The sequence below is a fragment of the Suncus etruscus genome, chromosome 16 (assembly GCF_024139225.1).
Source record: "Suncus etruscus isolate mSunEtr1 chromosome 16, mSunEtr1.pri.cur, whole genome shotgun sequence".
In the NCBI taxonomy this organism is placed as follows: domain Eukaryota; kingdom Metazoa; phylum Chordata; class Mammalia; order Eulipotyphla; family Soricidae; genus Suncus; species Suncus etruscus.
This window is the reverse complement of record NC_064863.1, coordinates 83,020,793-83,092,881: the sequence shown is the minus strand read 5'-3', so window position 1 is coordinate 83,092,881 and position 72,089 is coordinate 83,020,793. Positions and strand designations below refer to the sequence as shown.

At 39.2% G+C, this 72,089-nt stretch overlaps 1 protein-coding gene across 1 annotated transcript; it reads left to right on the top strand.

The window, feature by feature from the left end:
• The first annotated feature begins 41,235 nt into the window (after positions 1-41,235).
• Positions 41,236-71,794, top strand: HPGDS (hematopoietic prostaglandin D synthase). Its single transcript, XM_049789985.1, has 5 exons — positions 41,236-41,368; positions 46,608-46,700; positions 54,370-54,479; positions 69,553-69,651; positions 71,630-71,794. Exons 1-5 carry the CDS (start codon positions 41,236-41,238, stop codon positions 71,792-71,794), a joined length of 600 nt encoding a protein of 199 aa, XP_049645942.1.
• Positions 71,795-72,089: the final 295 nt, after the last annotated feature.

Sequence of the window (72,089 nt, the reverse complement as noted above, 5' to 3'; positions counted from 1 at the left end):
CCTGTCACAGCATTAACATAACAGGAATCTTAATATTTCTAGAGGCAGTCAGTCACAAAACCCATTAGGATGTTTTCATACCCTTAGTGTGAGTAGCTGATCAAAAATTCCTGCGGAAATATTACCAGCAAGCCCACTGAGAAGTCTTTTCCCTCATGTGTGGATGGCTGGAAGATTCCTTAGAGATCTCTCACCAAAAGGCCCACAGAGTCTTCTCTCTCAGTGTAAATAATTTAATGAGATGTTCTGTTAATGAAACTGACATTCCACTTCCTTTACTACAAACATTTAATATATATATATCCCTTCTGCTGCGTTTATATAGTAAAACCTTTCTCATCCTAACATAAAGATTTTTACAAGCAATATAGCCTTGATTACATTTCTCTTTACCTGGAATACTCAGAATCAAAAAAAAAAAAACAAAAACAATTTCTTCTCTCCTTGTCTTTGAACACCATAGCAGAAAGGATTGCTTTGCTTCAGGGATTTCCCCTAGACACGTTGAATACCTGCTAATCTACACTCCAAACAAGTTTTGCCAGGATAGCATTGGGCAACTGAATTTTACTAGGTATAATTTTTGTACCCCTTTCATGTAGTTTATCTCATTCTAAACCAGACTTTAGAAAGTTAGTCTTAGCCCCTAGAGCAGTGGTCCTCAAACTATGGCCCGCGGGCCACATATTGTATTTGTATCTGTTTTGTTTCTTCATTGCAAAATAAGATATATGCAGTGTGCATAAGAATTCGTTCCTAAGTTTTGTTTTTACTAGAGTCAGACCCTCCAATGGTCTGAGGGACAGTGAACTGGCCCCCTGTTTAAAAAGTTTGAGGACCCCTGCTAGAGCTAGAAAAGAAAAATTGTTACAGAAAATCTGGTTTCTTGCTAATCTCTTAATTTACATCAGCATGACACCTAGGGTCAGGCCAGAGAGGAACTACTTTGAAATAAAAAATATACCTTTCTTTTAGCCTCTGGGTTCCTAACTGAACTATGTTCTATTTTAAGGTTACAAACCACCTTCTAGAGCCATGTATATTGCTTTAAACATCAATGTACACTGATAAGTTTCTGTACTTTGCAAAGAAACAAAATGTGAGCATTCTCATCCATGTGACTGGCACTATACCCCTGAACTACTCCTAGCTTAAAGATTAAATTTGGAACATTCTTGTCAGAGCATGTTTCCCCATACTTTCATTGTGTGGTCTCATTTTATTCATATTTTGCATTTTACCGGTCCATGAAATCCACTCCCCTGAAGTAGAGTTAACAAAATCCTCTGATGCTGTCAGACTGAAGCTGGCTGGCAGCATCAACCCAGGTTTTGGTTTATGCCAGACACATGCTCTACTTCAGCTTTTTTTTTTTTTTTTTTTTTTTTTTGGTTTTTGGGTCACACCCGGCAGCGCTCAGGTGTTACTCCTGGCTCCACGTTCAGAAATCGCTCCTGGCAGGCTCAGGGAACATATGGAATGCCGGGATTGAACCAATGACCTTCTGCATGAAAGGCAAACGTCTTACCTTCATGCTATCTCTCCAGCCCCTACTTCAGCCTTTTTTAAAAAAAATAATATATTTAGTTAAGCACCATAATTACAAACATGATTGTAGTTAATTTTTAGTCATAAAAAAGAACAGCCTCCTTAACCAGTGCAGTTTCCATCACCAATGGTCCACATCTTCCTCATTCTACTTCTTTCAATCATTAGCATTATCGTGATGGTTGTCAGTGTAGTTATTTCTCTAACTGCATTCATTATTCTTTGTGGTGACTCTTTAACTTGAGCAGGACCTTCCAGCCCTCATCTATATTGTCTCTGGGGATTATTACAATAATGTCTTTTCTTTTTCTTTTTCTTTTTTTTTTTTTTTTGTGGTTTTTGGGTCACACCCGGCAGTGCTCAGGGGTTATTCCTGGCTCCATGCTCAGAAATTGCTCCTGGCAGGCACGGGAGACCATATGGGATGCCGGAATTCGAACCGATGACCTTCTGCATGTAAGGCAAAGGCCTTACCTCCATGCCATCTCTCCGGCCCGTTTTATTTTTCTTAAATCCCATAAATGAGTGAGACTATTCTGTGTCTATCTTTCTCCCTCTGACTTATTTCACTCAGCATAATAGATTCCATGTACATTCATGTATAGAAAATTTTTATGACTTCATCTCTCCTGATGGCTGCATAATATTCCATTGTGTATATGTGCCACAGTTTCTTTAGCCATTCATCTGTTGAATTGGTTGTTTCCAGATTTGGATCATATGGGAGTCTATTTTCAGTTTTTTAAGGAATCTCCATTTTGTTTTCCAGAAAGGCTAGACTAGATGGCATTTCTACCAGGAGAGAATAAGAGTTCCTTTCTCTCTAACAGCACTGATTGCTTTTGTTCTTTGTGATGAGTGCCAGTCTCTGTATTGTAAGATGGTAACTGTAAAATTGATTTGCATCTTCTTGTTGATTAGTGAAGTGGAGCATTTTATCATGTGCCTTTTGGTCATTTGTATTTCTTTTTTGAGAAAGTGTCTGTTTATTTCTTCTTCCCATTTTTGATGGGATTAGATTATTTTTTCCTGTTATATTCTGTCAGTACATCCTAGATAGAAGCCCCTTATCTAAAAGATATTGGGTGAATAGTTTTGCCCATTCTTTGAGTGGCCTTTGTATCCTTGGCACTATTTCCTTTGAGGTGCAGAAGCTAATCAACTTAATAATATCTCATCTTTTTATCTTTGCATCCACTTGTTTAGACACTGCAGTTTCCTCCTTGAAAACACCTTTAGTCTCAATTTCATGGAGCTTTTTACCTACATTTTGTTCTATATACCTTATGGTTAAGGGTCTGATATCAAGGTCTATAATTCATTTGGATTTGATCTATGAAAGTCCAAGTTTTCAGTTATTTTGTGTGTGTGTGGTTTTTTTTTTTTTTGCATGTGGCTGACTAGTTGTGCCAACAGCACTTGTTGAGGAGGATTTCCCAGCTCCATTTTGCATATCTTGCCCCTTTATCAAAGATCAGTTGATTGTATGTCTGGGGAACATTCTCTGAATACTCAAGTCTATTCCATTGATCTTAAGGTTTGTCTTTATTTTAATACCATGCTGTTTTAATGATTATTGCTTTGTGATACAATTTAAAGATGGGGAAAGTGATGCCTCCCCTATTCCTTTTCCCAAGGGTTTCTCTAGCTATTCGTGGGTATTTATTGTTCTAAATGAATTTCAGAAGTGTTGGATCCACTTCTTTGAAGAATATCATGGGTTTCCTAAGAGAAATTGCATTAAATCTGTACAATGCTTTGGGAAGGATTACCATTTTAATGATATTAATCCTCCCAATCCATGAGCAGGGTATGCGTCTCCATTTCCTGGTGTACTCTTTTATTTATTTTTAAATATTATATTTATTTAAGCAGCTGTATTACAAACATGATTGTAGCTGGGTTTCAATCATAACCCCCCTTCACAATGCAACATTCCTATCACTAACATCCCCAATCTTCCTTTTCTCCCAACTCACCAGTATTCAAGACATGCAGTATACTTTTCTCATTCATTGACATTATCACTATAGTTGTCAGTGTAATTACTTTTCTAAACTGTATTCACCAGTCTTTGTGGTGAGCTTCTATCTTCAGTCATTTCTTCCAGCCTTCATTTTTATTGTCTCTGGGGATTATTACAATAATGTCTTTTATTTTTCTTAAAACCCATAGATGAGGGAGACTGTTCTGCATCTATCTCTCTCCCTCTGACTTATTTCACTCAGCATAATGGATTCCATGTACATCCACGTAAAAGAAAATTTCATGACTTCATCTTTCCTGATGGCTTTATAATATTTTGTTGTGCATATAAACCACATTTTCTTTAGCCATTCATCTGTTATAGAGCATCTTGGTTGTTTCCAGAAACTGGCTATTGTAAATAGTGCTGCAATGAAAATAGGTGTGAGGAAGGTGTTTTTGGTTCCTAGGGTATATCCCTAGGAGTGGTTTAGCTAGATCATATGGAAGTCAATTTCCAGTTTTTTTAGGAAACGCCATATTGTTTTCCATAAAAGCTGGACTAGGTAGTATTCCTATCAGCAATGAATGAGAATTCCTTTCTCTCCACATCCCCGTTAGCACTGGTTAATCTTGTTCTTTGTGATGTGTTCCAGTCTCTGTAGCATAAGATGGTACTGCATAGTTTTTTTTCTTTATTTAAGCACCATGTTTACATACATGATTGTAGTCGGTTTCAGTCATAGAAAGAACACCTCCTTCACCAGAGCAATCTTACCACCACTAATGCCCCTAAATTCCTTCTTCCCCACCCCTTCCTTGCCTGTATTGGAGATAGGCATTTTACTTCTCTCACTCATTAACTTTGTCATGATAGTTAGTATAATCATCTCTCTAACTAAATTCACCATTCTATGTGGTGGTGAGCTTCACATTGAGAGCCAGTCCTTCCAACTTTAATTTCTGTTATCTCTGGGCATTATTACAAAAATGTCTTTTGTTTTTCTTAAAACCCATAGATAAATGAAGTGATTCTATGTATATCTCTCCCTCTGAATTATTTCACTCGGCATAAAAGATTTTAAGTCCAACCATTGCATGACTTCATCTCTCCTGATGGTTGCATAATATTCCATTGTGTATTATTGAAAAACAGAATAATTATTGAGTTCTGGATGGGGCTAGAAGGGATGATAGTGAGATGGATGGAGAGACCTTTCTCTGCCGGCCTGGGCCAAGCACCTGCAACTCCTTCCTTCCAGCAGGTGGGTCTCAGGATGGAAACGAGGAAATGATCCTTTGACAGTCAGTTTTAGGAGACATGAAGCTTTATTAATAATCAACCCTAGCCACCTGGGTTAATCTTTTAAGCAGCCTATTTCAGCTGCCCTGCCATCTCAAACCTGAATCCTATCTTCCATCCTACTTATTCCCACGGAGCCTCCTCGCTAACCCCCCTGAATCTCCCTCCTGGCCCTGAGGCAATCCTATTGTTACCTATCAGGGACCCCTCCCATAAATGGGTTGTTATGCAGAAAGATGTGAGTGGGGTGACATCTCCCCCCCTTGAATAATTAATGAGGAAGGGTAATAAGTTTTTGTTTTCCTGACTTCCACCTTTGGCCAAAGGTGAGAACCCTAATATTCCCATAGCAACAGTTTTAAAGTGTAAAATTAAAATATCTGCCTTTTCCATAAACAATTTTTTTTGCAAAATATACCTGTAACTTAAAATTTTCTTTTTTTTTTTTTTTTACCCTCCCAACTCTCCCTGCCCCTTAAAAGTTTCTTTTCTTTTTCTTTTTTTCTTTTTTGGTTTTTGGGTCACACCTGGCACCGCTCAGGGGTCTCTCCTGACTCTATGCTCAGAAATCGCCCCTGGCAGGCACAGGGGACCATATGGGATGCCTGGATTTGAACCACCGTCCTTCTTCATGAAAGGCAAACACCTCACCTCCATGCTATCTCTCTGGCCCCTTAAAATTTTCTTATTAATGCTTATTACCAAGTACTATCCTGGAACTTCCATATTCCTGGAACTTTCTTGTTCCTATTTTCTCTAAACAAAATTACAAGAACATTTATACAGAAAATACATTTTGAAAACAGGCGACTACAATAAAACATCATGCAATTGGAAACATTAATTATGGAAAACTAAAGCACATTTAAATCAGCAAGAAAATGACTTAGATCAAGAGATACACCTGAAACAAAGTTAGATGCAGGTGGCTTTAAATCAGATTTTTAATTGAGCTTTGCTGTTTTCATTCTCCTATTTTTTTTTAATTCCATCACCAACACCAATTGTCCAAACGTGAAAAGTCTGTGGGGTCTCCCAGGCTGCTCACCACGTGGCCCCGCATATGGGTCCAGGCAGAAGCCATGATTGCGATTCCACTTGCCTTCTCTGCAGCTGCAGCTTGTCAGGGCGCTCAGACATGTCTCATCCTCCTCTTCTCTGCCCTGCCTGGCCGCGGGACTGGAGCCCAAGCAGCCTGCATCAAGTGGGAGGGAGCAGTCTTCAATACTTCTCACTGAGAAAGTGAATGGTCGCCAGCGCCCCTGCCTCAGCCTCCTCACTGATGTTCTCCATCACTGTAGCCACCGACTCGGTGTTCAAAGCAAGGTGGTCTTAACCAGAAAGTCCATTAGTTCCAAGCCAGAATCCTGTTTGGGGCTCAAGGTCTTCCAGATCTCAGTCCTCTATCAATAAAGTCTTTTCTTTCTGGCCCTTTTCCCAGTGGCCTCTATACGTCTCTGCAAATTGGGAGACTTAGGTCTTTGAAAAAAGGACTTTTTGCAGCAAAGTCGCAGTCCTGGGCCTTGGATGGGGGTGATCCAAGCTTTCACCTTCCCTCCTTCACTGGCCTTTCTACTCCCAGAAGGGGCCTCCGCCACTTGACTCCACTTGGCTCCACTTGACCCAAGGTTTTGGGCTCACTCCAACTGAAAGCCAAAATCAAACACAAGAACAAGAATCTCACCAATACAGTTGTCTTCTCGGTCCAGGATTCAAATTCATGTCTGGGTGCCAATATGTAGAAGAATATTGATTATTGAGTCCTAGATGGAGGTGGATAATGGCGAAATGGAGGCATGGTGAGAGGCCTTTCTCTGCCCGTTTGGGCCACGTGCCTGCATCTCCTTCCTTCCAGCTAGCAGGTCTCAGGCAGCCCTAAAAGCAAAGACAATTTTCCCCTCTTTTTTTCTTTCAATGATTTTTTTTCTTTTTTTTTTTATTATGAATTATGAGAACAAAAGATGCAAAGAAAGAGGATAAGGTAAAGTTACAGTGGAAGGACAATCACCCATAACATAATTATCTGAAGAAGTCCCCTTGCTGATATCTTAACTTTGAACTTTCACCAAAGAAAGTTAAGATAAATAAAACAGAATCCATGTGCAATTACTTGTTCCCTCAAGTCCCCAGATTGTAGCACATTATACTATTTCTTAACAGCACACAAGGCAATCTAAAGCCATCAAACTTACGTAACTCCTTAAACATTAGAGGCATAGTATTTTTTACATTTCCATGTACATGCATATTAGCTTAAGTTAACCTCAAATTTTAAGTGGGTGTGTTTTAAGGATTAGAGTCAAAGGAGCACAGTAAAAACGGTGTTAGAGTGGCAATTGTTGTTTGCATAGGCCCACCAAAATATGAGAGGCATGGAAAGGAATAGCCTTGGCCTAAATACAAAGAGATCCTACCCCTGAAGTTTCCTGGCATAAGACCAGCTCTAGGCCTCAGGAAAGTTATCGTTCGCTCCAAGACATTGTCCGTAGAGCCAACACACTTATCACACAGTCTCTGTTGTTGGTCTCATGTTTCTGTATTAAAGATTCTGGAATCTGCATGTCCTACATTGAAGTCATGATGTGGAGTGCCTTCTCATTTCACCTCACCATGAAAGGGGAATGCAGGAAGCCCTGTCCTGTAAGCAGGTTGTTGTTGTTAAGTCTTCTCATTGTTAAGGGAAGTCTCTTTTGAGCAGGACGATGTCTGAGCAGTGGTAGGGTCTTCCGTGGTAGAGGATTGCTTCCAGGTGATGTTATAGACAAACCTCACCATAAAGGGGCAATACAGCAAGCCCTGTCCAGTAAGCAGGTCATTGTTCTTGTTGTCTTCTCAGTGTTAAGGGATGTCTCTTTTGAGTAGATCGATGTCAGAGCAGCTGTAGGATCGTCCCTGGTACAGGAATGCCTCCGGGTGATGTTATATACAACCTTGGATGTTTTGTAAATGTCTTCTGTAGATCAAGGGGTAAATGGAGAATGCCCATTCTTCTGAGGCCTGTGCCAGGTCTTTATGTCAATGTTCAGGGTGTAAGGTCTCATTGCACTACAAGATTTGTGTGTTCCCATTTCTATTAGATAAGAACTTATTGGTATGTATAGTATTTTCCCATGTTAGTGTGCCTACGCAAACAAGATATAAAGCCACGTGGTGCTATCAGATATATGGGGGCATAAGAACATTTCCAACAAGACCCATGACTTGGATCAAACATAAGTATTAAACTGAGGGATTCTTTCACACCAAATTCCATATTGAGCAGTTCACAAAGAGAAGATAAAAAACATGGGGGGGGGGATCATCACTGTATGAGAAAGTATTTAGCAAAAGTTATAGCCGTCAAAGAAAACACCCATAAAATGTTGAAAAGATATGTGTCCTTTTTATGCCTTTTGAAATAGTTGGGTGGGTGTTAACTCTAGGGCACCACTTTGGTCTGTGAATTAGGACTCAACAGTACTTAAGTTAGAAAGGGTAAAAAGGAGTAATGATGATAGGAGTTAAAGAAGTTAAAGAGAAGTATGAACTTATGAAGGGGTATGCAAAAGGGCAGAGTACAAAATGGACATTCTGCATACATAAAAACATAATTCAATGATAGTGAGTACTATTAATGTTTCTTGTGCGCGCGGAGGTGGTAGCCCCCGCGCGATTTTGAAAATGTAGACTGGACAGAGATTACCAGTGCCAGCCAAACCTCCTCCTGCTATACTCCCGGCTCCCAGGAAGGAGAGATCCTTCAAGAAGCTGGGAGAGGGGCCGGGTAGGTGGCGCTGGAGGTAAGGTGTCTGCCTTGCAAGCGCTAGCCAAGGAAGGACCGCGGTTCGATCCCCCGGCGTCCCATATGGTCCCCCCAAGCCAGGGGCGATTTCTGAGCGCATAGCCAGGAGTAACCCCTGAGCGTCAAATGGGTGTGGTCCAAAAACCAAAAAAAAAAAAAAAAAAAAAAAGAAGCTGGGAGAACAGAAGTTCAGAGCCCCACCCAGACCCTCCCTAAGAAGCCACATGGATAGTGGGGGAAGGCCTAGGGTACCTTCAAGCTCCACCAAGGGACCCAACTCACCGGCTTGCCCAGGCGTGTGGCCCGGGGAAGCCCTGGAGATCTGGAGCAAGGTGGCCGAGGGGTGCTGGGGTTACCCAAATCCCGCACCCCCCCTAGGCCTGACCAAGCAAGCCTCCGGCATGGCGTGGGCCTACCAAACCTCCTCCTGCTAGACTCCCGGCTCCCAGGAAGGAGAGATCCTTCAAGAAGCTGGGAGAACAGAAGTTCAGAGCCCCACCCAGACCCTCCCTAAGGAGCCGCATGGATAGTGGGGGAAGGCCTAGGGTACCTTCAAGCTCCACCAAGGGACCCAACTCACTGGCTTGCCCAGGCGTGTGGCCCGGGGAAGCCCTGGAGATCTGGAGCAAGGTGGCCGAGGGGTGCTGGGGTTACCCAAATCCCGCACCCCCCCTAGGCCTGGCCAAGCAGGCCTCCGGCATGGCGTGGGCCTACCAAACCTCCTCCTGCTAGACTCCCGGCTCCCAGGAAGGTCAATGATTTTTTTTCAAGAAATTTGCTTTCCTTTATTCAAAAAGATAAACAATATCATCAATTATGTCAATTATGTGATTTTCCTAACTATAAAAATTTTTTTCTTTTTCCTTTTAAGTATAGAATAATGATCTTAAATATAACGAAATTCAATTTAACTTACAATAATAGCAAAATTTTTTTCTTCTTTTACTTTCCTTATTTTTCTAGCCTTAAAAAATAGCTATACTATAATATGTGTTACCTTATATTTAAATAAATAAAAATACTTAAGTGCTTCCTACGCAGGTGATAGGAAGTCTAATTGAGGCTTTTTATGCAACTTTCACATGTTTTCATTATTAATAGAACTAAATTGATTCATTTCTATATAGGTATTAAAATATATACTTAGAAAAATTTCTTAATCATTTTGTGAAGTATTTCCATAAATCTGTATGTGTATATAAGTGTGAACTCTAGTTATATCCACTATGGATTTAAAATTACATTGTCTCATGTGCTTTATGTAGCAATTTATACTAGCTTACTATCTTTTTTCTCTGCTTGCTTTGAATACATATATGACATAAGTAACTACTTATTGGACTTTTAAATGTAAAAGAAAGTAAATTCAAATACTGCTATATATAAAAAATATATATAGCTATACCTACCACCACTACTTTTTGCTTGCATATAAAATGCATTTAAATATTATGACTATAAAAAATGTACCTTGCTTCATACGAATTTGAAATTAATGCTATGTTGCTTTGACTTAATTTTTGTGTTATCATTTCTAAGAAAATTCTGTCCTCCTAAAAGGAGAGGACCACTTGCAGATCCAGGACCTGATCTGCTGAGGTAAATCTCCCTATCTAATCTGATCTTTTCCAAAAATTAAAACTGCAGAATCAAACCAGTCAATTGCATTCACTTGGAGTAAGGTAGAATAAAAATTTCATCTTTTCTTATAGGTAAACTGCAGCCCTTTGCCACCCTAAAGACAGAGAATGGACTTTCTCTGCCCACACTCCCTTTATAATATTTCTTTTTTTTTTTTTTTTTGGTTTTTGGGCCACACCCTGTGACGCTCAGGGGTTACTCCTGGCTATGCGCTCAGAAGTTGCTCCTGGCTTCTTGGGGGACCATATGGGACGCCGGGGGATCGAACCGTGGTCCATCCTAGGCTAGCGCAGGCAAGGCAGGCACCTTACCTCCAGCGCCACCGCCCGGCCCCTTATAATATTTCTTAAATGATAGAACTGCTAGAATATAAATCTAGAAGGGAAGCCTATTAGCTTCCCATGAAAATAATTAAAGCTATCAGAATTTAATACAGGTCTAGAGACATTTTTCTGGGACCCAGTTAAGAGTAAGCAACAATATTGTTTAACAACAACAATGTCTGCACTAACATCTAGCTTAAGTTTCCAGTTTTTCAGAAAGAACGCAGGAACTATATGGCCCCCTGGACAGTCTTTGCCTGGACTGAATCTCCACCTGAACAGAGAGAGGATCTGCTTGCAGAATCAGCTGCTCAATCCCCCATCCTGTGACCACCAAAAAGGACCAGAATGCAGACATTCTGGAAACTCCTGTTGACAGCTAACTAACTACTGGAGAGTGCCTTGCAGATAAAAATTTAAAAAACTGAACTGATACACTCATAAAAATCAACACTGAACTTATAGACTTGCAGGGTCCGGAAAACCCGATTTCCAGCTGCCCGACGCAGAGTAATGAAAAGACTCATACCCAGCAATAATGCAAGTGAGTTCCGTTTATTATCTGACCTGTCAGGGTCCGAAACATACCCGTGGCAGAGTAGAGGTTTGCGGACCCCTAAACCTTAAACCAGTCTCTTTTTATACAGAATTTAGACAGGCTGATTCATTCTTATCATCAAAGCACAATCTTAAAAGAAACAGGAATGAGCACTGACGTAGGAGAACTGCGTCCAGGGTTGTGAGATAAAGGTGATTTCAAATTTTAAGATTTTAGGGCGGGTGGGCCACACAGGAGCGGGAAGCAGGGAGGCCGGGGGGCAGGGTGGCAGCATTTTCAAATCTCAAGGGCAGGTGGGTCACACAGGAGCTCGTAAAGCTGTGGGAAGCAGGGAGGTCGGCAGGCAGGTTCTATAACTTGGCAGATAAGAAATATGCAGGCAGGCAGTTAAAGAAAACAACTTATGATCAGTTAAAATGAAACGGGAGAGAAAAGCAACTTATGGCTGGAGTTTAATAAATTCATATCATATTTTAAAGCTTTCATTAAAAGTATGTTTTTCACTTCTTTCAGACTCTTATACAAAAAAATACCACCTTTTACTCTTCTGTGTATGTGTTTCTTGGTAAGCCTAATTTGTTTAACAGCTGCTATCATTTACTGTCATATCTAAATTCATTGGAATTTAGGGAAAAAATATTATGCATATTGTATATGAGGAGATTCAGCAGACCAGCAGTTCCCCTTCTAACAATATTCCTATCAAAATTTGTTTATATATTCTATTGTTTTCTATTGTTTAATTCTTCCACTCTGAACTTTAAATTTCCTATGTTTATGGCAGGGATGGAAAATATTAGCATTACTCCAATTTTTTTATGATTCTTATAATTTTTTCATATACAGTGCTTTACCTATTTTTTCTAACTCCTCGGTGTCAGGAAAGATTCTCTGTCTAAATTAGTCTATATTTAAGTCCTCGTAAGTTAGATAATAACTGATATCCTAGTCTTCATACTATTTTGACCACTTTAGCTAATGTAAGTTTTATATTAATTACAACTTCTGTACCCCACATTGCTGGGATCAGATTGTTAAATTTTTTTTGGTGCTGTTATTTCTCCAGTTCTATTTTCACAGCAAAGAAATTATTTACTATTACAATAAGACAAGCCTGAGAGATAGCATGGAGGTAAAGCGTTTGCCTTGCATGCAGAAGGTCAGTGGTTCAAACACGGCATCCCATATGGTCCCGTGAACCTGCCAGAAGGAACTTCTGAGCACAGAGCCAGGAGTAACACCTGAGCAATACCTGGTGTGACCTTAAAAAAATAAAAAAGACTGTAATACCAGGGCATACCTAAGCTTTTAGGGGGGCTCAGTCCACCAGGTGTATCCTCAGATTTTCCTGGTGGGTAGAACTAATTTAACCCCTATGGAGTTTCTCAAAAGGCCCGCTGTGGACACCTTTTTCCCCTGCGTGGATGGTTGAGGAATTTCCAAAGAGATGCCTGGCATTATATTTTCAGCCAGTATTTGACTATCTCTCCTTTGTATATATCAGGCAAAATAATAGCCTCTATCAAATAATTTGGCTCAGAAATTCCAGCACCAAAGTTTGAGTACCCCTTTTTCTGGATATAGCCAGCCCTAAAAGCAAAGACAATTTTTCTCTCCTTTTCAAATATGTCTTTTGCAGCTGTAGTTTCTGGTAATCAAGGGTGTAACCAGAATACAGATTTTGACTTTTGACCCTCCTTTAGAAATAAGGAAGCTCATTCCTGGGGATTTGGTACCTCCCTTCATTTAACCTCTAAAACAATAGAGTCCAAACTAGAAAGACCAAGTTTCTAGATATTTCCTACTTCCTCCTAAACCTGACCTTCTCTCTTGCAACTTAGAATTTTCAGTCACTTATAGATTAGGTATTGTTATTGTTATTGTTATACTAGGCTTTGTGATTACAATTATTCTTCACCTGTGGCTAATTTTACCCCTATAAATTTCCCTGCCTAAAAAATTAAACTTGTCACACTCCTGCCAAAACCGTGTTGACCCCACATTCTCTGTGTGGTTTCATTTATTTCATAGTTCATATTTCTTCATACGCCTGGTTTGAGCAACCCACTCTCCCTGAAGTGGATTCACCGAAATCACACTGGCGCTATAAGACAGAAGCCACTTGCAGCAGGCAAGGAAATGATCCACAAGCAGCCAGATATCAGGAGACATGAAGCTTTATTAATAATAGACCCTAGCCACCTGGGCTAACTTTTTAAGCAGCCTATTTTAGCTTCCCTGTCATCTCATACCTGTTTCCTATCTTCCATGCTGCTTATTTCCACCAAGCCTCCTCTTTGACTCCCCTGAGTCCCTCTCCTACCCCTGAGGCAATCCTTTTGTCACCTACAAAGGTAGGTAACCTCCCAGAAATGGGCTGGTCTTACCATCAGGTAAAGTTACACAGGAAGATGGGGGTGGGGTGACAGTGTATATGTACCACAGTTTCTTTAACTATTCATCTGTTGAAGGACATCTTGGTTGTTTCCAGAGTCTGGCTATTATAAATAGCACTTCAATGAATATTAATGTGAGGAAGGCATTTTTGTATTTTGTTCTTGTGTTCCTAAAAGTTGCATTGCTGGATAATATGGAAGTTCAATTCCCATTCTTTTGAGGAATCTCCATGTTGTTTTCCATAAAGGCTGGATGAAATGGCACTCCCACCAGCAGTGAATGAGCCTTCATTCTCTCCAAAAGCACTGATTGTTCTTGTTCTTTTTGAAGAATGCCAGTCTCTGTGCTGTGAGATGGTACCTCATTGTTAAATTTATTTGCATCTTCTTGATGATTGGTGATGTGGAATATTTTTATGACTTTTGGTCTTTTGTATTTGTTCTTTGAAAAACTGATCATTTCTTCTCCTCATTTTTTGATGGGGTTATATTTTTTTTCTTGTTAAGTCTGTCAGTACCTTGTATATTTTTCGATATTAGCCCCTTACCTTATGGGTATTGATTGAATAGTTTCTTCGATTCTTTGGATGACTTTTGCATCCTAGGCACTACTTCCTTGGAGGTGCAGAAGGTTCTCAACTTAGTATAGTACCATTGGTTTATCTTTGCTTCCACTTATTTGGAGAGTGCTGTTTCCTCCTTGAAGATGCCTTTATTCTTAATGTCATGAAGTATTTTCCCTACATGTATGAACCTTATATCCAGGTCTTTACTCCATTTCTATTTGACCTTTGTGATGGTGTTAGATGAAGGTTTAAGTTCAATTTTTTGCAAGTGGCTGACCAGTTATGACAACACAATTTATTAAAGAGACTTTCCTTGCTCCATTTTGCATTTCTTGCCCCTTAATCAAAAATAAATTAATTGCATATCTGGGATACATTCTCTGAATACTCAAGTCTATCTCACTGATCTGAGGGTCTATCTTTCTTCCAGTACCATAATATTTTAATGACTATAGCTTTGTAATACAATTTAAAGTTGGGGTAAGTGATGCCTCCCATATTTCTTTTCCCATGGGATGCTCTAGCTATTTGTGAGTATTTATTGCTCTAAATAAATTTCAGGAGTTTTTGATCCACTTCTTTGAAGAGTGTCATTGGTATATTTAGAGGGATTGCATTAAATCTGTACAATGCTTAGGAGAGTATTATGTCAGTCCTGCCAACCCATGAGCAGGATATGTGTTTCCATTTTCTTGTGTCCTTTTTTATTTCTTGAAGCAGGGTTTTGTATTTTTCTTTGTATAGGTCCTTCATCTCTTTAGTCAAGTTGACTCCAAGGTATTTGAGTTTGTGTGACGCTAATGTGAATGGGATTGGATTTTTTGTTTTATTTTGTTTTTTGTTTTTCAGGCCACACCCATTTGATGCCCAGGGGTTATTCCTGGCTAAGCACTCAGAAATCACCCCTGGCTTGGGAGGACCATATAGGATGCCAGGGGATCGAACCAGTGGTCCTTCCTTGGCTAGCGCTTGCAAGGCAGACACCTTACCTCTAGTGCCACCTCGCCAGCCGTTACTCCAGCTTTTTTAGGGGAGTTGTTTGCTTGGATGATTATCCTTTAACCTTTCATTTTGAGGCTATGTTTGTTCTGACTATTCAGACGTGTTTCTTGTAGGCAACAGAAGGTTGGATTCAACTTTTTGATCCATTTTGCCACACTGTCTCTGTACAATGCTTTGGGAAGTATTGCCATTTTAATTATGTTAAACCTGCAAATCCATGAGCAGGGTATGTGTTTCCATTTTTGTGTATCCTCTCTTATTTCTTCGAACAGGGCTTTATAGTTTTCTTTGTATACGTCCTTCATGTCTTTGGTCAAGTTGACTCCAAGATATTTGAGTTTGTGTGGCACTAATGTGAATGGGATTGCCTTCTTGACTTCCATCTCTTCCCTATTATTATTGGTGTATAAAAGTCCATTGATTTCTATGTGTTAATTTTGTAGCCTGCCACCTTGCTATATGAGTCTATTGTTTCTAGAAGCATTTTGGTAGAGTCTTTAGGGTTTTCTAAGTAGAGTATCATGTGATCTGCAAACAGTGAGAGCTTGACTTCTTCCTTTCCTATCTGGATTCCCTTGATATCTTTTTCTTGCCTGATTGCTATAGCAAGCACTTCCAGTACTATGTGGAAGAGGAGTGGTGAGAGCGGACATCCTTGTCTTGTATGAGGATTTAGAGGAAAGACTTTTAGTTTTTCTCCATTGAGGATAATATTTGCCATTAGTTTCTGGTAGATGGCTTCAAATAGATTGAGAAAGGTTCCTTCTATTCCCATCTTGATGAGAGTTTTGATCAAGAATGGGCGTTGGACCTTATCAAATGCTTTCTCTGCATCTATTGATATGATCATATGATTTTTATTTTTCTTGTTGTTGATGTTGTGTATTATGTTGATAGATTTACGGGTATTAAACCATCTTTGCATTCCTGGGATGAAACCTACTTCGTCATAGTGTATGATATTCTTGATGATGCATTGGATCCTATTTGCCAGGATTTTGTTGAAGATCTTTGCATCAGTATTCATCAGGGATATTGGTCTGTAATTTTCTTTTTTTGGCAGCACCTCTGTCTGGTTTTGGTATCAAGGTGATTTTGGCTTCATAGAAGCTGTTTGGGAGTGTTCCCGTTTTTTCAATTTCATGGAAGAGCCTGGCTAGGATTGGTAGTAGCTCCTCTTGAAAGGTTTGAAAGAATTCATTAGGAAATCCATCTGGGCCTAAGCTTTTCTTTTTTGGCAGATGTTTGATTACAGTTTCAATTTCCTCAGTAGTGATGGGGGTGTTTATATATGCTATATCTTCCTTACTTAATTGTGGAAGGTTATAAGTGTCACAAGAATTTTTCCATTTCTTCTAGGTTCTCATGTTTAGTAGCATAAAGTTTCTCAAAGTAGTCTCTGATTACCCTTTGGATCTCTGCAGTATCTGTCATGATCTTCCCCTTCTCATTTCTAATATGGGTTATCAGGTTTCTCTCTATCTCTTTCTTTGTGAGTTTTGCCAATGGTCTATCAATCTTGTTTATTTTTTCAAAGAACCAACCTCTGCTTTCATTGATCTTTCGGATTGTTTTTTGGTTTTCCACTTCATTGATTTCTGCTTTTAGTTTTGTTATTTCCTTCTGTCTCCCTATTTTTGGTTTTTTTTTTGTTGGTCATTTTTTAATTTTTTGAGCTGAGTATTTAAGTTATTTAGGTATGCCCCTTCTTCCTTCCTGATGTGTGCTTGCAAAGCTATAAATTTTCCTCTGAGGACTGCTTTTGCTGTGTCCCATAGATTCTGGCAGTTTGTTTTCATTATCATTTGTTTCCAGGAAAGTTTGATTTCCTCTTTGATTTCATCTTGGACCCACTGGTTGTTCAGTAGCAGGGTGTTTAATTTCCAATTGTTAAAGTTTTTCTTCTGTGTGGCTTTGTATTTCACATCTAATTTTGGAGCCTTTTGGTCAGCAAAGGTAGCCTGCAAGATTTCTATCCTCTTGATTTTATGGAGGTATGTTCTATGTGTCAGCATGTGGTCTATCCTAGAGAATGACCCATGTACATTGGAGAAGAATATGTATCCAGGTTTTTTGGGGTGGAGTGTCCTATATATATCTACTAGTCCTCTTTCTTTCATTAGTATTTTCAGAGTTAGTATGTTTTAGTTGAGTTTCAGTCTGGTTGAACTATCAAGTGTTGACATGGCTGTGTTGAGGTCTCCCACAATTATTGTGTTATTATTGATGTCTTCTTTCAGATTTGCCAGTAATTGTATTAGATAATTTGCTGGTCTCTCATTGGGTGAATATATGTTTAATAGTCTGATTTCTTCCTATTGCACATATACCTTGATTAGTACACAGTGTCCATCTTAGTCCCTTACAACTTTTCTGAGTATAAAGTTGGTGTCATCAGGTATTAATATGGCCACCCCAGCTTTTTTAAATGTGTTGTTTGATTGGATGATTTTCCTCCAGCCTTTTATTTTGATTCTATTTTTGTTCTGACAGTTCAGGTGTGTTTCTTGTAGGCAGCAGAAAGTTGGATTCATCTTTTTGACCCATTTTGCCACTCTGTATCTTTTAATTGGTGAATTTAGTCCATTCACATTGAGGAAGATGATTGTCATAGGATTTAATGTCATCTTTGTAGATAAGTTTGCTGTGTTTGTTGGTCTCTCTTGTCTTAAAGTAGACCTTTTTCTTTAAGCTTTTTCTTTAAGGCTGGTTTTTCATATGTGAAGTTTCTGAGCTATTGTTTATCCATGAAGTTATGTATCCTTCCTTCAAACCTGAACGTGAGTCAGGCAGGGTACAGTATTCTCAGTGAGGCATCCATTTCATTCAGTCTTGTCACAATATCCCACCACTGTCTTCGGGCCTTGAGAGTTTCTTGTGACATGTCTGTTGTAAGTCTTAGGGATCCTCCTTTGAATGTAATTTCCCTTTTTGATCTTGCTGCTTTCAGTATTCTATCTCTATCTGTGGGATTTGTCATTGTAACGAGGATGTGTCTTGGGGTGTTTTTTTTGGGGGGGGTCTCTTTCAGTTGGTACTCTTCGGCCATGCAGGATTTGATTGTATGTAGTATTTAACTCTGGGAGTATTTCTTTGATAATGTCTTTGACAGTTGATTCTTTCTGGAGATCTCCTACCCGGGTTTCTGGGATTCCAATGATTCTTATGTTGTTTCTGTTGAGTTTATCAAAGACTTCTATTTTCATCTGTTCACATTTCTTGAGTACTTTTTCCATGCCTAATCATTTGTCTTAAGGTTCTTTTCCAATTTCTTCTGCTGTGTTGAGTTTTTGCTGCACTCAATCTTCCAGCACACCGATTCTGTCCACAGCTGATTTTACCACTGCTGGCGAGGCCATCTACTGAGTTTTTCAGTTCAGCTACCGCATTTTTCATATCTGTTATTCAGTTTCGGGTTTTCTGATTTCTGTCTTTGTGTTTTGTTCAGATTGATCTATGCTTTCTTTGAGTTCTACAAACATCTTCCATATTGCTATTCTAAACTCCTTGTGTGAGAGGTTAATTTGATGGTTGAAGTGTTTTAGGTCATCCGAGCTATTGTCTTCATTCTCTGTGCATGTTGATTGCCTGTGAAGTTTCCCCATTTTCCCGCCCATAGTGTGATTTTTTCTGAGTGTTGTGGTGGGGTTCATTGGGTAGAAAAAGTGTGCAGCCATGAAGCCTTGGGTGAGCCTCTGTGAGTGCTATTTTTCTGGGTCCTTTTCAGCCCACTCCCAAGAGGTTTCGGAGACAGGACAGTGGAAAAACACACACAGGCAACACTCACAGTCGGGAATCACTGGGCGGGTATAGATTTTCCCAGCCTGACATCACAAACAGGCGACCTTCCTTTATGCAAAATACTGCTGATAGCCTGTTTTTATGGTTTGACACAGTTCTTTGGCACTCAGGCCCTTGGGTGAGCCTCCGGGAGTGCTATTTTTCTGGGCCCTTTTCGGCCCACTCCCATGAGGTTTCAGAGACAGGACAGTGGAAAAACACACACAGGCAACACTCACAGTCGAGATTCACTAGGCGGGCGTAAATTCCCCAGCCTAATTCTTGGACTCTTATAATCTTCCACGGTTGAATGAAGAGGATGTAGCATAAATAAACCCCCCATAACTATTGAGGAAATTAAGACAGGAATCAAATATCTGCCCAAAAACAAAAGTTCAGTCCCAGATGGATTCACTAATGAATTCTTTCAAACCTTTCAAGAGGAACTACTACCAATCCTGGCAAGACTTTTTCATGAAATCTAAAAAACAGGAACTCTTCCAAATAGCTTTTATGAAGCCAACATCACCTTGATACCTAAACCAGATAGAGATGCTATGAAAAAAGAAAATTACAGACCAATATCTCTGATGAACACAGATACAAAGATTCTCAAAAAAATCCTGGCAAATAGGATTCAATGCCTCATTAAGAAGATCATCCAATACAATCAAGTAGGTTTCATCCCACGAATGCAAGGATGGTTTAATATCTGTAAATCTATCAACATAATACACAATATCAACAGCAAGAGAAATAAAAATCACATGAGCATATCAATAGACACAGAGAAAGCATTTGATAAGGTCCAACACCCATTCTTGATCAAAACTTTCAACAAGATGGGAATGAAAGAAACCTTTCTCAATATAGTTAAGGCGATCTACCACAAGCTAGTGGCAAATATTATCCTCAATAAAGAAAAACTAAGAGCCTTCCCTCTAAATTCTGGCACAAGACAAGGCTGTCTGCTCTCACCACTCCTATTCAACATAGCACTGGAAGTACTTGCTATAGTGATTAGGCAATAAAAAGATATCAAGGGAATCCAGATAGGAAAGGAAGAAGTCAAGCTCTCACTGTTTGCAAATGACATGATACTCTACTTAGAAAACCCTAAAAATTCGACCAAAAAGCTTCTAGAAACAATAGACTCATATAGCAAGGTGGCAGGCTACACAATTAACACACAAAAATCAGTGGCCTTTCTATACACCAATAAGGAAGAAATGGACATTAAGAAAACAACCCCATTCACAATAGTGCCACACAAACTCAAATATCTTGAAATCAACTTGACTAAAAGTATGAAGGACTTATACAAAGAAAACTATAAAACTCTGCTCCAAGAAATAAGAGAGGATACATGAAAATAGAAACACATACCCTGCTCATGAATTGGCAGGATTAACATCATTAAAATGGCAATCAAAGCATTGTATAGATTTAATGTGATTTCTCTAATAATACCCATGACATTCTTCAAAGAAGTGGATCAGGCACTTTTGAAATTCATTTGAAACAATAAACACCCTAGAATAGCTAAAGCAATCATTAGGAAAAAGAATATGGGAGGAATTACTTTCTCCAACTTTAAACTGTACTACAAAGCAATAGTTATCAAAACACCATGGTATTAGAATAAAGACAGGCCCTCAGATCTGTAGAATAGGCTTGAATACTCAGAGAATGTTCCCCAGACATACAATCACCTAATTTTTGATAAAGGAGCAAGAAATCCTAAATGGAGCAAAGAGCCTCTTCAACAAGTGGTGTTGGCACAACTGGCTAGCCCCTTGCAAAAAATTGAACTTAGACCCCCCCCCCCAGTTGACATCATGTTCGAAGGTAAAATCCAATTGGATTAAAGACCTCGATATCAGACCCAAATCCATAAGATATATAGAACAACACGTAGGCAAAACACTCCATGACATTGAGACTAGCCATCTTCAAGGAGGAAACTGCACTATCTAAGCAAGTGAAAGCAGAGTTAAACAGATGGGAATATATTAAGCTGAGAAGCTTCTGCATCTCAAAGAAAATAGCATCCAGGATACAAGAGCCACCCACTGAGTGGGAGAAACTATTCACGCAATACCCATCAGATAAGGGGCTAATCTCCAAAATATACAAGGCACTGACAGAACTTTACAAGAAAAAGCATCTAATCTCATCAAAAAATGGGGAGAAATAAATGAACAGACACTTTGACAAAGAAAAAATTAAATGGCCAAAAGACACATAAAAAAATGCTACACATCACTAATCATCAGGCAGATGGAAATCAAAACAACTATGAGGTACCACCTCACACCGCAGAGATTAGCACACATCACAAAGAATGAGAACAAACAGTGTTGGCGGGGATGTGGCAAGAAAGGAACTCTTATCCACTGCTGGTGGGAATGCCGTCTAGTTGAACCTCTATGGAAAGCTATATGGAGATTCCTCCAAAAACTGGAAATTGAGCTCCCATACGATCCAGCTATACCACTCCTAGGAAAATACCCTAGGAACACAAAAATACAATACAAAAATCCCTTCCTCACACCTATATTCATTGTGGCACTATTTACCATAGCAAGACTCTGGAAACAACCAAGGTACCCTTCAACCGATGAATGGCTAAAGAAACAGTGGTATACATACACAACGGAATATTATGCAGCTGTCAGGAGAGATGAAGTCATGAAACTTTCCTATACATGGATGTACATGGAATCTATTATGCTGAGTGAAATAAGTCAGAGAGAGAGAGAGAGAGAGAGAGAGAGAGAGAGAGAGAGAAATGCAGAATGGTCTCACTCATCTATGGGTTTTAAGAAAAATGAAAGACATTCTTGCAATAATAATTTTCAGACACAAAAGAGAGAAGGGCTGGAAGTTATAACTCACCTCATAAAGTTCACCAGAAACAGGGATGAGTTCAGTTAGAGAAACAACTACATTTTGAACTATCCTAATAATGATAATACATGAGGGAAATAGAAAGCCTGTCTAGAGTACAGGCGGGGGTCGGGTTGGGAGGAGGGAGATTTGGGACATTGGTGATGGGAATGTTGCACTGGTGAAGGGGGGTGTTCTTTACATGACTGAAACCCAAACACAATCATGTATGTAATCAAGGTGTTTAAATAATATATATAATTATATATAAATAATTATATATGTATATAAGAAAACCAAGAGCTACTATTGTAATAATATCCAGAGACAATATAGACAAAGATCAGGAGGTTCCGCTTAAGGTAGAAAGCTTGCCACAAACAGCAGTGATTGCAGTTAGAGTAGAAAAATGTCTGCTAGAAAAATGATAGTTGGAACTGATCACTCCTGCTAGAATTTGGTGTTGAAAGGAGAAAAAAATGACAATACATTGCACCTCTCCACTAACAGTAGTGCAAACCACAGTGCAAAAATGGAGAGAGAGAAAGTGACATAGTGAGAGAGAGGAGACAGAAAGAGAGAAAGAGAAAGAGAGAGCAGCAAATTACCTGCCCTATTGATGGGCATGGAAGGGGTTTTGGGGGTGGGAGGAAAACAGAAGACACTGGTGATGGGAAGGGTCTCTGGTGAAAATACTGTGCATTGTATGATTAAAACTCAACAATGAACAATTTTTTAACCATGGTGCTTAAATAAAGCTATTAAAATAAAATAAAACAAAAGACATATAAAAATAGACAATAAAATAAAAAATTTGAATTTATATACTGTTCAAAGCAAGATTTTTCACAACACATAAAGTATAAATTTCATCTAAGTACCTATGTATAGGCTAAAGAACCTGCTTCAGTATAAATTCTCAATAAAATAGTACTATCCATTACAAATAAATAAAATTGAAATATTTAGGATAAAATCAAGATGATATGTTACATTTTTAATGGAATTAAAGACAATTACTGGATATTTTTACATGTATAGAATATAAATAACTAAATAACCTGGCAAGGAGCAACAAGAACAACTCCTATACTCAGTAAAAACTGACATTCAACAGTATCTCAGAGACAAGAGAGATGAGGGCTGGTAGGTGCAGCTCATGACATGAAGCTCATCACATAGAGTGATGAGTGCAGTTGGAGAGATGACTACACTGAAAACTATCATAACAATGTGAATGAATGAGGGAAGTAGAAAGCCTGTCTCGAGTACAGGTGTGGGGGGTAGGGAGGAGGGAGATCTGGGAAATTGGTGGTGGGAATGTTGCACTGGTGAAGGGGGATGTTCTTTACATGACTGTAATTATACAACTATAATCATATTTGTCGGGGCCGGGAAGGTGGCCCTAGAGGTAAGGTGTCTGCCTTACAAGCAGTAGCCAAGGAACGGACCGCGGTTCGATCCCCCGGCGTCCCATATGGTCCCCCCAAGCCAGGGGTGATTTCTGAGCACATAGCCAGGAGTAACCCCTGAGCGTCAAACGGGTGTGGCCAAAAAAACAACTATAATCATATTTGTAATCACGGTGTTTAAATAAAGATAATTATAAAAAACTGACATTTCTAAAAAGGAAAGATAAGAGAAAGTCAGATGAGTAGGTAAAGGGTTCTTTAATTTGGAGAAATATAATGGTGAATGCAGAGGATTTTTTATATGCATATAAGTGTTAAACTATAACCCTGAGGTTTTGTATTATAAAATAATGATACCAATATAAGGGAGAAACTAACTGCAAATCCATAATAGGCATGCATTTTACACAATCTTCTCTCTGTCCTAATATTGTCATTGAATTTTCTTTTCTCATTGCCTATGAGTGAGCCCGACCTCTCATACATGCAGGATAATCATCAGAACCAAGCTGCATTACTAATCATTAAATTAATCTTTACATGAAGGCTTAAGAACATAAAAACTTGGGGTTATTTTTTGGGAGACACACCAAACACTGCTCATGGCTACTCTTTGTTCTGCACTCCTGATTATCAGGCGACAAAATGGGAAACTGAGGATGAAACCCAGGTTGATTGCATGCATCCTACCCACTGTACTATCACTCTGGTCCATGAAAAAAAAAAAAAAAACTAAAACACAAAGGTATATACTGCTAATCTGCATTACAGCAATCAACTAGAAGTATTGGAAGTTTACAGCCTAAGTTTATTTTAGCCATCTGGTTCTTTTGAGAAAAATGTATGAATCAAATATGTTTGCAACATTAAAAACTTAAAGAATCCTAGTGATGGTATACTCCATAGCTGTAAGGAATGATACAATCATGCAGTTTGCAACAATGCAGTTGGGACTGGAAGATACTAAGTATTTACATTAAGTAATCAGAAGAAGAATAAATATAAAATTATATCACTTATATGTGCTATTTAGAATAATTACATGAAGGATTGCAGTGGTTTAAATGGAGGTTGTCAAGAACACTTTTACCCACAGAGTATAGTAAGGAGAAGGAAAGAAAATGAGCAGAGGAGGAGGAGGAGGAGGAAGAGGAGAAAGGCATGTAAAGTAACAGGGAACAGGTACCAAGGGGACTCAGGTGCATTTGTGGTGTTAAAGGCAGAACTAGGGGTCAGAGGGATAGCACAGCAGTAAGGTGTTTGCCTTAGGCGCAGAAGGACAGTGGTTCAAATCCCAGCATCCCATATTGTCCCTCAAGCCTGCCAGGAGCAATTTCTGAGCATAAAGCCAGGAGTAGTAATCCTGAGTGCTGCCGGGTGTGACCAAAAAAAAAAAAAAGGCAGAACTAAATGTCCAAGCCACAGAGTCAAGAACAATTTAATCATGAGACCCAAACTTCCAAACAATCAAACTTAAAAACACGCTTGTTGCATTGGTGAAGATAAAAAAAAAAGACAGAACTAAATACCCAAGCCAAAGTCAACAACAATAGCATTAAGAGATCCAAACTATAACAATCTAAACTTAAAATGGGTCTGTTACACTGGCAGGCCAGGAGGCTAAGGGTGGAGGTATGGGATGGACACTGAGAACTTTGGTGGAGGGAGTTCAACACTGGTGGTGAGAATGGCCCTATTTTACTGCACTGTATGCCTGAAATACAATTATGGAGTACTTATAATTCACAATGGTTTCAATACAAATAAAAAAAAACTGTTGTGATGGCAAATTGGGGCAGGATGGTGGTGGCATGGAATGAATTTGGGGAACATTTGTGGAGAAAGGTTGACATTGGTAGTGGGATTGGGATTGGTACTAAAACGTTGTATGTCTAAACCTAAACTATGAACAACTTTGTAAATCACAATGCCCAAAATAAATTTAAAAAATAATACTAGTAAAATTGGAGAAAGAAATTCCATCATTCACTCATTGAATGTACCCTATTGCCTACAGATTAATCCCCCTAATACTGAGACACTACATTCCTTAGTAGAACCCCTAACCTCCTGGAGTTTACCATGTTCTGACTGATAGTGGAAAAAGACAAACATAATACACAGTACTGGCAAACAATGTGCTGGAGGTGCACATAGAAACAGTCAAGGATAAGACTGTAAGAGAGCTCCAGAAAAGAGGCGTTCAGTCAAAGTTTAAACAAGCTGAATGCATTTGTGTAAAGAGAATTTATTGATACTCATTCCATAGAAACTTGTGATGTTGGATTTTTAAAAAAATTTTAAATATAATTTTTATTTTGATCATAGTGGCTTACATATTGTTGACAATAATATTTTAGGTACATATTAGCATAATATCAGGGGGATTCCCATCACCGAATTATCCTCCTTACACCTTTATTCCCATCCTACCTCCCATATCCTCCTCCCTCACCCCCGGGGCTGCTAGAATACTTGGTCCTCTCTGAGCCTAGCTTACTACTTAGTGGTCCTACACCTGTTTTGGTCTTGGTACCTCCCTTGTTTCCTCCTCTAACTGCGAGGTGGTACTAGATAGTTCCAGTTATGTGGTTTTGTTTGAAGAAGAGAAAAGTGATAAACTGGGGTAAAAATCAAATATGCCAAAAATGGGGGGAGTCCTTCTAGAGGCTCTCATCAGTTTGAGAGACAAAGGGTAAAAAGAAGGTGAAACACCTCAACAGTACAAAAAGAAGTGTCAAATAAATTATCCAGTGAGCACTCCAATAATAAAGATAAGCACCACATAAAAGCCAGGGTCTTGAGATAAAAAACCATGGTAGAGCACCTAAAGAAAAAGAAAAGAAGAAAATAAATAAATAAATATAAATGGAGACAACAACTTCAATAACCATACCAAAATGAAGAAATCGACAAAACCTAGATAGATATAAGAAAAACATTGTTTTGTGCCTGTTTTTCCCTCCTATACAGGTACAGTAAATATTGGGGTCATTCGAAAAGGAATTTCCTTGGCCTAAGGGTTTCTCCACCTTGGAGTATATTGTCATGGGATTAACTATAGACTCCGTTCAGGTGCTTTCCTGGTGTTTGGAAGACTTCTGCTTCGTCCTGGGTGATAAAATCAGATCTCTGTATCTAGAGATCTCGGTATCTGCACAGGTGTAGGGGTGGAACTTATGATGAAACCTTTTTTTTTTTTTTTTTTTTTTTTTTTTTTTTTTTTTTTTTTGTGGTTCTAGAAGTTCTGTTCCCTCAGTGTCATTTTAATCTGTCTTCTGTGTTTGGTGGACTTGGTCTTTGCGCTGATCTTAGGATGGAGCCTATGATAGCGTCTTTTGTTGTGCTTCCAGAAGACCCATTCCATTGCAATAGTCTCAGACGGACCTTCGGAACTGGAGATCATGGTTGTTGTGCAAACCCTGGACTAGGGCTTTTTTATTGGTCACAGGATACATACACTCCGGTCTTGGTTCTATCAGCCAGTTATCTGTAAATTGCGATCTTGGCTTTTGGGCTGACCAAAGCGTGACAAGTCTTCTGATTTTGTCTTATCGTCGGCTGGAGGGTTAGGATAACCTGCTCTTAGGTCAAGTTGTTCCCATTTTCCTCATTGTCAGGTTATCATATTAGAGCTGGCACTTGTTGGTGTCCAAGCAGAGCAGTATTGAGGATGTCCCGGATGGGATTTGTTTCCTGTCGTGAACAACTGTGTCGTTTCTATGTCTGGGACCCAAGGTTTAAGGCTGGACGGATGGTGTCTAAATACCTGGGGTCTAAGTTGGGTCCACATGACATATTTTCAAGGTGGGAGACGTCCCTGTATTGTAAATATGTGTGAGTTCTTATCCCTAGTAGATAAGAGCTCGTTTTTATATATAAGATTTTCCCCTTTTCTAGTGTGTCTTTGAAGGGGGAAATGGTGCTACATTATATTGCCGGTGCATTTGGGGGTGGAAAAAGAAGAAAACGGAAACAGGTCACACACCCAATAAAGATAAAAATAGAAATAAACATTTATGTGCTTACATATATATAAGGAACAAAGATTAAAAATGAAATAACAAAGTAATTAAAGGAACAAAATGATGCAAGAGATTATCTTACATTTGGGGAAAAGCAGGTAAAGAGGTAGTGCTACACAGGTCTTATACTTATGATGGAACTATAGGTTTCCCCATTGCTTTTGAGATTTTCTTGTGGTGTGTGGGTTCCCGGGCGCCTTTTCATCACACACCCTGACCTTCTTGAGATTGGCAAAAGCTTTGTGGCAGGGAGGTCTTGGGAAGAGTTCTTGCTTTGGGGATACTTTTAGAGCTAAGTCTGGTTTCAAGTAACAGTCCACGTTAGGAAGAGTTTGTAAGGAGGGCCACGCAGCATGAGTCAGCAGGGGAGTTGGTTGCCTTTTCTTACCGGGAACGAGATGTGAGTTTAACTTGGTGTCCCTTCGCTTGGGTGCTGGGTACTGGTTCGTTGGGGTAGGAGGTCAGTCTTGATGCCTAATAGATTAAGACCTGAGGGTGAAGAGTTTTAATAAAGTGGGAAATCTGTATGGGATTGGGGGCTGAAGCGATAGTCACATTTCCAAAGGGGGTAAGGGGAAAGTATATGTAAGTGGCAGGAAAGAAGAGAAGAGAAAATACATTAAAAAGAAAAAGAGAAGAAGAAAGAAGAAAAAAAGAAAGTAGCGAGAAGAAAGGAGAAAGGGGCAAGGGAATGCTAGTTTGCTTGAATGTGTTCCATGAGTAGGGCCTGTAGAATAAGTCTGTAGGTCACAGTTGCTGCTTCTGTGTTCTGGCTGGTCACGTGTTTCAAGTCCTAAAAGAAGGTATAACCTAGAGATAAAGTGTATGTTAAAGAGTTTTCTTGGGACATTCTCATAGTGCAAGCTGGGTATGATATCTCGTGTGACTGGGCTCCGAGATGCCATCTTAGTTTGTTCATGCTTTGTATCCAAGAACACCTGTGGACAAAAAGGCTGAGAGGTTATTTTAAATATAGTAAAATTAAGGCATTAAAACATATTGTTATGAGATGTTTCCGTTGGAGTCAGTGATTTCCCATGATATTCTTTATCTGTAATCCTGTATAAGATCCCTAAGGGATTATTATGGACCTTTGTAGTAGAAGGCTGATTACATATCTGTTCTCTCTATACTGCTGTTCCTGCTGTTGCTGGTTTATTTGTGGTATAATATGTAGTCAGGAGTTTGTGTTGTTCTTCTTTCATGTGTTTTGGGCACTTCTCCCCGGTGTATGTTGACTGTTACAGTGTTTGGAGTTTCTACCCTGTTAAACCCTGTTATTTGATAGTTGAGTATTAGTGGTATATTAGGTGTATGTTCTAGGTGCTTCAGAATAATGCTATCATTCTGTGTTTATCTTTCGTCTTCTGACTTACTTCGTTTAACATAATATGTTCTAGGTCCATCCACGTTGCTGCAAAGTCCATTTGTATCATTTCTGACTGCCATGTAGTATTCCATTGTGTATAGATACCACATCTTAATGATCCACTTGTCTGTTGGACATCGAGGTTGATTCCAAGACTTGGCTATTATACTGCGATAAATAGTGGTTTTCTATAACTATAACCCCCTTTTCACTGGAGTAGTTTAAATATCCCCTCAGGCATGGGTCCTCCAAACTAAAAGCTCTTAGAACTGGAAGCCGAGAGGACACCCATGACAGAAAGAGGGGGCTGAGAGCAGGTCTCCCCAGATAAAGACATGTCCCTTGCAGAAGAAAAGCCTTGCACCATTGATAGATACATATTGGTTGAAGCAAAAGACCATCCCAAATATTATTTGGCAGACTGCTTCTCTTTTACTCTTGTCTCAGGCTTCTCTGAATCTAGCAAACTAAAGGAAGAGAGTTAGGTGGAAGTTGCCACTTCTCTCATTGGTTTGTGACTCACTTCCTCATCAAATAAGGATAAGGTGCAGTGACACGCAGGCACAGAAGCTGCTGCAGATGCCAGTAGAGACAAGTTCAAGTAAGTGGTATGATCATAAACAAAATAGCTTTATTTTTATTGGTCTTTGTCTGTGTCTAGGACTTTCCTCTATCCCTTTTTCTCTAATCCTGTCTCATCTGGAACCTCTCAAGACACACAGTGACCATGTAGAAATCAAGTTGTAGTTTCTAAGAGAAATGCAGGAATAATTATTTTAAAGAGTTTAGAGAATTTAAAGTATCCAGTAAGTGGATTTTGTCTTAGAAAATCTATTAAAACTAGAAGAAAAACCTTGTTCTAAACAAAAAAATTAACATCTTCCAGAAAATTCCCAATATATAAAGCCACAGTGAATTTTATTTTATGGTTTTTCACTTTTTTTAAGTTGAGGGCTGTTACTAGCAATGTTTTTGGCTTTTTTTTATCACTTTATGGCATGATTTTTGAGCATCTTGTTTGAACAAGAATTGCATTCTCAAATAACTTTGTTTTAGAAATATTTACACATGATCTTAGCCAAAAGACCAAGAAGCTATTAGTTTTAAAAATTCTTAAAGGGATTTACTCCAGGCTAGGAATTTGAACTCACAGCTCCCAAAGGATTTTTCTTGCTGGGGTGTGTGTGTGTGTGTGTGTGTGTGTGTGTGTGTGTGTGTGTGTGTGTGTGTGTGTGTGTAACACACACTTGTTATATAAAAGTGTATTTAGCTGACCTTTGAATAAAAATGAAGATTTTTATCTTCACAAAATAATTTACATAGAAAAATAATTCTCTTTTGCCCTACAAGTTAACACATCCTACCAACTTTTCTAGAACTAAATTAGAGCAATTCAGAGACACTGTAAATCAAGGGAATTGGCATTTCTTTCTACTGGTAACTGTAAGTTAAAAAAATCTTTTTATTTTATGTCAGTGTGTATAAGAAATTCTCCTGTAAATGATTAGTATCTCCAGTGACTACTGCTGGAATCCTAGTTTTCTATTTCAGAAAAAATAGTCTATACAATAGTACATTATGCTCTATGTCACTACATTTGTAAAGGCTGATTATTGGTCATGTGAAGATGAGACAAATGGAAAACTGTTGGCAATTTTACAAGTAAACTTTATTTTCATTCTTTAGACCATAAGTAACAACAGTATGCATATATAGAAGTGTCTTTAGAATTCTCCATTATATTTGTATTTGTATAAAGGGTCTCCATTATCCTTGTAGCTCATACAGACCAAAGATTTTATTAATAAAATATGATAAAGAACATTCATGTTTTTTATTTAATTTTTATTTATTAAGTTCTTTAAAATAAATTTTTACTTAAGCACCATGATTACAAGCCTGTTTGTAGTTGGGTTTCAGTCATAAATTGAATACCCCCCTTTACCAACGCAACATTCCCACCACCAAAGCTCCACATCTCCCCCACCCTACCTGTATTCGAGACAGACATTTTACTTCTCTAATTCTTTAAACTGTCATGCTAGTTGTTAGTGTAGTTATTTCCCTAACAGCATTCACCACTCTTTATGGAGAGCTTCGAATTGTGAGCCTGTCCTGGCCCTTCCAGCCCTTAACTCTATTGTCCCTGGGCCTTATTATAATAATGTCTTTAATTTTGCTTAAAACCCATAGATGAGTGAGTCCATTTACAATGAGTTTCTCTCTCCCTCTGACTTATTTTACTCAACAAAATAGATTCATGTACTCCATGTATAGAAAATTTCATGACTTTGTCTCTCCTGATAGCTGCATAATATTGCAATGCATCTATGTACCACAGTTTCTTTAGCCATTCATCTGTTGAAGGGCATCTTGGTTGTTTCTGGCTATTGTAAATGAATATAGGTGTGAAGAAGGGATTTTTAAATTGTATTTTTGTGTTCCTAGGGTATTAACCCTAGGAGAGGCAGAGCTGAATCTTATGGATGCTCAATTTCCAATTTTTTGAGGAATCTTCATATTGTTTTCCATGAAGGCTGGACTAGACAGCATTCCCAATTCCCACTAGCAATTAATGAGAGTTCCTTTCTCTCTACATCCCCACCAGCACTGATTGTTCTTGTTCTTTGCAATGTGTGCCAGTTTCTGTAGTGTGAGATGGTACCTCATTGTAGTTTTGATTTGCATCTCCCTGATGAATAGTGATGTGGAGCATTTTTTCATGTGTCTTTTGGGCATTTGTATTTCTTCTTTGACAAAGTGTCTGCTAATTTATTCTGCCTATTTTTGATGGGGCTATATGTTTTTTTCTTATTAAGTTTTATCAGTACCTTGTATATTTTTGATATTAGCCCTTTGTCTAATGGGTATTGGGTGAATAGTTTCTCCCATCCCGTGGATGGCTTTTGTATCTTAGGCATTATTTCCTTTGAGAGATTTTAATTTTTAAATGATTAATACTTAATTCCTTATTGTGAGCTTTGCCTTTAAGAAATCTATCCCCTTTCCAGTTGAAATCTTCAAAGTATTTAATATAGTAAATTAATTTTAATCTTTTTTGACAGAGAGTTGAGTTAGCATTGTTGATCAGCTCTCTGGCAGGTACATTAGCATCTTTAAGTTTTATAGTTTGTTCTTTACAGCGATATGCAGGAATAGAGTATCAGTTCAAAGTAAAATGTTTATTTTGATCATTTTTATTTCATCAATGACTATGTTAAAATTGCCTGTGGGGAAAAATACATTATCCTGTACTTTTTACTGTTAAGCAACTGAAGTATATCAGAGTTAAGGACAATAAAATGAGCTACAAGCCTAGGAGACATTTTCCTAAACTTTAAACTGTATTACAAAGCAATAGTTATTAAAACAGCATGGTAATGGATTTAAGATAGACCCTCATTCAGTGGAATAGGCTTGAGTACTCAGAGAATGTTCCCTAGACATACAGCCACCTAGTTTTTGATAAAGGACCAAGAAATCCTAAATGAAGTAAGGAAAACCTCTTCAACAAGTGGTGTTGGCACAACTGGTTAGCCACTTGCAAAAAAAAAAAAAAAAAAAAAAAAAAGCGAACTCAGACCCCCAGCTAACACCATGTATGAAGGTAAAGTCCAAATAGTTTAAATACCTTGATATCAGACCTGAAACCATAAGGTAAATAGAACAACATAGGTAAACACTCCATGACAATGAGACTAAAGGCATATTCAAGGAGGAAACTGCACTCTCCAAACAAGTGGCAGCAGAGATAAACAGATGGAAATATATTAAGCTGAGAAGCTTCTACACCTCAAAAGAAATAGTGCCCAGGATACAAGAGCCACTCACTGAGTGGAAGAAACTATTCACCCAATACCCATCAGATAGGAAGCTAATATCTAAAATATACAAGGTACTGACAGAATTTTACAAGAAAAAAAAAAACCATCTAATCCCATCAAAAAATGGGAGAAGAAATGAACAGACACTTTGACAAAGAAGAAATACAAATGGCCAAAAGGCACATGAAAAGATGTTCCACGTCACTAATCATTAGGGACATGCAAATCAAAACAACTATGAGGTACCATCTCACTCCACAGAGATTGGCGCACATCACAAAGAAAGAGAACAAGCAGTGCTGTCAGGAATGTGGAGAGAAAGGAACTCTTATCCACTGCTGGTGGGAATGCCATATACTCCAACCTTTATGGAAAGCGATATGGAGATTTCTCCAAAAGCTGGAAATTGAGCTCCCATACGATCCAGCTATACCACTCCTAGAAATATAAAACTACAATTAAAAAATCCCTTCCTCATTCATTGCAGTGTTGTTTACAATAGCCAGACTCTGGAAACAGCCTAGATGCCCTTCAATAAATGAATGGCTAAAGAAACTGTGGTACATATACCACATGAAAGTCATGAAAGTTTCCTATATGTAGATGTACATGGAATCTATTATGTTAAGTGAATTAAGTCAGAGGTAAAGAGATAGACAGAACAGTCTTACTCATCTATGGATTTTAAGAAAAATTAAAAACATTACTGTAATAAGGCCCAGAGACAATAAAGTTAAGGGCTGAAAGGGCTGGAAGGACCAGCTCACAATTTGAAGTTCACCACAAAAAGTGGTGAACTTTGTTAGGGAAATATCTACACTAACGTCTAACATGACAATGTTAAAGAATGAGAGAATTAGAATGCCTATAGTGAATAAGGCAGGGGTGGGGGAGGAGGGGGGTTATTGGTGGTGGGAATGTTGCACTGGTGATGAGAGGTGTTCTATTGATAACTGAAACCCAACTACAAACATGCTTGTAATTATGGTGCTTAAACATCTATATCAAAAATATTTATTTATTTTTAATGAATCATCATGAGTTTCAGAGTTAAGAAATTTTGATGGTTATGTGCAGTTGTGGCAGAGACCACTATGACAAAAAAAAAGTATTCTGGAAAAGTATTCAGGTTAGATGAGATAATGTGATCTGCATGATACTGATTTATTTACAATAGTGCAAACAAGTGTCTAAAAAGAAAAATAGAGAGAGTGTGTCAGAGAGAAAGAGTTAGTTGTTAGTTAGTTAGTTAGTTAGTTAGTTAGTTAGTTAGTTAGTTAGTTAAAAGCCTGCCCCAGAGGCAATCACAGGTGAGGGGTAGGAGGGAAACTGGGACATTGTCTTTGGGAGATGTTCATGGCTAAAGGGTGGTATACTTGGTAAGACTGAAACTCAGTCATGAGTGACTTAGTAATCACAGTGTTTAAATGAAAGGAAAAGAAAAGCTATGGACTGTTCAATATGATTGAACTGTCATTACTATTAAACTCTCAGTACTATTGAACACTCATACAATGTTCCAACACTCACTTCACTAATGTACATTTCTCACCACCAATGTCCTTGGTTTCTTTCCCATTTCTCCCACCCCTAGCCTGCCCATATGGCAAACATTTTTATTCTCTCTCTTTTTTCCTTTTAGACACTGCAGTTTGCAATATTGTTAAAGGTGTCTTGGGTATCACTTTACCTCCTGTCAGCACCCAGCACACAGTTCTCGTCTGTTTTCAAAGATCATTGTCACAAAGGCCTTTTCTCTCTCCTAGCTGCACCCCACCTTCACCTTTGTGGCAAACTTTCCACTATGAACCAGTTCTTCTGGACCTCATTTGTATTGTTTTTAAGCATTATTCTAATACCATATTTTTCTATATCCCACAAATGAATATGATCATTCTGCCCATTCCTCTCCCTCTGAATTATTTCACATATTCCATGTCCAACCATGTATAAACAAATTTCATGACTTCATTTTTTCTAACAGCTGCATAGTATTCCATTGTGTAGATGTACCAGAATTTTTTTATTTTTGTTGTGACCAACGTGAGTTACAAGTCTTTCACAGTTATATTTAAGGTACATAGTGACAGTGAATTAGGGCCATTTTCACCACAGTGTTGTTCTTCCTCCACCCTTGTTCCTAGGTGCATCGCATACCTCTTTGTTCCCTGGACTGCTAGTGTAACAGGTCCCTTTTGTATATAACTTGTAGATTGAATATCTTGATTCTGTTGTCATTGACTTTGGGTTTGGTATTTAGGTCTGATTATTTTTTTATTTCCACTAAATATTCATATGTCCGTTTGTTACTAGTACTATCCAGCACCCCCTCAATTTAGAGGGAGAACAAAATGATTCAAGTTCTGTGGCTCTGTTGGGATAAAAAAAAAAGAAAAGAAAAGAAAAATAAAAGAAAGCTGGGAGGAGTCCATCTAGGAGCTATCAATGTCAATTTAAAAGAAGAAAAAGAAAAGTGAGGAAAAAAGCAACAAAGAAACAAAGAAAAAATAAAAACAAAAAACAAACCCAAACCAGCAACAACATAAAACACAACAGCAATAATAAACAACTAAACAACAACAAATAAAAAATAAGAAAGTAGAAATAGTATGGCAAAGTTTTGTGGGGTTTTTTTTGTTTGTTTGGTTTGGTTTTGCATAGGCATAGTAAGTATTGGGGAAATTCGAAAGGGAATTCTCTTGGCCTAAGAAATACAGGGTTTCTCCACCTTGAAGCATCATGTCATGAGAACAATTACAGGCTCCAGACATGTTTATCGTCGAACCTCAAGGTCTCTTTATGGTGTCAGGAAACGTTCTGCACAGTTGTGGTGTGCCAGAATTTCTTTATCCACTCATCTGCTCCCAAGAAATTGGTTTAATTCCAGATTCTGGCTATTATGAATTGAGCTGTAATAAACATAAGAGTACAGATGCCTTTTCTGCATTGTGTTTTTGGGCTGCTAAACTATATTTTCAAAAGAAGTTGTATTGCTGGGCTATATGGTATTTGCACTTACAGGAGAAGTGAGCTTCAAGGTTCAGCCCCTGAGTGAATTTACAGATCTGTAACTCACCTAGTAGGTTGCAATTTGCACATAACTAAAAAATGTGCTTCTCTGACTATTTCCCAACAAAATCTCTTTTCCATAACCATGAAGAAAAGATGTTTTGCAGAGACTTGAGTCTGCCAACTTTTCAGATTGCTAACCCTAGAATAAATCTCTCTTACATCAACACTTGTCTCTTGAATAGATATTGACCTTTAATTAGTAAGCACTAAAACTTGTGTTTAGTACCAAAACTCTGGTCAGGGCCTCTACTTTGTTGATACAGGGAACAGGGAGGAACAAGGGGAAGTAGGCAAGGTAAGATCCAGGACATGAAAAGCCCAAAAAGTGGAATGAATGGAATGTGAAAGTGTATGATGATAAGACTGGGCCTGATAGCAGGAAGGGCCAAGCCCATTTCTGTCTTGTTTTCCTACAGGCTCAATGGAAAAAATAAAAATGCAGCTCACCTCGTACTAAGAAAGATAAAAGAGAAATGAGCCTCCCTTCTCTCACAAGCTCCTCATTTGGGAGCTTTTCTGTTTTCTTTCTTTTATTTACTAATAAAATATTTTTTATTTCCAGTTGTTTTATCTTGTTTCTTGCTTCCAATTTCCAGTGGCTGGAGCTAGGACCCTATCAGCAGTGCCACGAGATTACACACTAGATCTTCATTTCCAGTAAAGGTGAATAAACTGAAGTTAGGAATAGGTATTTCCCCAAAGATATTCAAGTACTATGGGTCATAGGTGTACCCAATGTCCCTCCCTCTATCAACCTGTTCTGCTTTTGAACTTGTTCTTGTTTCTCATGAGAAAGATTGGGAGTATGTTCGTTCCATTGTCATATTTTCAGTCCATCAAAAAGTCTTTAATTTTTTCAAAGACATTATTATAATAGAAACATACTACTAAATATAATATAAAAATACCATCTGCAGAATACCTTCTGTGCTTATCTTTAGTGTTTATTATAAACTTTCTTATGGGTTTTCATTGGCCATACAAATATTTATTTGAAAAGCCTTTTGTTGGCTTTTATGCAAAGGCTTTATAAAATACAAAAATAATTTCTGTAATCAATGTATTTTTCTAACTGCATTTGGTTTGACTTCTTTTTCCTGTATAAAAATATGCTCATACCTATAACAAACTTGAAATACAAAAAGTCTTAACATTTGGATTTTATAACTATACAAATGAAGAAGAAAAACTTTGGTGAGTAGGAAATAAAATTATTCAAGTAACAATAGAAATATAATGTTCAACTATGCTAGGTTTTGTCCTATGATATGTGCAAAAACCAAGATCACTAATTACAGAAGACTGATTACAACAACAGTGATGAAACAGAACTTCTAGAAGAAGTTAAGTTAAAGAAAGTTAAAGAAAGAATCTATCCTAGGCTTCATCCTATGACCTGGGCAAATACCAAGATCTCTAATTACAGAGGCCTGATTTTACTATTCACAACTGAGCAGAAAGTTTTCTGGCACCATAAAAGACCTTGAAGTGTAAAAACAAGCATGTACGGAGCCTCTAGTTGCTGCCATGACAGTCTGTTTCAAGGGCGGAGAAACCTTGTATCTCTTAGGCCAAGATAATTCCCTTTCTAATTTCCCCCAATACTTACTGTGTTTATGCAAAAAAAAAAAATGGCACAAAATCTTGCCACACCAGCCCTTTTTCACCCCCCCACTTTTTTTGGTTCTGTGGTTATTATTTGGTTGTTTTTTGTTGTTGTTGTTGCTGTTGTGCTTTTTTGTAGTTGCTGGTTTGAATTTTTTCCCTTATGTTTTTCTTCTTTTTCCCCTGTCTTCTTTTGATTTGATATTTATAACCTCTAGACGGACTCCTCCCAGTTTTTTTCCTCTTTTTTTCCTTTCTTTTTTTCAAACAGACACAACTCAAATAATCTTGTTTTGCCACATAAATGGGTGTGGAGAATGAATGGTACCAGAACCAAACAGTCATATGATCATTGAGTAGAAATAAAAAATGATCAGATTTAAACACCAAAGTCAGCAACAACAGAATCAATACTCAATCTACAACAAGCTATACACAGAGGGAACCAGTTATACTAGCAGTCTGGGGGACAAAGGAGGAAAATACAGGATGCATGCTGGGACCAGGGGTGGAGGGAGGACAACACTGGTGCTGGAATGGCCCTGATTCATTGTCACTATGTACTTAAATATTGATGTGAAAGACTTGTAATTCACTTTGTTTACAATAAAATTAAAAAAATAGAAATATAATATTCAAATACAGCTTCATGAATGAATTACAGCTGTTAAAAGGATGTTCCCACAGCAAGCACTTGTCAGATGTTCATGAAGTCATGCCAATTCTTTCATTTGAAAATATTTTTAGAGGGGCCGGAGAGATAACATAGCGGTAGGGTGTTTACCTTGCATGCCAAAGATCCGAGAGGAACCTGGTTTGATTCCTGGCATCCCATATGGTCCCCCAGCCTGCTGGGGCGATTTCTGAGTGCAGAGCCAGGAGTAACCCTGAGCACCACTGAGTATGGTCCAACAACCAATCAATCAATAAATAAATAAAGTAATAAAGTTAAAAAAATATTTTTAGGGGCCAGAGAGATAGCACAGCCGTAGGGCGTTTGCTTTGCATGCAGCCGATTTAGGACAGTTGTTCAAATCCTGGCATCCCATATGGTCCCCCATGCCTACCAGGAGCGATTTCTATGCGCAGAGCCAGGAGTAATCCCTGAGCACCGCCGGATGTGACCCAAAAACAAAAAACAAAAAAAATTTTTTTTTAATAGTAAAAATATATTTACCAAGCACAGCAGGTAAGGCAATTAATTACCATGCCTGTGGCTGGCTAACAATCAACCCCTTTACTGGCTGTACAAACAACATAGTGAAGACAGAGATTTGTTTGTGGTATTGACAGAGAAAATCACAGACACTGAAAGCTTCTGAAAATGAAAATTGTGATCTGATTCGCAGCGAGTTGTTTGTACTCAGAAGCATTTTTATAAATCAAAGGTGGGATTTTCTGACCACCAGAAATCTACTTAGTCCTTGGGCAATACGGGATTCATCCCAACCAAATCTTGCCCAATCTTGCCCATTCTGGGCTCCAGGCCTAGCCTGTGTGTGGGACTCTGGAGAGAAGGGTGATGTGTCATGGGTGTGCGGGTTCTGCTTTCCTTCTGACCACTTGCAGAGATCTTGGTGGCTCCTGAAATCAGAGTTGGTGGAAGCAGTAGAAAGTCAAGGACAGCGTGGGAGAATCTGAAGTCAGCACATACCCTTTCTGTCCCCACAGCTGTCTCAGGTCTCTGGCAGTCTCGCAAACCCTATGGTTTTCAAAAAAACCTGCTGCTCTAGCAGGACCCCTCCAGACTTCTCTGGTGGGCCTTGGCAGCCCCTGCTCTGTCTTAGCTGCTCTCTGCTGCTCCTTTACAAGTACTCTCCAGTCTTTCTGCCTCAGTTCTCTCTGAGTGGAGGCAGCATGCCGTGCAATTGCACCCCACGAGCTGATCTCTTAGGGATTAGTCCTACCACTTTGTCTCTTTGAGAGATGCCTCTTAAGAGAAGGCAGCGGGCACAATGCCAAGCGCTCACCATTCACATGGCCAAGCTCTCAAGGACTTGCATTTTCCTGGGTCGCTGTCTTAAAGGCACCGCTGTTCTGACAAGCACATAATCCTGTCTTGGGTTCCCCCAGTCAGGTGTGTGACACCTTCAGCCAAAGCCCAACTGTTCTGAATATTAGAGAAAAGACTCACGGTCACCGTAACTGGTTTGGCTTCTCTAGAGTACCACCAAATCTTTTTTCATGTCATCAGGGGAAGGGTTGTAATTTGGGTTTGAAAATCTCCACTTATCGAAGTGCTAAGATCTTTTAAAATTCCTTAAAGGGGGAATAATAATAATAATAATTAATAAAAACCTCTAGAAGGCTGTTAAGATTCTTTCTTTTAAGATTAGACATCTATTTCATTTACACTGAATTTGACATTTCATTTATTACAAAAACCAACTAAAGCAAAATGGAAAGAAAAGAATTGGGATGAGTCCCTCCAAAGCCTCCCCCCTCCAAAACAAAGCCCCACAAACTACAGTATTAGCATATGACTTCTTTGTACAATACATTCCCAAGCAAAATCATCACTTCAAAGCTTCTGTAATTTACATCCTAGAACTCATAATGCCTAGAATCACTGTATGCCATACTTACTAAAGATGACCTCCAACATCCAATAAGAGAAGTTTCCAATGCAATTTTCTCAATGCCTATATGCATAAAGGAAAAAAGTGAAGTAATGTTAAATAATATTCTGCCCGAATCTTTATGTACAGCCAACTGTATGATAAGTATCAGCTAAAGAGATTCTAATTTCTTTGTTAATGGTATTCTTTTTAAATCAATAGAATGCATATTTGTCAAAAAATTAAATCGACCAGATTTGATTATCAATAATAAAAAAGAAACCACTGAATTGTTTAAAATTGAAAAGGTCGTAAAAAAAAAAGGGGGGGGGGCGGAGAAATAGCATGGAGGTAAGGCGTTTGCCTTTCATGCAGAAGGTCATCGGTTCGAATCCCGGCGTCCCATATGGTCCCCCGAGCCTGCCAGGAGCGATTTCTGAGCATGAAGCCAGGAGTAACCCCTGAGCGCTGCTGGGTGTGACCCAAAAACCAAAAAAAAAAAAAAAAAAAAAAAAAAAAAGGTCGTAATGATAACAATTTCATTTAATTCATTCTGTTCTGGAGAAAAGTCTTTGTTCAAATGTTAAGCAATTATTTTGTTTTCATCATGTTCTTTTGTATTTGAGACATTCAACAGAACAAATGTTTAAAAAATGACAGGAGTATACATAATCTTTTGTAAGAAAATACTTGGTTTGGGTTCCTTTTTACTATGTAATGTGTACACAGTAAAGGTATTTTTAAATTCAATTAAAATTGAATGGCTAAAAGGGATTCAAAGTTATGATGATGATTCTTGAATATTAAACTGGAATATTTTCCAGGGAGAGAACAATTAGAACCCTAAGGATCTTGCAAATCAAATTGCATTTTATTTGAAATATCATCTGCACCATCGCCCTCTCTCTATGTGACCACCACTTGGATCTCCTCCCCAAGGCTAATCTCAAATATCCCTTTTTCTATGCAATTTTTTTTTTTTTTTGGAGATCAGTTTAATGTGGACAGAGCAGGCAGTGGTGCCCCAGGGTTAGGCAGGCAGGGAACTAAATTGGTGGGTGGCAGGCCCTTTCTGTGCAATTTGGGGGGTGGTTTACACCCAGAAGTGCTCAGTGGTTACTCCTGGCTCTATGCTTAGAAATCACTCCTGGCAGACTTGAGCAACCATATAGTTGCCAGAGATCAAACCCAGATCAACTACATGCAAAGACGTCCTCTCTGCTGTGCAATCTCTCTAGCCCATCGAGTTATGCCTTTCAGAGTTCCATGCCACAAACTGAATGTAAAAATATTAATATTAATAGGAAATAGACTCTGTGTCCCAAAACCAGAAAAGGGGCGTTACTAGACAAGTTAGTTATCTATAAATATAAAACCTTGTATTTCTAAAATACAAAACAAAAGTAAAACTTGAATTTACATTACTTTCTATACTTCAAGTCATGCCAGCTTGTTTCTATTTAGGCCAAGCTGTACACTGAATTGAGAGGTTTTTCTTTTATTTAGTTTTCAGTCTGTTCTCAAGCGTTGCATTAAGTAAAGCAAGTATTGTCTGAAGTCTGTCCCAAGCAGGCTGTTAAAATTCTATTTTAATTTTTCTATTTCCAGAATCACAAGATGCCAAATTACAAGCTCACTTATTTTAATATGAGGGGGAGAGGAGAAATTATTCGCTACATATTTGCATATTTAAATGTGAAGTACGAAGACCACAGAATAGAACAAGTGGATTGGCCTAAAATTAAATCAGGTTTGTAGCTCAAATATAAGTCTATGAATATGTGGGAAAACATATTTCCAGAACCTCTGTCTTTCCACAGGGAAATTAAAAAATAAATTATAATCTAATATATTTTTATATTAAGAAGCAGTTGAGAAGCTTTCAAAAAGCAGGTTATTTTTTTAAGTAAAATTGTTTTATTTAGGAAACTATAGAAGGAGTAAGAGAAAGAGAGAGGAGAAAGAAAAGGTACCTGTTCAAGAAAGAAAAGGGGTTTCTCCAAAGGAAAGAAAAGCTGAAAATATACATCTCAAGTTGAGATGTAAATAATTTTTTCAAGACAGAAAATATAGGTGCTTGAGCAATTATAAGAACTATTGGAGTCAGAGAAAAAATATAGGGGTGAAACGCTCGCCTTGTATGAATGACTGAAGTTTAATACCTAGCATGTGGTCTCTTAAATATTGTCAAGAATGATTCCTGAGCAAAGAGTCAGGAGTAAGCCCTGTCTCAATACAAAAGAAGAAAGAAAGGTAGAAAGAAAGAAAGAAAGAAAGAAAGAAAGAAAGAAAGAAAGAAAGGAAGGAAGGAAGGAAGGAAGGAAGGAAGGAAGGAAGGAAGGAAGGAAGGAAGGAAGGAAGGAAGGAAGGAAGGAAGGAAGGAAGGAAGGAAGGAAGGAAGGAAGGAAGGAAGGAAGGAAGGAAGGAAGGAAAGAAAGAAAGAAAGAAAGAAAGAAAGAAAGAAAGAAAGAAAGAAAGAAAGAAAGAAAGAAAGAAAGAAAGAAAGAAAGAAAGAAAGAAAGAAAGAAAGAAAGAAAGAAAGAAAGAAAGAAAGAAAGAAAGAAAGAAAGAAAGAAAGAAAGAAAGAAAGAAAGAAGAAAAAGAAAAGAGAATACATTGTGACCTAAAAAAGTTTTCTATTAAAAGTGAAACCACCCATCACCTATTGGAACTGGAAAGATTGTAAAGGGGGTAGGGTGCTTGTTTTGTATGTGGCCAACCCACTTCAATCCCTGGGAATCCCAAATGTCTTCTGAGCACCACCAGGAGTAATTCCTAAGCATCACTAGGTATGGCCCAAACGCAAACAGAAAAGTGAAAATACTCAGGTTTCATCACTGGCAATCCACATGGTCCCCTGAAATCTGCCGGGAGTGATTCCTGAGCACAGAGCCAGAAACCTAAACACAGTGAGGTTTGGCCCCAAAGCAAACAAACAAAAATTAAAGTGAAAATACATATATCATAGAAAAATAACAGAAAGATAATACAGCATATCCCATTAGGAAAACTAAAAAGAGGAATAATAACAACTGACAACTGAAAATAGGTGAAATTATTTGTTTATTAATTTATTTTATTTGGGGCCACACCTGGCAATACCCAGTTGTTATCCTGGCTCTGCACTCAGAAATAACTCTTGGTCTGTTTAGGCGATCATGTAGTGGTGCTAGGAACCATACCCATGTCAGCTGCATTCAAGGTAAGTGTCCTACCCACTGAACTATCTATTACTCCAGTTCCCTAGATTGATTTATTAAAGAAATTTATACTATTCTGACAGTGTATTAGTTATATTTCTATAGAAAAACAAAAAAATGTTAAAAGTATTTGAACATATTTTTTTTTAGTTCTTCATATTCAATTCTACCTTGACTTTTCTTTGGTATTCATAGCAGAATTGCTGAATTTCTTGATATTTTCCCAGATTTCCCCAGTTAAAGGAAAGCTTAATGCTTGTGGTGGCTAACATACATTCTCAAAATCCTTAATAAAGAAAAACACACAAATATAGCCATCTGAAAGAGAATAAAATGAAGTTCTCTTGCATAAAATCCCGAATCTCCCCCAATATTTACTGTGCCTATGCAAAAAAAAAAAATAGAAGCACAAATTAATTTTTTTTGTTGTTGTTTGGGAAACCATGGTTATTGTTTGGTTGTTGTCTTTATTGCTGTGGTGCTTTTTGGGTTTTTTGTTTGTTTGTTTTGTATTGTTGTTATGTTTTTTCTTCATTTTTCCCTTTCTTCTCTTAAATTGATATTTAAAGCCTCTAGAAGGACTTCTCCCATTTTTTTGCTTGTTTGATTTTTGCACTTTTTTTTTCTCCCTTCAAATAGAACCACATAACTTGAACCATCTTGTTCTGCCTCATAAACTGAGGGGGGATATAATGGGGGATACCAAGACCAAACAGGTGTATGAACATTGAGTAGAAATAAAAAATGATCATACTTAAACACCAAGTCCAAAGCCAATGACAACAGAATCGAAACCCAACCTACAACAAGCTAGAGGGGACCACTTACTTATACTAGCATACAGGGGGGGGGGGGGCAAAGGAGGGAGATATGGAAAGCATGCTGGGAACAAGGGTGAAGGAAGGACAATATTGGTGGTGGGAATGCCCCTGATTCAATGTCACTATGTACCTAAAATATTACTGTGAAAGATTTGTGATTCACTTTGATCAAAATAAAAATTATTAAAAAAAAAAAAAAAAAGCCCGAGTTAGTACTGTAGTTCTGCTTCATGCCTTGAGGATACTCCTTTCCTCACTCTACCTTAGACGGCTACCAGGATGACAGATCAAAATAAGTCTCCTGGAGCCGAAGCAATAGCACAGCAGGTAGGGTTCTTACCTTGCACATGGCTGACCCGGGTCCGATCCTCCTGCATCCTATATTGTTCCCCGAGCACCACCGAGAGTAATTCTTGAGCACAGAGCCAGGAATAAATAATCCTTGAGCACTGCTGGGTATGGCCCAGCTCCCAGAACATAAGAAGGCAATAAAGTACATGTGTTACAACTAATTACTACTTTATTACTTGTAATAAAGTATTTGCATTACAATTACTAGGGAAAGAGAAAGACAGAGTGAGAGAGAAAAAGAGGGAGAGACAGACAGAAAGAAGTGTGTGCCACAGAGGCGGGTTGGAGGGAACAGCAGAAGGTTAACTTCTGAAATAAAAGAAAAGAAAAAATAAAAATAAAATAAAAAAATAAAATAAATAAATTCTGGGGAAGGATAGGGTATTGGAACACTGTATGATTGAAAGTTAACTAGCAATAACTCTTTAACTGTATCTCATATAATTTCATTTAAAAAGGACTTGTATTGCTTCTACTTACTGCCATTTGCCAAGAACTTAGTCACATGTCATTGGTCCTGCAATTGAATCTGGAAAATACTACGTTTTATGATTAACTATTTGGAGTCTTTTGACATTAGGGGAAAATGAGATCTTAGAGTCTCATCTGCCAAGTTTTGGGAATTCTCTCAAATATTTCATATCCTACCTAAATGATAGCCCCTCTGCTGTGTACACGGTGAATTGTAGTAAAAATTGGAGAGTAAAATCACCTAGTGTGAAAAATGCAAAATGTTCTTCCCATCAAATTGGTAGAGGACACAGTGTATATGTTTAATTTTATCACTACTTTTGTAGTGCTGAAATATTTTTAAAATGACAACTGCTCATAAGAACAAAGAAATAAAATATAAGAGGATAAACTTTCAGATGCTTGCGATCACTCACAGAATAATAAGGTTACTTAGAAGTATGGTAAGAAGTAATGGTAGGAGAAGACATGGAAAGCCAAATCACTTCAGAGATTCCCCACAAGGGTTCAAGGATTGGTGGCAGCAGGCAACTGAAAAACGGAGCTGATCGATAGGTGACTGTGATAGAGATTCACTTCCATGTCTTGAAAGAAGGCAGCCCAATTCATAGCAATTTTATTTGGGATTTTATTTTGTTCATTGAAGTATCTCAGACACCTAGAATATTCTTGGCACATGAATTAGGGGAATATTCAAAGATGCCTTTATTCCTGTGGGAGTTATAGTTCATCTAGAACATAGATAGGAAAGTACAATTGAAGAAATAAAAGTTCATTCTGTTACAGCAGTTCCTCAGATGCTATTGTTTCTTCTAACTCCACTGGGTATAAAACTCAGGAGAAAAACTTAACTCTGGGCAATTTTAAATGAATCCCAATATGTAAGGACTTATTTTCTTGATATTTTGTTTACTGTCACAGTTCCCAGAAACCTAGTAATATCTTCAGTGAGGACTGATTATAGTGTATATTCAAGAGATTACAAATGGTAATTAATTCTTGTTCATCTTCCCAAAACTTAAATATTTGTTGAAAAATTGTGGTTATTTGGTTGTTTAAAAAATTCAGATTTCATGGTTTAGAAGATTTTATATGAATAAAAGTGACTTACTAAGCAATATATACATGATAATTTTCTCTTCTAGCATATGCAGAAAGGCAATTAAAATAGTAAAATCATCCTGTGTGAGTGATGGGTTTGATGGAGATGGGGCAAAAAAATAATAAAATAGTAAAATGACTTACGTGTTAGGATTACTTTAATGATTTTCAATGTAGGCTTTTTTCTATAATCAGGGAATATTTTTCATTTAAAATCTATCTTGAGTCTTCCATATTATATTTGTGCAAACATACTTACTTTACAAGTAAATGAAAATTTAGCTAACCTCTTTTTGTTTTGTTTTGGGGCCACACCTGGCAGTGCTCATGGTTTACTCCTGGTAATGACTCAGAGATCAAATCTGAATCTGCTTTATGCAAGGCAAATGCCCTAATCTGTATTATTGCTTTGGTCCTTAGTTAAATTCTTTATCATTATTTAATGGTTAATTTTTATATCCTTTTAATATAGTTTTAAATAATATTATGATACTTAATGAGATCACAGAAATTAGTAAAACTTAAAAAATCTGTTTAATTTTGAGTAATAAGTAAATGCAAGTATGAGAAACTATGCTACTTTATATATATATATATCACTGTAAACATGGGTTTTAAATCTAATTTTCCCATTCTAGAGCATGTTTTTAGCAAATTGTTTAATTTATGCAATGTAACGATTTCAATAGAAAGTACCTCTAATAAAATTAATCAATAATAGAGAGATAGCATGGAGATAGGCATTTGCCTTGCATGCAGAAGGATGGTGGTTTGAATCCCGGCATCCCATATGATCCCCCAAGCCTGCCAGGAGTGATTTCTGAGCATAGAGCCAGGAGTAGCCCCTGAGTGCGGTGGGTGTGACCCCAACAAAACAAAACAGAAATTTATCAATAATAAATAATCAACAACTCTATATTTTCTAATTTTATTGGATTTTAAAACTATGCTTTGTTCCAGCAATTATTAGTTAAAAAATATAAGCCAATATCATGACTAGTTTCTATTAAGGAAGTTGATTCTTTGGTGTACTTATTTTTCGAAGATCTTCCATTTGGCAAAATCCCCATTTTGGAAGTTGATGGACTCGCTCTTCACCAGAGCCTCGCCATAGCAAGATATTTGACCAAAAACACAGGTAAGGTTTTTCAGATATTATGACTCAATACACACAACTGCTACCTTCACCATAGTCTAAATCTTTGCAACACTGACACCACTTTCTGAGCACTGTGGGGGCTGGCCTTGTGGCCCCGAGTTCTGAGCAAATAGATTTTCAGAGTTAGTGCATACTTTGGGGGTCTGTGCTTACAGATCTTACTGTTTCTTCTTCTCTATACAAGTTTACCCCAATTCCTTATCAGAATCTAACTGAACTATTAGACTAACTGAATGGTATGCATATCATAAATTAAACAAAAAGATTAACAGATGAAAGGCTGAAATTCCTAACTATTAAATCATGCATTTGCTATCCTTTTACTTTAGACACACCAAATAAAAATAAAATGAGCCAAAGAGACAAAGAGAGTAGGCAGGCCACTTGTCTTGCATGTACCCAGACTGGGTTAGATGCCTGACACTATGCATGGTCCCTTGAACCTTGCCAGTGTGATCCTGAGCACAGAGCCATGAGCAGTTGAATGTGGCCGAAACACATCCCTCCCCCCAAGAGGGGGCACAATTGAATTTTTAAATCTAATGGCATTTACTTGAAGACAAATGACAAAAGGAAAAGCAGGTGGGATCATGGTCCTGGGGAGAAGCACCAATCACTTAAGGCTGACAGCCCCCAATGCAATATTAGCGTTTTCTGGCAGGCCAACAACAGGAAATGAAGTCCTATGATTCTTCTTGTTTTTGTTTTTATTTTATTTTGGATTTGGGTCACACCCAGCAGCACTCAGGGTTACTCCTGGCTCAGAGATCACTCTTGGCAGGCTTGGAGGACCAGATGAGATGCCAGGTTTTGAACCACCGTCCTGCACGTAAGACAAATGTCTTACCTTCATGCTATCTCCCCAGCCGTGTGATTCTTGATTCATGCATGCGTAGACTTATTCTCAGACTCCTAGCCTTGTTTAACAATGGCTCTGGCCATGACTATGCATGTTCAAATGTGTCTGCTAAGAATACAAGTTTTTAAAAAATTTTTTTTTAATTTTTTAAAAAACATTTTTATAAAAGGTTTTTTAAATTAATATTTTTATTTAAACACCTTGATTACAAATACGATTTTAGTTGGAATTCAGTCATGTAAAGAACACCCCCCTTCACCAGTGCAACATTCCCATCACCAATGTCCCAAATCTCCCTCCTCCCCACCCCACCCCCACCTGCACTCAAGGTAGGCTTTCTACTTCCCTCATATATAGTTCTCAGTGTAGTTATTTCTCTAAATGTACTCATCACTCTTGTTGGTGAGCTTTATGTTGAAGCTGAACCTTCCAGCCCTCCTCTCTTTTGCCTCTAAGAATTGTAAATATGGGGCCAGGAAGGTGGCGCTAGAGGTAAGGTGTGTGCCTTGCAAGCGCTAGCATAGGACAGACCGCGGTTCGATCCCCCTATATCCCATATGGTCCCCCAAGCCAGGAGCTATTTCTGAGCACATAGCCAGGAGTAACCCCTGATCGTCAAACAGGTGTGGCCCAAAAACCAAAAAAAAAAAAAAAAAAAAGAATTGTAAATATTTCTTTTATTTTTTTTAAAACCAATAGATGAGGGAGGCTATTCTGCATCTATCTCTCACCCTCTGATTTATTTCACTGAGCATAATAGATTCCATGCACATCCATATATAGGAAAATTTTATGGCTTCATCTCTCCTGATGGCTGCATAATATTCCATTGTGTATATATGCCACAGTTTCTATAGCCATTCATCTGTTGAAGGGCATCTTGGTTGTTTCCAGAGTCTGGCTATTGTAAATAGTGCTGCAATGAATATAGGCGTGAAGAAGGGATTTTTGAATTGTATTTTTGTGTTCCTAGGGTATATCCCTAGGAGCGGTATAGCTGGATCGTATGCGAGTTCAATTTCTGGTTTTTTGAGGAATCTCCATATTGCTTTCCATAAAGGTTGAACTAGACGGCATTCCCACCAGCAGTGGATAAGAGTTTCTGTCTCGGGGCAGAGAGATAGCATGGAGGGTAAGGCATTTGCCTTTCATGCAGGTCATCGGTTCAAATCCTGGCGTCCCATATGGTCCCCCGAGCCTGCCAGGAGCGATATTCTGAGCGTAGAGCCAGGAGTAACCCCTGAGCAATGCAGGGTGTGACCCAAAAAACCAAAACAAACAAACAAAAAAAAGTTTCTTTCTCTTCACATCCCCGCCAACACTGCTTGTTCTCATTCTTTGTGATGTGTGCCAATATCTATGGCATGAGGTGGTACCTCATAGTTATTTTGATTTGCATCTCCCTGATGATTAGTGATGTGGAGCATTTTTTCATGTGCCTTTTGGCCATTTGTATTTCTTCTTTGGCAAAGTGTCTGATCATTTCTTCTCCCCATTTTTGATGGGATAGATGTTTTTTTTCTTGTAAAGTTCTGTCAGTGCCTTGTATATTTTAGATATTAGCTTCCTATCTGTTGGGTATTGGGTGAATAGTTTCTCCCACTCAGTGGGTGGCTCTTGTATCCTGGGCACTATTTCCTTTGAGGTCCAGAAGCTTCTCAGCTTACTATATTCCCATCTGTTTATCTCTGCTTCCACTTGTTTGGAGAGTGCTGTTTCCTTCTTAAAGATGCCTTTAGTCTCAATGTCATGGAGTGTTTTACCTACATGTTGTTCTATATACCTTATGGTTTCAGGTCTGAGATCAAGGTCTTTAATCTATTTGAATTTGACCTTTGTGTATGGTGTTAGCTGGGAGTTTGAGTTCGCCTTTTTGCAAGTGGCTAATCAGTTGTGCCTACACCACTTGTTGAAGAGGCTTTCCTTGCTCCATTTAGGATTTCTTGCTCCCTTATCAAAAACTAGATGATTGTATGTCTGGGGAGCATTCTCTGAGTACTCAAGCCTATTCCACTGATCTGAGGGTCTGTCTTTATTCCAATACCATGTTATTTTGATAACTATTGCTTAGTAGTACAGTTTAAAATTAGGGAAAGCAATGCCTCCCATATTCCTTTTTTTTGTTTTGTTTTTGGGTCACACCCTGCAGTGCTCAGGGGCTACTCCTGGATCTATGCTCAAAATAGCCCCTGGTAGGCACAAGAGACCATATGGGATGCAGTTATTCTAACCACCATCTTTCTGCATGAAAGGCAAATGCCTTACCTCCATGCTATCTCTCCGGCTCCCATATTCCTTTTTCCAAAGATTGCTTAAGCTATTTTAGAGTGTTTATTGTTCCAAATGAATTTTAGAAGTGTTTGATCCACTTCTTTGAAAAATGTCATGGGTATCTTTAGAGGGATCACATTAAATCTGTATAATGCTTTGGGGAGTCTTGCCATTTTAATGATATTAACCCTGCCAATCCATGAGCAGGGTATGTGTTTCCATTTCCACATGTCCTCTTTTATTTCTTGGAGCAGGTTTTATAGTTTTCTTTGTATAGCTCCTTCACATCTTTAGTCAAGTTGACTCCAAGATATTTGAGTTTGTGTGGCACTAATGTGAATGAGGTTGTTTTCTTAATGTCCATTTAATAAAATGTTAAAAAAATATTCAGTTGGGGGCTGGCACAATAGCGCAGCAGTAGGGCATTTGTCTTGCATGAGGCTGACCCAGGATGTACCACAGTTCGATCCCCGGCGTCCCATGTGGTCCCCCATGCTAGGAGCGAATTCTGAGCATTACTGGGTGTGGCCAAAAAAAAAAAAAACAACAACAGACAGCAGCAACAACAAAAATTCAGATGAATACAAGCTTCCCAAAAGGAAATCTTTGTGAGTTTAGAAGAGATAGCAATTGCTTCTCACTCTGGAAATTTCCTTCCAAGTAAACTACCATTTGCACTGAGCCTAAAAGACACCTCGAATTTCTCAAATACTGTCTATAGATGAGGATCATCCAGAGCTTCTTAGAGTGGGAGATTATATCTTGTTGGGATACTGGAAAGACACTAGCAAGTATCTTGGGTGTAACTGCAAGCACTTTTTAAATTTTTTTTTGCAAGCACTTTCTATTGATCAAAGAAGAGAAAGTCCCGGTTTTTCTCTGGGAAGTTATGGTGTGGAGGATTAGTAAATCACAGATTGCAGTCTACCCTCACAGGCTGTGGTTCAGTAGGCAGAGTAGAGCCTGAGGATTTGTGTTCTTGTGTTTATCCTTATAAAATCTCCTCAATGAATACCTCAATAAGGATGGCACATGTGAGACTTGTGCAGGGTTACTTCTAAACCAGCACACACATTCTCACTGGAGATCTCCTCACTCGCAAAGCTCTTCGTATAGTCCATCTCTTGTAGGAGGCCTGAGAACTAGCAGCTGACTGGGAAAGCACTTCCAGCCCCTGAGCCCTTCAGGTTGCTCTTTTTATTAGTAACCCTAGACAGTGGGAATTCAATTGTTCCTTTGAAAAAATATTACTCCTGAAGTGGCTCAGTAGACCATCTGGGATGCTAGGGATCAAACCCAGGTCACCACATGCAAGACAAGCGCCTTACCCAGTATACTGTCTCTGTGGCTTCTGGAATTTGCATTCTGAGCAATGCAGTTGGCTTTATTTCTAGTTGCTAAAAATGAATGGAAATAACATGAGAAATAACATGTCAATGGTCCTAGGGACAGAGCCCAAGAGACAGAATGGAGGTTTTGAATTCAAGAAGCCAGACTGGATCCATAGCATGACATGATACACCAAGCATGTCCCCTTAAGCACAACTGAATGTGGCCCAAGAACCAAACCAAAAGGGACAATCCAGTGTGTACATATACATATAATTCAATACACATTGCATTGTATATCTGTGTGCAGGGAAATACTATTCAGTTGTTTCTTTTTAGATAAAATCCTGCCATTTGCAAAAACATGGGGGGATACAAAAGGGTTTTTGTGTTCATGAAATGAGTCAGATTAGAAAGACAAATGCTCCAAACATATGATTTTACTCATATGGAGGAAAAAAATAAAGTGAATGAACAAAATACAGATTAAACATGAAACAAAAGCAACTATTTGGACTATAAGACCAAGTAGTGGTAGCCAAAAGGAAGGGGGGAAGTGAAACAGAACAAAGGGGAGAGTTGAAGAGAAGAGCAGGGACAGGAGAGATAGCATGGAGGTAGGGCATTTGCCTTGCATGCAGAAGGATGGTGGTTCATATCCCAGCATCCCATATGGTCCCCGAGCCTGCCAGGAGTGATTTCTGAGGGTAGAGTCAGGAATAACCCCCGAGCACTGCCAGGTGTGACCCAAAAACCAAAGGAAAATAAAGGGGGGAGAGAGAGAGAGAGAGAGAGAGAGAGAGAGAGAGAGAGAGAGAGAGAGAGAAGAGCATCACGGATTGAGCTCATTGTGTCTCCCACTTCATACTTATATTATAATGCAATATTGCTTCAGTAAAAAACTATTAATAAAACAAAAAACATGGTCTGTGAAACTCACTTTAAGAAAATCTTGCCTAACCACACAGTGAAAAAAAATGGAAGAAATTCTTCAACGTTGCAGGGTTAAGAAATAGAAATATTGGGGTCATTCGAAAAGGAATTCCCTTGGCCTAAGAGAAACAGGGTTTCTCCACCCTTGAAGTATATTGTCATGGGATTAACTATAGACTCCTTTCAGGTTCATTTACTCTCTTCTTGGTGCTTTCGTAGTGTATGGAAGACCCTAATATTTACTGTGCCTGTGCAGGAGGGAAGAAAAAAGAAAAAAAATGGCAAAAAGCATATTTTTTTTATTTATTATCTAGTTTTTGCTGATTTATTTGTTTTGGTGAGGTTATTGAAGTTGTTGTCTCCGTTCATATTTATTTTTTTTCTTCTTTTCTTTTCTTCCTTATGTGCTCTGCCATGTTTTTTTTTATCTCAAGATAAAATGTGGGCTGGAGAGATAGCACAGCGGCGTTTGCCTTGCAAGCAGCCAATCCAGGACCCAAGGTGGTTGGTTCGAATCCCGGAGTCCCATATGGTCCCCCGTGCCTGCCAGGAGCTATTTCTGAGCAGACAGCCAGGAGTAACCCCTAAGCACCGCCGGGTGTGGCCCAAAAGCCAAAAGCCAAAAGCCAAAAAAAAAAAAAAAAAAAAAAAAAAGATAAAATGTACCTTTATGTGGTGCTTATCTTTATTGCTGGAGTGTTCACTGGATGTTTTATTTGACACTTCTTTTTGTACTGTTGTGGTGTTCCACCGCCTTTTTCTCCTTTGTCTCTCAAAACTAGGATGAGAGTTTCCAGAAGGACTCAGCCCATTTTCAGCATATTTGATTTTTTCCCCAGTTTATTACTTTTCTCTTCTTCAAACAAAACCACATAACAGGAACTATCTAGTCCCACCTCCCAACTGGAGCGGGAAATAACGGAGGTACCAAGACCAAACAGGTGTAGGACCACTAAGTAGTTAGCTAGGCACAGAGGGGACCACTTATTCTGGCAGCCCCGTGGGTGAGGGAAGAGGATATGGGAGGTAGGACGGGAACAGAGGTGGGGGGAGGACAATTTGGTGATGGGAATTCCCCTGATTTTATGTTAATATGTACCTAAAATATTATTGTCAATAATATGTAGGCCACTATGATTAAAATAAAAATTATATTAAAAATAAATAAAAATAAAAATAAAAATATTTAGAAAAAATAGGCTGGGATCTGTTTGGAAAAAGCCAAAGTAAAGATGGCATTCCTTAAGTAATGTAGATATGTTTTTTCAAATTGTGGTGTAATAGAAATACATTATATTAATTTTAGAAGAATAATATATGGATATATTGCTAAATGAGATCATAATCTAGTAAACACTTAACATAATCAGAATTTATTTTTCTGTTTTGGGTTTTAATGCCACATCTGACAGTAATCAAATTCCTAATTTTCACTCAGGGAAAACTCTTGGCAGGAGCCAGGGGATCATATGAGGCTCCAGGGACAGAACCCTGAGCAAGACAAGTGCCCTACCTCTTCATCTCAGTTTGTGTGTGTGTGTGTGTGTGTGTGTGTGTGTGTGTGTGTGTGTGTGTGTGTGTGTGTGATGAAATGTGTTTCTTTTTTCTTTTGGATTTTTTTTTAAGGAGGAGGAACATCTAGTTCTAGTGTCTTTTTTAGGACTTTCTTTTTGCTCTGTGTTTAGAGATCATTCTAAATAGTACTCAGAGACCATATGATGTGCCCTGGACCCAACTGGGTTCTGTTACATGCAAATCAAGTGCCTGTGCTAATTCTCATACCAAGCAAAGAGGTCTTTAGAAGACGCTAGAAAGGATGTCTTTAAAACACGTGGAAGGAAATCTCTCTAGAATTTGGGGGTGGGATAAGTGTACTTCAATGGTATATTGTTATTTATTCTTTTATGCATGTATTTGCATTAGAAGAGCAGTGCAGGACTGGAGCTACAGCACAGAGTTAGGACATTTGCTTTGCTCCTGGCTGATCCAGGACAACCTGAGTTCTATCCCCGGCATCCCATATGTTGCCCCAAGCCAGGAGCGATTTCTGAGTGCATAGCCAGAAGTACCCCTTGAGCATCACTGGGTGTGGCCCAAAAACAAAAAATAAAAAAAGAAGAGCAGTGCAATGTTTTATGTTGTTTTGAATTATTGAACTTGATTAATATTGCCTATTTAAGAAGTAAACGAATTTTGAAGTATGCACATTAAATTGAGCTTATTCAAGGGTATAAAAATAAGTTCTCTAACCCACAGATTTGGCTGGAAAAACAGAGTTGGAACAGTGTCAAGTTGATGGAATTGTGGACACACTGGATGATTTCATGTCTCGGTTTCCTTGGGCAGAGAAAAAGCAAGAAGTGAAAGTAAGTGATATGTTTTTTTTTCATTTGTGCTGTTTATTTGGAAAGTTCCCTTTTATTTAAGTCATATCAAGTGATACAGTAACTGTAAAACAAAGTACAGGGATGCTGGTTCTGCCTCTTCAAATGAGCTCTTCTCCACTTGCTGCCCTGTTTTTGGCCTTTTTTTTTTTTTAGGTCATCCTGGTGATGCTCGGGGGTTACTTCTAGCTCTGCACTCAGGAATTATTTCTGGTAGTGCTTGGAGATGCTAGGATTAAACCTGGGTTAAACATGTGCAAGGCAAGCAACTCTGTCCACTGTATGATCTCTCTCATCTTTCTTGTCTTTCCTTATGTGGGTTTTGCCCAGAATCTCTGTGTGTGGTGGAGACACTCCTGGAGATGTATTTTGAATGTGCAGTAAGTGACCAATACTCAAGAATACACGGGCCCGGAGAGATAGCACAGCGGCATTTGCCTTGCAAGTAGCCGATTTAGGACCAAAGGTGGTTGGTTCGAATCCCAGTGTCCCATATGGTCTCCCATGTCTGCCAGGAGCTATTTCTGAGCAGACAACCAGGAGTAATCCTTGAGCACTGCCGGGTGTGGCCCAAAAACCAAAAAAAAAAAAAAAAATACACACAATCTAGGCCAGTGTTCTACCACTTGCCCCTTACCTACTACCCCATTTTTTGCCATTTGTGTTGTTTCTTTAGGATTTACACATATTTCTTGGCGATATGTATATATGACAGTGATTCATTAACTTCTGTGGACTATGCTAGTTACTCCAAAATTCTTAGTTTATATTTATTTATATTGACTTATTTGGGTCTTGGGGGCATAGTCACTGGTTCTTGGGGATTGTTTGTGCTCATGGATCACTCCAAAGAGTGCTCAGGGAACCATATGTGATATCAGGAATCAAACAAATGTTGCTTTCATGCAAGACCAACAAGGCCATCAGGGCAGGGCCCCTGTACTCTCTCTCTCCAGCTCTTGTCATCTTGATTAGCTAGTTTATCTTGTACATAGTAAGTCATCCAAAATGATGTAAGTGGAGAGATAATACAATAAGCTGAGTACAACCTTGTTATAGGAGGTTCAAGTTTGAATTTTAACACCATAGAGTCCCCTGAACAATACCAGAAGAGATTCCAATCACATAACCAGAAGTATCCCTGAGCACTCCCAGGTGTAGTCTGAAAATAAAACAATGAACAACTGAAAAGCAATCAAAACTCCACAATTACATTAGTATGCCTATGCAAATATTACCGGAGATGTGGATTACAGAATATTATATTACTTTTCCTTCATTAATATTTTATCCATAAAGTCTTTTTTACCTTTTGCTTTTCTCTTAAATGATTTGATTTTGATTGCTGATCTCATCTGCCAATATTAAATTTCAGGGTATGACTTGTTGACCCTGGTCACTGTACAGAGCTGCAATGCATTCCTGGCCACTCTTCACCTTTGACTTCTGGTCACTGCACTCCCAGCGCCTATTTTTGAAGAGCTTCGGGCTCCTGGAGATTGTCCTTTGCCTTTTTCCCCCCTCTGCTTCTCTGGTGCAGTGTTCTGAAAGTTTAGAGGAAGGCCCATGCACGGGTGTGTATGTGCAAATGTGTGCCATGTACGCACATGAGCTAATCCCCTCACACATGCGCACACTCACTTGCTCAAGACAAGCACTATTGGTCTCACATCCTACAAAGATTAATTTTGGTGTATTTTTTTAAACAACTATCTGCCTTAGGCTAGAGAGATAAGTGGTAAAGAAGTAAGCTAAAATGATAACAGTGGGTAAAATGGTAAAGAATGAGGAAACTTAAAGGTGTAGGGTTCAGGGACTGGAGAGAGAGCACAGTGGAGAGTGCATTTGTCTTGCATGTGGCTGACCCTAGTTTGATCCCCAGTATCCCAAATTGTTGCCCAAACCCACTAGGAATGATTCCTGAGCACAGATCTAAGAGTAACCCCTGAGTACTATCACATGTGGTCCAAAAGCAAACAAACAAACAAAAAACAAGTTCATGGTCCAGAGATCTAGGAGAGGAGAAGGCTAAGAAACCTGGTACCATGTATATTTTTCTAAGTTCATCAAAAATAATCCCTGGGATTGGAGCGGTGGCACAAGCCATAAGGTGTCTGCCTTGCCCCTGCTAGCCCAGGACTATGGTTTGACCCCCCCCCCCCCCCCGCAGCGTCCCATATGATCCCCCAAGCCAGGAGAGATTGCTGAGCACATAGCCAGGAATAACCCCTGAGCATCACTGGGTGTGGCCGAAAAACAATAAAAAAAAAAAAAAGGTAATCCCTGACTCTAGAGCATTTGTACCCGCCTCCGCTTCTGCCCTTTAAGGGAGAGATTTCCGGCCAGCAGCTTTCTCTCAACCAGGACAGAAGGTAGAAGGCGAATACAAATAATTCGCAAGTGTTAAGCTCTTTTGTGAACACCTAGAAAATTAAGCTGCAGAAGTTAATAAAGCGCTCAAGGTGGGTTCCAGTCAAGAGGTTTATTGAGGAGAGAGGAGGGCTTTTATGCCCTGCTTCAGTGGGAGGAGCAGCAACATAGGATTGAAACTTAAACCAATCAGATTTGTACAGGTACAACGATTTTAACCAATGGGAGCATAGACACATTTTGATGGCGGGAAGGATAAGGAGGAACCTGGCAGGATGGGGGGAGGGGAAGCAAATCCTTAATAGATCTTTCTTTTGTGCAAGCAATAGGGATTACAGTTTAAGCCTTACAAAAACCTATCTATAATTACGTTTTTGAGAGCAGTTACAAAAACAGGTTCCATGGAAAGGTTAAGGAATCTGGTTTAAGCCAGATTCTGTGTGCTGGGCTAAATTTATTTGCAGAGTTTCTTTTTGGCTCGGGGCTAAGCAAACTTATGGCTTGAATCAGGCTCCGTCTCCCACAAGCATTGGCAAATGTGACCCCAACACCAAGTAAGAAAAAGAAAAAAGAAAAATTTACTGATGTTCCTTGTGGAGTGAACAGGATTTATTGACCTCAATCTTCTTCCCAAGATTACTATCCCCCTTACTGTAGAAAAAAGTACCACAGGAACCCAAAATAAGAAGCAAAGAGAAGAGCCAAGAATCTCAGAATTTAATATTTAGTATATAAAGAGATCCACTCAATTTCCTATTTGAAGGTTTTATGTCAGAAATTCTCAACCCAGATACCCCCTGTTTTAATTGCCCCTGCTTCTGCAATAGATGGAGAAGACAAAAGAGAAAATAACCTGCTGGAACTGCTTCCACCGCATTCAGGATATTTGCATCTCTCTCTCTCTCTCTCTCTTTTGTTTTTTTTTGGTTTTCGGGTCACACCCGGCGGTGCTCAGGGGTTACACCTGGCTGTCTGCTCAGGAATAGCTCCTGGCAGGCACGAGGGACCATGTGGGACACTGGGATTTGAACCAATCACCTTTGGTCCTGGATCAGCTGCTTGCAAGGCAAATGCCGCTGTGCTATCTCTCCGGGCCTGGATATTTGCATCTCTTCACTCCTTCTCTTACCCTGTTCGAACTGTGGACTGTTTCTCCCTGAGTCAACTTAGGCCAGAATGGGTACTATCTTTTGGCTTTCTCTTCAGTGCTAGTCACCCATTTATTCAACTTTCAGATTTGACTTGCCACTGTTTTCCATCTCTGGGGTACAGAGGATGTTCTTATTTTTTTCTAGTATGCATTTTCTTTGGTTTAAAGTAGAAAGTATTTGTATAAATAAGCCAATTTATCCATCATCTTTAATAAGAATGGTAAGTACATTCCCTTGGCCATTCCAACAGGGATTGTTCTGCTTTAGCACACATTGCAATTCCTGCTTTTTTTTTTGTTTTGTTTGTTTGTTTGTTTTTTGTTTTTTTTTTTGTTTTTTTTTGTTTGTTTTTTGGGCCACACCCGGTGATGCTCAGGGGTTACTCCTGGCTATGCGCTCAGAAGTCGCTCCTGGCTTGGGGGACCATATGGGATGCCGGGGGATCGAACCGCGGTCCGTCCTAGGCTAGCGCAGGCAAGGCAGGCACCTTACCTCTAGCGCCACCGCCTGGCCCCAGCAATTCCTGCTTTACATGTTTGCTTGTCTGCTTCCTCCAGAAAAATGGGTTCTGAGAGTTGCAGTCCTGTCTGTATTATTTGTGGTGTTACCATGTCTGTCACTATTCGTAGCTGGCATGACATTCTGATTGCATGGGTGGTGGAAATAGTTCAACTTGTTGGCACAGCCAGTGCTGACTCTCCCTCCCAGAGATGGTCTCAGGTAGAACTCCCTCTCTGCCCATCAGTTCTTCTGACTGCACTGCCCACTCCTCAGATGAAAGTATTGAAAAGCAATACTGATAGAGTTATCCAGGTCACATGCAACCTACTATCTCTTCAATATGTGACTAAGTCACTGGGGAAAAAGAGCTATCTTTTTCATTTCCCAAGTGAAAAAATTGAAGATTGTGTTATTTAATTAACTTGCTGAACTTATTTATCTAGTGAGTGCCAGAGCAGAAGGATCCAAACCCCAGCCACATGCTCAGATTCCTCATTCTTTTTTTAGTTTTCTTTATTTAAACACCGTGATTACAAATATGATTGTAGTTGTATGATAACAGTCATGTAAAGAACACCCCCCTTCACCAGTGCAAGATTCCTACCACCAATTTCCCAGATTTCCCTTCTCCCCAACCTACCCACACCTGTACTCAAGACAGGCTTTCTATTTCCCTCATTCATTCACATTGTTATGATAGTTTTCAGTGTAGTTATTTCTCTAACTGCATTCATCACTCTATGTGGTGAGCTTCATGTCATGAGCTGCACTTACATGGGAAGATGGGGGGAAATAAGGGTTGGGACTGAGGCAGTAAAAGATTAGAAATGAGTTTTGTAAGGGCAGTATCAAGGTCACAATACAAGATGGATATTATGCATATATAAACTATATGCATACAATACTATCAATAGGAGACCAAGGAGAAAAAATTTCCAGTGACTGTCCCAACATAAATCAGTGCTAGAACAACCTGCCCTCCTCCCAAAGCACATTCTCATTACTGTAGGGAGAGGTAGGGGGAAAGCCTGATGACCCCTATAGAGCCCACCTGGACTGGTGCCCAGGGAAGACCTGGAATCTAGGGGGAAAAGAGAGGGACAGAAGGGGGCCTGCCAAGCACCCCAGCTCTCCCCAGGCTAGGAAGAAGGCCTCCAGTACGAGGACTCCCAAACCCCATACCTGAGAAGAGCTGGCTTCAAAATCAAAGGGGAAACCGGAAGCCAGATACCTGTCCACCCTCCTCCTCATGCACCTCTCCCCTGGAGTAAGGAAGGAGGAGGGAAGCCTGAGGACCCCTAAGAATCCACCTGATCCCACTTCTGGCTATCTGAGCCAGCACCCAGAGGAGGGCTGGAGTCCAGGAAAAAAGAGGGGGACTGCTGGGGGCCTGCCAAGCTTCCCAGCTCTCCCCAGGCTAGGGAGAAGGCCTCCGGAATGGGGCCCCCCCAAACCCCATACCTGGCAAGAGCTGACCTCCAAAATCCAAGAAAATCGAAAGCCAGATATCTGCCCAAACTCCTCCCCATGCACCTCCCTCCTGGGGTACGGAGGGAGGGGGGAAGCCTGTGGATCCCTAAGAGTCCACCTGAACCCACTTCTGGCTATCTGAGCTCGCACCCAGGGAAGGCCTGGAGTCAGAGGGAAAAGACAAGGACAGCTGGGGGCCTGCCAAGCCTCCCAGTACTCCCCAGGCTAGGGAGAGGGCCTCTGGCATGGGACCACCCCAAACCCCATACCTGGTAAGAGCTGGCCTTCAGAATCAAAGAGGAAACCGGAAACCAGATATCTACCCGCCCTCATCCCCATGCATCTCCCCCTCCAGAGTGTGGAGGGAGGAGGAAAATCTGAGGACCCCTAAGAGTTCACCTGAACCCACTTCTGCTCCAATCAAGTCTACCGATGCTTTTTTTGAGCTCCCTGTACATCTTCCATAATTTTACTCTAAACTTCTTATTTGAGAGGATACCTAGCTGTTTCCTACTCTTTAGATTATCAGAGCAGCCATCTTGATTTCTTTAAACATGGGGGTGTTCTGCAAAATTTCTCCATTGGTAAGGCTGTAGATTTCTTCTTACAATGTGGAGAAATGGAATTCAGGGGTTAAAAGATAAGCACGGCCCCACATTTGTTGGGTGGGGACATCTTACCAGGTGTGGGTCCTGGAGAGATAATGGTCATTGCTGTCCGTAGGCTGGCTCAGCAGAAAAAAGGCAGAGAGAGCATGGCCGCTGTCCCTTTTAAGTCTCTGGGTGCCCAATCATAGGGCAGGAATTGGCCCCACATTCGTTGGGTGAGGACATCTTACTGGGTGTGGGTCCTGGAGAGATTATGGCCCTTGGTGTCTGTAGGCTGGCTCATCAGGAAAAAAGCTCATTCTTTTTTTTAAATAATCATTTTCATGGTGACCAAAGAATGAATAACAAATCTTTCACAGTAGTATTTATGGTACATAGTGACAATGAATCAGGGCCATTCCCACCACCAGGGTTGTCCTTCCTCCACCCCATTTTCAGCATGTGATTCCTCATTCTTAAGCCACAGTTCCAACAGTACTCAAAACAGCTAAGTGGAATATTCACCTGCACGGGTCTACATCCCAAAACACAGCACACATTGTGGCTCAAAAATAAAAAATAAACAAGTAAAAATTTTTGTTTGTTTTGTTTGGTGGCCACAATGGTGCTCAGGTCTTACTCTTCTGTTGGGGGGATCCACAACATCCAGCGTTGCTCAGAGGTTACTCCTGGCTGTGTGCTCAGGAATCACTCCTGGCAATACTCAGGGGACCATATGGGATGCTAGGGATTGAACCCGGGTTGGCCACATGCAAAGCAAATGCCCTACCCACTGTGCTATCACTTTAGTCCTCTGACTCTACATTCAGAAATCACTTCCTGCAGTGCTCAAGGGGCCATACAGGATGCCACGTATTGAACCAAGTCAACTGTGTGCAAGGCAAGCACCCTACCTACTGTACTATCATTCCAGCCCCATTACAACAAAAATTTTCGTCATAAATATATTTAATTATTAGAGTCATATGATGAGCCTAGCTTCTGATTTCTTTCTTACAAGTTGTCACTTAACTCCCATTGGTAATTCAAAATCTTTGTCTAAGAAGTAGGGATACAACAAAATCAACTTTGACATAGCTGGCAAGGTAGAAATTGTTAGCGTGATCATAGACTTTGCTACTTAGTATTTTCTTTTTGTAAAAAGTCAGATGCCATCTGCAGTTTACATGTCTGCATATATGAGGGACACCTGGAGACTTACAAAAGAGTAAAATATTTTACTTCACATGTTGAGTCCCCACTCCCACATTAATTGATTGCCTGTTTATCAATTTATTACTCCTCCCTTTCTATTTAGTCTGTGCCTTTCTGTGGTCCCATGCCTGAGACTATGTCCCAAAAGATATTGAGGGATCAGAGATAGTACAGGAGATAAGGTATTTACTTTGTGTGTGCCTCAGTTTCCAATATTATCTCTAGCACCACATATGGTCCTCATTCAAGCCAAGGGTCACTCCTGAACACAGAGGCACTGGATACAGACTGGGTGAGTAGCAGGGGTTTGGGGGAGCCCCCAAAACAAAAGCAAACAAAAAAGATGGCATTCTACTTTTATATCAGAATAACAATGCTCATCTATCATCTATCACTAAATTAAATACCCCTAAGAAGCATAACAGTATAAATTCATTAGTTAAACCATAGGAATGGAGAACATGTTATGAAAACTTACTTCAGGGCCCACACCCAGTAACAAGAAAGAAATGGGAGAAGTCCTTCCAGAGGCTATAATACCAATTTAAGAGAAGAAAGGGAAAAAGGAAGAAAAACATAAAAATCATACCAGAAAAATCAAACAAAAGAACTCCAGGACCCACACCCAGTAAGATGTCCCCACCCAACTAATGTGGGGCCAATTCCTGCCCTATGATTGGGCACTCAGAGACTTAAGTTATATTGTTATTATATCTGATTAATAAGCAGAACCTGGTTTTTAGTCCAAGAAAATTGCAGCTCTAAAAGGATCTAGGGAAGAGAAAAAGAGCATGTACAAAGCCTATTCCCATGACAGTATGCTTCAAGGGCAGAGAAACCCTTTATTTCTGAGGCCAAGAAAATTCCCTTTCTAATCTCCCCAATATTTACTGTGCCTATGCAAAAAAAATAATAAAAAAATCACAAATTAATTTTTTGTTATTGTTATTGTTTTTTTTTCTTTTTTGTGTGTGCTTTGTTTTGTTTTTATTTCAGGACCTTTGTTATTGTTTGGTTGTTATCTTTATTGCTGTGGTGCTTTTTGAGTACTTTTGTTTGATTTTTTTGGTATGATTTTTATGTTTTTCTTTCTTTTTCCCTTTCTTCTCTTAAATTGGTATTATAGCCTCTAGAAGGACTCCTCCCTTTTCTTTCTTGTTTGATTTTTACCTCCCCCTTTTTTTTTCTCTCTTTTCTTCCCTCCAAACAGAACCACATAACTTGAACCATCTTGTTCTGCCTCATAAATTGAGGGGAAAATAATAGAGGGTACCAAGAACAAACAGGTGTATGAACATTGAGTAGAAAAATTATCATACTTAAACACCAAATCCAAAGTCAACGACAACAGAATCAAAACCCAATCTACAACAAGCTAGACACAGAGGGGACCACTTATACTAGCAGCCTGGGGGCCAAAGGAGGGAGATATGGGATGCATGCTGGGAACAGGGTGAAGGGAGGACAACATTGGTGGTGGGAATACTCCTGATTCAATGTCACTATGTACCTTAAATATTACTGTGAAAGACTTGTAATCCACTTGGGTCAAAATAAAAATTATTTAATAAAAAAAAGAAAAAGAAAATTGCAGTTCTTTCCTAGTTCATCATTTAGTTTCCCTGCAGTAGTTTTCATTGCTGCCATCTTGTGGTCAGGTAAAATTTTCAAAATTTTAAAATCCGAATGCAAGCAGATTGAGGATTAATTTACTATTTGAAAATGTATTAGATAAAATATCATTTATAATATTAAACTCATTTAATTTTAATTGAAATGGTAAATTCAGTCTTTGAATTTTGCTCACCCTGAGATTGATCACTCGTGTTGCTTTGGTGTTCAATCTGTGGTCTTCTGAATGGGGTGAGTGATTGAATCACACTCAGAGTGGCTCAGGAGTGATTCCTGACGTATGCTCAGGAGGCTACTTTAAACTGGATGTCAGGGAATTATATGTCTTGCTAGGGATTGATGTGAGAAGCTGGGGCAAGGACTCAACCATTGTACCGTCAGCAGTCTCAATCTTTTTACTCATCTAGAACATGATAGGGCTAGGTGATGAGAAGCAGGATTGAAAGTATGTGAGACATTTAGTCTTTTTGTTTGTTCTGTTTTGGGCCACATCCAGTGGTTTTTAGGGATTACTCCTGGTGGCACTCTGGGGGGCCATTTGGGATACTGGGGATTAAACCCAAGTTGGCCATGGGCAAGGCAAAAGGCCCTACCCACTGTACTATTTTTCTGACTCCATGGTTCAGTCTTAAATGACTTTGGAAGTGGGATTTTATCTTTATTAATAATATATTTATTTAAGCACCATGATTACAAACATGTTTGTAGTTGGGTTTCAGTCATAAAAAGTACATCCCGGGCCCGGAGAGATAGCACAGCGGCTTTTGCCTTGCAAGCAGCCAATCCAGGACCAAAGGTGGTTGGTTCGAACCCCTGTGTCCCATATGGTCCCCTGTGCCTGCCAGGAGCTATTTCTGAGCAGACAGCCAGGAGGAACCCCTGAGCATCGCCGGGTATGGCCCAAAAAAAAAAAAAATACATCCCTCTTCACCACTGCCACATTGCCACCACCAATATCTCCCATATCTCTCCTCCTCCACACCTTGCCTGTATTCAAGACAGACATTCTACTTCTCTCAGTTATTACCATTTTTATAATAGTTGTTAGTGTAATTATTTCTCTAACCACACTCACCACTCTTTGTGGTAAGCTTCATATCATGGCCAGTTCTTTTAGCCCTCCTCTCTATTGTCTCTGGGTGTTATTATCATACTGTCTTTTTTTCTCAAATCCCATAGATGAGACTATTCTATGTCTATTTCTCTCCCTCTGACTTATTTCACTCAGCATAATAGTTTTCATGTTCATCCATGTATAGGAAAATTTTATAACTTTATTTTTCCTGACAGCTGCATAGTATTCCACTTTGTATATGTACCACTGTTTCTTTAGCCACTCATCTGTTGTTGGGCATCTAGGTTATTTCCAGTATCTGGCTATTGTAAATAGCACTACAAATGAATATAGGCGTGCAGAAGGCATTTTTGTATTGTGTTCTTGTGTTCCTAAGTTACATTCCTAAGAATGGTATAGCTAGACCATATTGGAGCTCATTTTCCAGTTTTTTGAGAATCTTCAGGAAGTGAGATTTTAAATTAATATCTTAGTTCTGAAGAGATAGTACAGCAGGCAGGACACACCTGGGTTTGATCAGAGCCTGCCAGGAGTGATTGCCCGAAAAACCAAAAAAAAAAAAAAAAAAGAATATTACATGTCATAGTGCCCAGGATATGAGTGAGAGAAACTATTCACCCAATACCCATCAGATAAGGGGCTAATATCCAAAATATACAGGGCACTGACAGAACTTTACAAGGAAAAAAAAAAACACCTAATCCCATCAAAAAATGAGTAGGCAGAAGAAAATACAAAGCTTGAAGCAGAAATCATTGAAGTAGAAATAAAAAAAAAGCAAACAAACAAACAAAAAACACAATCCAATAGATCAAAAAAAGCAAAAGTTGGTTCTTTGAGAACATAAACAAGATTGATAAACTTCTGGCAAAACTCACAAAGAAAGAAAGAGAAAGAAATTTTATACACCATATTAGAAATGAAAAGGGGGGGCCCGGAGAGATAGCACAGTGGTGTTTGCCTTGCAAGCAGCTGATCCAGGACCAAAGGTGGTTGGTTTGAATCCCGGTGTCCCATATGGTCCCCCGTGCCTGCCAGGAGCTATTTCTGAGCAGACAGCCAGGAGTAACCCCTGAGCACCGCTGGGTGTGGCCAAAAAAACCCAAAAACCATAAAAAAAAAAAGAAATGAAAAGGGGGAGATAACTACAGACATTGCAGAGTTTCAAAGAGTAATCAGAGAATACTTTGAGAAACTCTATGCCACAAAACATGAGAATGTGGCAGAAATGGACAAATTCTTAGACTCTTATAACCTTCCACCGCTGAATAAGGATGAGGTAGTATATCTAAATAGCCCCATAACTATTCAGGTAATTAAAATGGTAATCAAAGATCTTCCCAAAAGCCCAGGTCCAGATGGGTACTACTACAAATTCTTTTCAAGCTCTTTCATTAAATTGAAGAAACAGGAACACTTGTAAATAGTTTCTATGAAGATAACATCACCTTCATACCAAAACCAGACAGAGATGCTGCCAAAGAAGAAAATTACAGACTAATATCCCTGATGAGCACAAATGCAAATATCTTCAACAAAATCCTCGGAAATAGAATCCAATGCCTCATAGGGAAGGTCATACACATGGCCAAGTAGGTTTCATTCTAGGAATGCAGGATAATTTGACATATATAAATTAATCAACATAATACACCATATAAACAAAAAGAAAAATAAAAACCACATGATAATATCAATAGATGCAGAGAATGCATTTGATAAGATCCAGCACCCATTCTTGATAAAAACTCTGATCAAGATGGGAATGGAAGGAACTTTTCTCAATATAGTCAAGGCCATCTACCACAAGCAAATATTATTCTCAATGGAGACAAATTAAAAGCCTTTCCTCTAAAATCCGGTACAAGACAAGGTTGCCCTCTCTCACCACTCCTATTCAACATAGCACTGAAAGTACTTGCCCTAGCAATTAGGCAAGAAAAAGATATCAAGGACATCCAAATAGGAAAGGAAGAAGTCAAGCTCTCGCTGTTTGCAGATGACATGATATTATATTTATAAAACCCTAAAGACTGTCAAAAAGCTTCTAGAAACCATAGATTCCTAAAGCAAAATGGAGGTTACAAAATTAAATCGGAAAAGTCAATGGCCTTCTTCTACTCTAATGATAGAGAAGAAATGGACCTTAAAAAACAATCTCATTCGCATTAGTGCCACACAAACTCAAATATCTTGGAGTCAACTTAACTGAAGAGGTGAAGGACCTTTAAAAAAATACAAAATCCTGCTTCAAGAAATAAGAGAGAACACAAGGAAATGGAGAAATGGAGACACATCTGCTGTTCATGGATTGGCAGGATTAACATCCTTAAAATGTCAATTCTCCCCCAAAGCATTGTACAGATTTAATGTGATTCCTCTAAAGATACCCATGACCTTCTTCAAAAGAGTGGATCCAACACTCCTGAAATTCGTTTGCAACAATAAATGCCCATGAATAGCTAAAGCAATTCTTGGGAAAAGGATATGGGAGACATTACTTTTCCCAGTTTTAAATTGTATTACAAAGTAATAGTCATTTAAACAGCATGGTATTGGATAAAGACAGATCTTCATATCAGTGGAATAGACTTGAGTATTCAGATAATATTCCCCAGGCAAACAATCAACTAATCTTTGATACAGGGGCAGGAAATCCAAAATGGAGCAAGGAAAACCTCTTCAACAAGTGGTGTTGGTACAACTGGTTAGCCCCTTGCAAAAAAGTGAACCCAGACCCCCAGCTAACACATGCACAAAGGTTCAATCAAATGGATTAAAGACCTTGATATCGGACCTGAAACCATAAAATATATAGAACAACACATGGGTAAAACACTCCATAATATTGAGAAAAAAGACATCTTCAAGGAAGAAACAACACTCTCCAAACAAGTGGAAGTAGAGATAAATAGATGAGACTATATTAAGCTGAAAGACTTCTGTACCTCAAAGGAAATAGTGTCTAGGATACAGAAGCCACCCACAGAATGAGAGAAACTATTCACCCAATACCCATTAAATATATCCAAACTATACAAGGTACTAACAGAACTTAACAAGAATAAAACATCTAACCTCAACAAAAAATGGGGGAGAATAAATCAACAGACACTTTCTCAAAGAAATACAAATGGCCAAAAGACACATGAAGATATGCTCCACATCATTAATCATCAGGGAAATGAAAATCAAACAACAGTGAGATACCATCTCACACCACAGAGACTGGCATTTATCACAAAGAATGAGAACAATCAGTACTGGTGGGGATAGGGAGAGAAAGGAATTTTTATTCATTGCTGGTGAGAATGCTGTCTGGTCCAGCCTTTATGGAAACGATATGAAGATTTCTCAAAAAACTGGAACTTGGGCTCCCATATGATCCAGCTTTACCACTCTAGGGATATACCCTAGGAACATAAAAATACAATTTAAAAATCCCTTCCTCTATGGGGCCGGAGAGATAGCATGGAGGTAAGGCGTTTGCCTTTCATGCAGGAGGTCATCGGTTCGAATTCCGGCGCCCCATATGGTCCCCCGTGCCTGCCAGGAGCAATTTCTGAGCCTGGAGCCAGGAATAACCCCTGAGCACTGCCGGGTGTGACCCAAAAACCACACACACAAAAAAAATCCCTTCCTCACGCCTATATTCATTGCAGCACTATTTACAATACCTAGACCCTAGAAATAACCAAGATGCCCCTCAACAGATGAATGGCTAAAGAAACTGTGGTACATATACACAATGGAATATTATTCAGCCATCAGGAGAGATGATGTCATGAAATTCTCTTACACATGGATGTACATGGAACCTATTATGCTAAGTGAAATAAGTCAGAGAGAGATAGATACAGAATAGTCTTACTAATCTATGGGTTGTAAGAAAAGTTAAGGGCATTATTGTTTTTGTTTTTTTTTGTTTTGATTTTTGGGCTACACCCAGTAATGCTCAGGGTTTACTCCTGGCTATGCGCTCAGAAATCGCTCCTGGCTTGGGGGAACATATGGGATGCTGGGAGATCGAACCACAGTCTGGTCTGTCCTAGGCTAGCGTGGGCAAGCCTTACTGCTTGCACCACTGCTTTGACCCCAAGGGCATTATTGTAGTAATCCCCAGAGACAATAGAGATGAGGGTCGGAAGGACCGGATCACAATATGAAGCTCACCACAAAGAGTAGTGGTGCAGTTAGGGAAATAACTACACTAACAACTATCATGACAAATTTAACAAGTGAGAGAAGTAAAATGTCTGTCTCAAATACAGACAAGTGTTGGGAAGAAGGCAGTGTGGGGCATTGGTGGTGGGAATGCTGCACTGATGAAGGGGGGTGTACAGTTTATGACTGAAACCAACTACAATCATGCTTGTAATCATGGTGCTTAAATAAATATATATTAAAAAAACTAAATGCATATGTTAACTTTTCTTTTCTTTTTCTTTTTTTGTTTTTTGTTTTTTGTTTTTTTGGGCCACACCCAGTGGTGCTCAGGGGTTACTCCTGGCTGTCTGCTCAGAAATAGTTCCTGGCAGGCACAGGGGACCATATGGGACACCGGGATTCGAACCAACCACCTTAGGTCTAGATCAGCTGCTTGCAAGGCAAACACCACTGTGCTATCTCTCCGGGCCCATATGTTAACTTTTCTAGGATTTGGTTTGCATTCTTATCTCCCACAACATGTCAGCAAAGAGCACCTCTGGGGTGAATTTTGTACATCATACTCAAGCAGAGGACCAAGTCATAAAAACAGCTGGTAGGATGCTTGTCTAGCACGATCTTGACTCAAGTTTGATCCCCGAAATCCCATATGCTCCCAAGCCTCTCAGGAGTCATTTCCAAGTTCAGTGCAGAGCCAAGATAATTTGTGAGTGCTGCTGGGTGTGGTACAGAAACAAACAAAAACAAAACAAAACTAAAAATTCTATAAGTATTATATATTGTAACATGTCATCTAAATCATAAGATAGAAATCCTCCTTTCTATTAAAGTTATATTCCTTATTATACCCCTCTTTATTAAAAGTTATTTTGTTCTCCCTCTCCTAGGACCAGGTGTTTAATGAACTGCTCACACATGATGCACCTCATCTTCTGCAAGATTTGGATACATACTTAGGGGGAAAAGAGTGGTTTATTGGTAGTTCTGTGAGTATATTTTTTATATTAAAATACAAGAAAATGGGCCCGGAGAGATAGCACAGCGGCGTTTGCTTTGCAAGCAGCCGATCCAGGACCAAAGGTGGTTGGTTCGAATCCCGGTGTCCCATAGGGTCCCCCGTGCCTGCCAGGAGCTATTTCTGAGCAGACAGCCAGGAGTAACCCCTGAGCAATGCCGGGTGTGGCCCAAAAACAAACAAACAAAAAAAACCAAGAAAATATATATTTGTATATTTAAACTTTAAACATTGTATGTGCTAATTAACTAATTTACTTATTGGTTTTGGAGTCATGCCTGGCAGTGCTCAGGAGTTACTCCCAGATCAGTGTTCCAATGGTGCTTGTGGTGTCACCAATGGGACCATGTGGTTTTAGAAATAAAACTGTGTTAGTGTGTTCTATAATCCATATTTTATTTAAATAAAATAATAGACCAAAAAACTTACACACATTCGTTTTTAACTTCCCCATAAGAAGGAAATAGGTTAGAGAGCAGGAATAAAGGCTAAACTTTGAATACATCTTTTTATTTGATCTGGCTTTTGAACCATGCACTAAAATGATTTACACATTTATAAGAACAAAAACAATACATGTAAACCTGTCACTATTAAGCAAAAATAATGTGGAATAAAACATCTGATATCAAATTGAAGCATAAGGTCTATAGAAAAATACTTAAATACTCTGTTGTGAAGAACTACTTTAAGAAATAACATGGCCAGAGTCATAGAACGGCAGTTAGGGCATTTGCCTTGCATGTAGTTGACCCAGGTTTGATCTCTGGCATGGTATATATTCCCCCAAGCACCGCCAGTAGTAATTCCTAAGTTCAGAGTCCGAAGTAACCCCTGAGCATCACCGGTGTGCCCAAAAACCAAAGAAAGAGAAAGAAAAGAAATAACATAGAAAGGGCTGAAGCAATCGTACAGTGGATAGAGCATTTGCTTTGCATGCAGCACACCCAGATTCAATCCAAGACATCTTGAGCAAAAACCGTTCTCTGAGCATTGTTCGCTGTGCCCCCCCCCCAAACAAAAACAAACAAAACAAGAAAAAATAAAACAAAAACACACAAGAAATCACATGAAGAGACAGAAGTAGGACTCAGGCATCTTTGATCTTCAGCAACTCCTGTTACCCCAGCATGTGGTTTTGAAAGCCCCTGAGCACTGCACAGGTAATGCAGAAGGTCCCTAGCACCTCAAGGCCCTGGCCATACTGCCTCATTACCCTGTACTGAACCACCGATCTATAGTCCTCTGTTCTCTACTTGGAGAGTGACCATAACCTTTGCATGCTGGGAATATGGTGCTATCTATCATTTTCTATCATACATACATTTTACTTGGATACTAACAACATATTATTTTTAACTAAAAAAGGAAGACTTATCACTAAAGAATTTTGCCTTTTGTGGTCTAAGATAGTGTAGGGTTAAGATACTTGCCTGTAGGGCCCGGAGAGATAGCACAGCGGTGTTTGCCTTGCAAGCAGCCGATCCAGGACCAAAGGTGGTTGGTTCAAATCCCAGTGTCCCATATGGTCCCCCGTGCCTGCCAGGAGCTATTCCTGAGCAGACAGCCAGGAGGAACCCCTGAGCACCGCCGGGTGTGGCCCAAAAACCAAAAAAAAAAAAAAAGATACTTGCCTGACACGCTGCCTTTTTCAAATTCCTGCACCCCAGAGCTGGAGTGGGCAGAGTTCTGACTTGCATGCAGCCAACCTGGTTTCTATCCTCAACATCCCATGAGGTCCATTGAGCTCTGCCAAGAGTGAATCCTGAGCACTGCCAGCTGGAGCTTCCTCATATCCTGGCACCCAACATGTCCACATACCCCATGCTCTAGCAGGAACAAGCCCTGAGCACTGTTGAATGTGTCCTGAAAACTTAAAGTTACACCCCCGAAAATGAACATTTTTGCCTCTTATGCTAAAATGTAAATATTTGTTTTCTTAAAACTAGGTAACTTGGGCAGACTTTTACTGGGAAATTTGCAGTACCACTCTCTTGGTCTTTAAACCAGACCTGCTGGACAGCCATCCTACGCTGATGATGTTACAGAAGAGGGTTCAAGCCATTCCGGCCATCGCTAACTGGATACAACGAAGGCCCCAGACCAAACTCTAAATGATACCTACTGCTGCCTCACTCTGCTGGTCCTCTTTTCCTTTTGTGGCACTCTTTCAGCTGACCATATGGTCTGTATTTCCCTTCTCAGTTTCACCAAAGCTGCTGTCATCTTCAGCTTGAAAAGAATCAATAAAGTGGGAAAAGAGAAAAACAGCTTCTAGTTTCTAGTATCCTTTTTTCCCATGTCATTGCCATGAATGTTTCCACGTCATTTACAAGACAGGAAAACCATTTACTAGCAAGTGGGCCTCACCTTGCAGTGATCTTCACATGCAAACACCTCAGTCATGCA

What these genes read in the sequence shown, in the direction of transcription:
- HPGDS (XM_049789985.1), top strand. Translation starts at nt 41,236, where the DNA reads ATGCCAAATTACAAGCTCACTTATTTTAATATGAGGGGGAGAGGAGAA. An exon ending in TTGGCCTAAAATTAAATCAG is followed by an intron (nt 41,369 to 46,607) that starts GTTTGTAGCTCA and finishes TATTTTTCGAAG; the next exon opens with ATCTTCCATTTGGCAAAATC. An exon ending in AGTGGTTTATTGGTAGTTCT is followed by an intron (nt 69,652 to 71,629) that starts GTGAGTATATTT and finishes TCTTAAAACTAG; the next exon opens with GTAACTTGGGCAGACTTTTA.